The sequence below is a fragment of the Gossypium arboreum genome, chromosome 3 (assembly GCF_025698485.1).
Source record: "Gossypium arboreum isolate Shixiya-1 chromosome 3, ASM2569848v2, whole genome shotgun sequence".
Classification (NCBI taxonomy): domain Eukaryota; kingdom Viridiplantae; phylum Streptophyta; class Magnoliopsida; order Malvales; family Malvaceae; genus Gossypium; species Gossypium arboreum.
This window is the reverse complement of record NC_069072.1, coordinates 126,952,964-127,016,304: the sequence shown is the minus strand read 5'-3', so window position 1 is coordinate 127,016,304 and position 63,341 is coordinate 126,952,964. Positions and strand designations below refer to the sequence as shown.

The 63,341-nt window shown below is 34.2% G+C and overlaps 1 protein-coding gene and 2 long non-coding RNA genes across 4 annotated transcripts in view; 2 read left to right on the top strand and 1 right to left on the bottom strand.

Moving 5' to 3' along the window:
* The first annotated feature begins 7,728 nt into the window (after positions 1–7,728).
* LOC108489301 (serine/threonine-protein kinase STY46-like) lies at positions 7,729–18,609 on the top strand. 2 transcript variants are annotated; one of them, XM_017793745.2, is made up of 16 exons: positions 7,729–8,382; positions 8,495–8,609; positions 9,641–9,750; positions 9,908–10,027; positions 10,868–10,940; positions 11,921–12,031; positions 12,572–12,622; positions 14,206–14,345; positions 14,441–14,548; positions 15,296–15,369; positions 15,718–15,893; positions 16,952–17,047; positions 17,407–17,487; positions 17,577–17,627; positions 18,109–18,249; positions 18,327–18,609. In XM_017793745.2, exons 1-16 carry the CDS (start codon positions 8,201–8,203, stop codon positions 18,354–18,356), a joined length of 1,659 nt encoding a protein of 552 aa, XP_017649234.1. In that variant the 5' UTR covers positions 7,729–8,200; the 3' UTR covers positions 18,357–18,609. The 2 variants fall into 2 exon arrangements, with proteins under 2 accessions (XP_017649234.1, XP_052881833.1); XM_053025873.1 differs by having other exon boundaries at positions 8,270–8,382; positions 8,465–8,609.
* A 3,424-nt stretch (positions 18,610–22,033) lies between these two features.
* On the top strand, positions 22,034–38,619 carry LOC128290640 (uncharacterized). Its single transcript, XR_008280422.1, has 3 exons — positions 22,034–22,340; positions 31,141–31,217; positions 38,364–38,619. It is a non-coding gene; the product is annotated as an uncharacterized LOC128290640 (long non-coding RNA).
* Positions 38,620–62,667: 24,048 nt separating this feature from the next.
* The window catches only part of LOC128290652 (uncharacterized), an 874-nt gene continuing 200 nt past the window's right edge, over positions 62,668–63,341 (bottom strand). The window contains exon 2 of the long non-coding RNA XR_008280436.1: positions 62,668–62,875. This is a non-coding gene — a long non-coding RNA (uncharacterized LOC128290652). The remainder of the gene's footprint in view (positions 62,876–63,341) is intronic.

Here is a 63,341-nt window from a genome sequence, read left to right as displayed (position 1 = left end):
TTCAAGAACCAAAGTACCAACATTCAAGATTGATCAAAACAAATCACCTATATACATGCCACAAAATCAAGTTTTAAATGATTAAAAGATTACTAAATCAGCAACATGATAGTGTGAGCTTCTCGACAATCCGCTTGACATATTCTACTAGTTGACAATCTTTAGGGAAAAGGAAACAATGGGAAGGTAAGCAGTACAAATACTTAGTAAGTTCACTGATATTTAAACAACATCTTACCTTATATTACGATTTAACACAACAAGCTATTCAACTAGACAATTTTGCCTAAACATGACAATCACAAATCAACAAGGTAAGTTCATCATATAACTATTTCATATAATAATTCAAACATTTAGCATTTCAATTCAATTTAATACCAACCGCATGAAATCAATAACTCAATACCATTTATAAAACTTAATTCAACATTTCCATTAATAAATACTACTAAAAGTCTCATTGATACCACTTGAATAAAATATTTTCATGCTCCAATTAATCAATCTAAAGAATACATTATATCGATACTTTGGTATCATTGATATCAACCTGTTATTTTCCAAATGACAACGTTTGATACATCATAAATTCATAATGGCCCTCCGTCTCGTAGATTCAATATGCATGCTTTTTACATGCCAAGATATTTATATATCGCAATCATCTTAATATTACCAAATCACATTATCAATTCAAATATATATATCATTTATCAAATATCATATTCATATCCTTATTAACTTGATTCAGACTCGAACAGATACACAAATCTAACAATCACACCAGATTGGCACCCAGTGCCTTATCGAACAATGTTTAAGTAAATAATTTTTATCCAACACTCATCAATGTGTTTGAAACCTAGGGCCTCATCGATATAATCGAAGTAATTTGACACCCAGTGCCTCATCGACACGTAGTTGAAGTAACTCTGAACTCTTCTAATCTTATGCATGCTAACTATATCCGACTCTGCCCGAGTAGTTAATGGGGTAACCGTTTTTAATTTCCATTATAAGAAAACATCTAAATTCAATAATATCTGTTCAATAGAAAATCATCAATACATATTAATATATCAACATAATTCTTTTGAATACAAAATCAATTTTGCATTTACATCAAAATACAATAATCTCAAATCAATTCAATTTAGTCCTTACAGTAAACAATCGATCAGTTTCATACTAGTACAATTCGATCAATTATAATAAACTATCAATTCATTTTTATATCAGATTTCAATTCATCATTTTAAGTTTTATCCGTTAGTTTATCACTTTTCTATGATTTAGTTCATAACTCACCCATTGTATTAAATTGTGAATAATTCAAACTATTATCAAACAAATACAAATTCACAAATCAAATGTAAAATGATTTAAATACAATCATACTATGTGAACTTACTTGATTAAATCAGAAAAGGTCAATCCTCTAAGGACTAATAAGCAAATTTGCCTTTTTCCTAGATTAATTCTAATTTGGTCCAATTCTCAATCTATACAATTATTCAATTCAATTTATCAATTCAAAATATTATATCTGTAACACCCCTCACCTGTATCCAACATCGGGACAGGGTTCGAGGCGTTAACGGACTTAAACATTCACAACAACACATAACATATTACCAACCATGGATGGCTAACAAGCATATGCACATCACCAATATCAAACATAACATAAATAGCTAGATTTATAAGACAGAATCATTAGCTCACTAAAGACCAATATATTTGGACAAATTATAATAACACATGTTATAAAACTAGGTCCCTATACATGTCACTCACTTGATAATTCTAGCATGTGTTTATACTGTCAAGGTGTTGGCTTGATAGTGTAATGCTACCTCCGACGATCTCCAACCTTGAGCTAACCTGACAACACAAAAAGAAATGTAAAGGAGGGGGTAAGCTTTACGCTTAGTAAGCTCACATGAAATAATAATAAGCAATTTACTAACATGCTTTCCAAAGTAAACCTAACCCAATTGTACATTTATACATGTTCTGGTTAAGCTGCTTTCTTGAGTCACAGTCACTAAATCATTTATATCGGGAGTTACGGAACTCAAAATTAAGATCCGTAAATTTTCCCAGAAACTAGAATCATATATATTTCCACCATAAAATTTTCAGAATTTTTGGTCCAGCCAATAAGTACAGTTTATTATTCAAAGTCTCCCCTATTTCACTGTTTGACAGCTTCGGCTTTCTTCACTAAAATTTATTTATCTCATAGTACGAGACTCGGATAATGTTCCCGTTTGTTTCTATTAAAATTAGACTCATCAAAGATTCTAATAATATAAACTATAACCCATAATTATGTTTCTACAATTTTTAACAATTTTTCCAAGTCAGAACAGGGGATCTCAAATTCATTCTGAAACTATCTCACAAAAATTATAATATCACATAATATAAAACTCTTTTTCTCCCCCTGTTTCTTTCATATGAAAATAGACTCATTAAGATTTAATTCCATAATTTATTTGAAATTTAATTCAAATTAAAAAAATTTTAGTGAATTTTTAAAGTCACACAACTGCTGCTGTCTAACACTGTTTTACTACTAAAATTCACTCTTACATAATTTCACTTAATCCATTTTGTCTTATCGAAGTTCACTCAAATATCAAGCATATTGCTCAAAATTTTCTTAAACATATACCTGCACTTATTCATCATATAACCATGTTCACGTGTATTTTTACTTAATCGATTTTCCCGTTGAACTCTTTGGAATAATAACTGATACTCAGTTGCCTGCACATATTTTCACACTTGTAGCCAAAGCTATCTGGTACGCATAGTAGCCTGCACTTAGTACTACACATGTGACCTCACAATAGATCATTCGTATCGTTTCTATTCCGAAGGCTCAACCGAGAAATTCCTCACTTTCCAACATGTTACAATTTATTCATAGTCCTTTTTCAATTTGCAATTTACAACAAATAATCATTCTATAGGCAACCACATTTCATATGATAACAAAATATAATAAAATAAAAAGAATCGATAAATTATTTACGTACAAACTTACCTCGGATCCAGAAATGACAATTTACCATTCTAGTCCATAACCTTGTATTTTCCTGATTTAACCCCAAATATTGATTTCCTTGATTATTAAGCTTGGAAGCTTGGCCAAACCCTAACCATGACTGCTCTTAGTACATTCTGCTGTAGCAAGAAGAAAGGGACACATTTGGAGTTTAAAATTTGTCTTTTAATTCATTTTACCCCTAAATGACCAAAATGCCCTTTTTACTATTCTTCCAAAATTTACCCAATCAAGGCCATTTTTGTCCAACAAGTTATACAATGGTTTAACTATCATTTAAGGACCTCTCATAACAATTTGATACCTCTAACATGTAGAACTCAACTTTTTCACTTTTTACAATTTAATCCTTTTTACTAAATTGAGTGCCCAAACGTTGAAATTTTCAAACGAAATTTTCATTTCGTGAAATCGTAGACCATAAAAATATAATAAAAATGAAATTTTCCTCATCGGATTTGTGTTCCCGAAACCACTGTTCCGACTAAGCCCAAAATTAGGATGTTACAATATCATCCTACCATAAGCATATATCAATTAAATTTTATTATTTTAATGCTCTCTATACTTTTGCATTTTATTCAATTCAGTCCCTAAAACTGAAACTATCATAATTTTCACAGTTAAGTTCTGATTTTCAATCTGATTTCAATTCTATCCTTATAAAACCCTCTAAAATCAATATTTATAGAAATATCATGCCAAATTCAAAACATTTTCATTTTAGTCCTTAAATTTAAAATTATCAAAATTCCTTTTACAAGTTAGTCCTATTTCATTTCTAAGCTTCAAAATCTACCATTAACATTCAAAAACTTCAATTAACAACAATGGAAAACAAAGGTACGGTTTAGCTAAATCGAGTTACAACGATCACAAAAATATAAAATTTATGATGAACGAACTTTAAAGGACCTACCATGCAAAATCGATCATTGGAGCATTCAACCATGGCTTCTTCCTTTTCTCTTTTTTAGTTTAGAATGGTGATAAATAAAGAATGATGAAGATAACTTTCGTTTATTCTGTTTTTATCATATTTTATTTATTTATTATTATTATTATTTTTATTTTTAACATATTTTTATCTTAAATAAAGCACTAATTGTCCAATATTATTACACTAATGTTTAATTGCCATGCGAGTCCTTAAAAGTTTTCCATTTAAACCTTTTATTGAATAAAAATCTATAGTGATTAACTTTTACGATTTTTACAATTTGGTCATTGTACCTTAATTAGTTGCTAAATTGGTACAATTACCTATCCAAAATGCAATTCACTTATATAATCACTTAGTAAATATTTAATAAAAACATTTACGACTTTGATTTATGAAAATGAGGTCCTGATACCTCATTTTCTAAAATCACTGACTTTAAGGTCGAACTACTTGTACTTCGACCAATTGTCCAAATAGCTAAATTTATTAGATCCAAAATCAATTCAACACTATAATTGACTCGTAAATATTGAATAATAATATTTACGATCTCACTCATCGGAATTGGGGTCCCAAACCCACTGTTTTTAACACTACTGAAAAATGGGTTATTACAACCTCTGTACTTGATTAGCTCGAATGAGCCTCTAATGTGAAGCGTACATGTGTTTTAAGTTATTTTATGATGTTTCATCGGGCAATATAACACATACAAGTGTGAAATTGACGAATTATGGAATAAAAGGTAATGGAAAAGTTGATTGTTAAATTTTGAGCCCGAATCGTTGAAAAGGAAATGGATTATTCGGAAAGGAATGACGGGTTTTTAACGTATTATATTTGAGCTAGTGTATGCACTCACCTTGCTGATGATTTGTGTTGCTTGATAGGTAAACCATGTTTGCATATTAGATTAACATATAATGGTTACGTGAGGTAGGTTAATTATTGAAATTGTATGAGCTTACTAAGTATTCTTAATACTTACTCCTATGTTGCTTTTATCATGTAGATTCTGAATGTGTCAATCGGATCAACAAGAAGATCACACTAACCACTCAGAGTTCTGTTAGACTTTTGATTATGTTTGTTACAGTCTAAGTGGCTTGTATATAAAGAAGGTTATTTATTATTTTGTAAACATATATGTGAAATTTGAAGGTGGTTATCTTGAACCCTTTTTGATGTATGGAAATAAAATGGTCACAGGTTTTATTTATGTTCCGCACTATAAGTTTGATCACAGGTTTTATTTATGTTCCGCACTATAAGTTTCCACAGGACCTATTATAATGTTGGATATTTGCGAAACAGTCTACCATTTTGGTGTTTACAGAAAATTTTGAAATTTAGATATCAGCCTTACTTTCCACAATATTTGTATTCGCGGAATAGTCCATAGTTTAGCCATCTGTCATTCAAAACACAATTGGACGACCCACAGGGTCAGTCCGCCACATATTAGTCCACCGAACGATCTGTTATATATATACGTCAAGTATTTGTAAGTTATGTGAACTTTGTGTGGTTACATCTCTCATTTTGGAAATTTTTTGAATAAAACCAATTCAAGGAAACCACTCAACAAACCAATAGAAGTTTCCACTCAAAAAATACTTGAGGGTCTAACAAGTGTCACATTTATTTATATATTTTGTTTTTATATTTTTACTACATCTTATAAATATGACACTTGTCAGACCCTCAACCTGCTTGTGGAGTTTAGTTAAACTCTGACTAGTGGTGTATTAAATGATTTTTCAAAATACTCCCAATTAATATAACCAATCTTTACTAAAAACATAATCAAGAAAATCAACTATTAATACTTAAAAGTCATAGAGCATTAAACTGAAATGAAAGTGTAAACATTATGTGGACATGATTTGGCATGTACAATCATCCACTGTTAAGGATTTAATGCTTGGTGACTAAAATGAAAGTGTTCTAAAAGTCGGGTCATGAATGATAAGGATTTTTTAGTGACCAAATTGAAACAGACTTAAAAATTAAGTGGCCAAAACAAATGTACCCTAAAAATAGGGTGACCAACCGAGTAATTTACTCGGAATTTAAATATTTGAAAAACAACTTAAGCATATTTTAACTTTGAATAAACTTTAAAAATAGTCACCCAATTATTAATGTGTTTCTGTTTTGGTCACCTAAGTTTACAAATTTCTATTTTTGCTACTAATGTTATTGGAATTTAATATTTTGGTCACTCCTTTGTTAAATCACTAACATTTGCCTTTTTTAATTGACATAATAACAAATTTAACCATTCAATGTTTACAAATTGTATCAATTGAGTCCTAAATCTAAAAATTTAGCTCTCAACTTTACACATTTATCAATTTAGTCTTGATTCTTAAAAATTAAAATTAATTTTTTAAAAATTTTAAAAGTTTATTTTTCAATTAAAATACGTAAGATTTTGTAAAATATATACAAAATTATAAAATTTATAAATAAATGAATATATATTTTCTCATTTTCTAACATGAAATTTATTTAATAAAATAATGATTTTATAAATAAAATAATAATCTTATAAACAAAATAATTCAAGAGGGAAAAAGCCATGAAGAAAACTTATGCAGATCCAAAATTTCCTTTTTTTCAACATTAACGACCGCCATGTTTAGCTTAAATAAAAAACTACAACCTAAGGTCGAAAAAGATTAGGATCAATGTCTTTAGTTTGTTCCCAGAATGGTTTTTGTTGTGTTTGTGTTTGAGTTTGAGGTTGCAATAGAGCGCGGGCATAATTAGAGATACATGTGTGAGGATGAGTTTTTGGAGATCCAATAGGTGGAAGGCTACGCTGGCAACTCCACAACCAATTCCTAATTTGATGGCGTGATGATGGAGGATGAAAGTCAAGGAGTTTGAAGTAATAATTATTGGTGCAGGTGATTGTGGGTGTAGGCAATGTCCAACACTCGAAAAATTTGATGAGGACTAAGGAAAAGGCAAAATATATAATAAAAATTATTATTTAAAAATAAACTAAAAAATGAAAAAATTTGAATCTAATTTAAGTTTTGCTTGTGGGGCTTTTTTTTTTGAAAATATAGTTTATTTATAAAATTACTAATTCAATAAATAAATCATATTGAAAAAGAGAAAATGAATATTTATTTATAATTTTGTATGCATTTTATAAAATCTTATGTATTTTAATCTCAAAATGAACTTTTAAATATATATATATTTATTTTTTAAATAGTTTTTTTAAAATTTTTAAAAAGTAAAATTATATTGATAGAATGTGTAAAGTTAAGAGCGAAATTTATTAAATTTTTAGAATTAAAACTAAATTGATAAAATTTATAAATATTGGAGAATTAAAATTATTATTATATTAATTAAAAAGCCACAATTAATAATTTAATAGAAGAATGATTAAAATATTAAAATTTGATGGTATTAGTGATTAAAATATAATATTAATAAAAATATGTTGGGGTAAGTATTTTAGAGTTTACCCTTTTAAGTAATTACGGTAAGTGTTTCAAGGAAAAATATTAAATTAGTTAAAAATTAAGCTTAATTTGAAAAGTATTGAATATTGAATTAAAAAAGTGAAAGATGTTTCATTTTAGACAAAATCGCATATAATATATGTCTTGTCGGAATAATTACTCAAAAAACGCGTGTAAGTAATAATAATGCCACCACCACGACGCACGAATCTCGCATTTTTCCTTTTTTTTTTTTTTTGTTTTTCTCACCCTTTTTCTGCTTACGAAAATGTCATTCTCGTAATTCTCTGTACTCCTCAAGGTCATTTCTGTACTTGGGAAACATATTTTAATCCAAAGAATTGGCGAACTCTATCCACTGACTAATCTCCTAAGTCCTAATATTTTATTTTAAGGACGAAAATGGAAAAAAGAAAACGAAGTCTCTCTCACTGTTTGGCCAACACCCTTACATGAACATTCGCCTTCACCTGTTCCTTCTCTGCTACACTTTAATGTGAACTTCCAAATTTACCCTCTGTATTCCCTTGAAACCACAATCATCTCCCTCCATTTTGGTCCTCTCAAATTCCATCACCAGTCAAAGATCCTTCACTTTGATCAACAACCAAAAAACCACTGTAATTTCTGACCTCATGCGATGCCTAAATAGAAACAACGAAGAACACGAAGGAGTAGGTTTCGTTGTTGATGGATTTGACTGAAGGTGTCGGAGAGAGCTCATCGCCGCCGAGAAGCTTTGGCAGCTTCAACAGCTACGATGTCAGAAACGACGTTTTCAATCGCTTAGTCGAATCTGGCCACGAACAAGCTATTTCTAATCCTGACTTTCGCGACTTTTTAGATTCTCACTTCAATCGCTTGCCTGCTAGGTAAAATCTATTTCTTAAACCAATAATTTGCGCTTGTATAACTATTTTTATACGTATTTTTGTGTACTTGGATATTTTGAAGCTGATGAAGTTGTTTGCTTGTCGGATTCAGCTATGGACTTGATGTTAATATGGATAGAGTGGAAGATGTTTTGTTACATCACAAGCTGCTTGCATTGGCCAAGGATCCGGAGAGGCGGCCAGTTTATCATATCCGCTTCTTGGAGGTATACTTCTTTGCCTTTTGTTTTAATAGCAAATGTTTAGGGATTAAGAAGAACTTCCGATTTTAGTACCTTTTTGTTGCATTCAAGATACGGTTACTGAAACAGGGAAAGTTCGAGATATATGATTTTCTTTTCAACTACTAGTTCATATGTAGGCTTAGAATGGGATTCAAGCAAAGTCATAGAAGCTGAATTTAGGAAAAGGTAGTAAGGTTTATTATTTTTCAGAAAAAAAAAGTAGGTGTTGCAAGAAAAATAAGTAAATTGTGTTTGTAACTTACTTGTCAATAATCATTAAAGAAAAGTTTCTAGGAACCAAATCTTTGGAGAATTGCACATATATGCAGGGTTTGTGGTACAGAAGTTTAGGAAGAAAAGAATTTTTCAGAAGGACATAGGTGCAGGGAACAATTGCCCTTTAGTGTTTAATAGTTGATATTGTAATGCCAATCCAAATCTTTGGCGTGCAGTTCACCCCTATGTATGTCTATGAGGGAACTGGAAAGAAGTACTTATCAAAGAGTATTATTTATGACTAATTACACATGTTAAAACAATTATTAGTTTTATTGAGCAAGCATTATCTATTGCATTAAGTAGAAACTTAATAGATTTGGTGAAAAGAAGTTTACTAGTATTCTTTTTCAATTAATATTGGTAAAACATGTTTATCCATTAACAAATGGAAAAAAGAGCTTTAAAAGGGAATTTGTTTTAAAGCTTTTTCACTTGGCAAATAAGTTCTGTTGAGATACCTTGGCCCTACCATTAACAAAAAGCCTTTGCCTATATCTTTAAACATCTCATATTGATTGTTTATGATTTTGTTCCTTTTCTTTTAACTTTTTAATTTGTAGATACATGGTCTAGAGCACTACATTTATAAGTAAAATATCTCTTTACTATTATTGTTAACATAATGGCCTTGCATGTTGATAATTTCGTGATTTTCTCTTTTCATGTGATACATATTTTTTGCCTCGTTTTTCTGATCCTGCTTGTTTTTCTTCCTTTTACATGTTGCCATGTAGAACCTTTGCACCAAAGCAGATGCTATTGATGATAAACAATATATAAATTCTTTATCTCCCCAGTCTTTTGATGATGGAGATAGTGAAAAGGTTGTTCCATCACATAAAAGGTATTATATGTGTAAGATTGTTAGCTCTGTGCCCCTTTCCCATTTCAGTATTTGGCCCTAAATGTATTCTTTTGTCATTCTAACCATTTTAATGCCACTTGAATTGCTTGTTTTCATATATAATTTGGATTATTCATCTATCTCCTTCTGTAAGTAGAAGCAGGGATCATCCAGTTGACTTTGAACCTTGCTCTAAGCTTGAGGACCTAAATTTGGATGTCAGAAAGAATTCCAAGTGTGAAGAAGACGTACATCTGACTGAGAACTTTACCAAAAGGTACTTTGTCGAAGATTGTTTGACCTTCCCTTTATGAAAATTTGGCCATATATTCTATTTGTTAACGTGGTCATGAATGGGAGATTTTCCTACTTTTAGGAATGAAAACCTTCTTATTTTTGTTTGTGGGTGAGGGTTGTGAGGTTGTATGCTTGTGCTTGTGTATGCTTGCATATTTACCCTTTAGTGTACTACTACAAAGTTCAAAATAGGCTAATTCTTCATGATTCTATCATTCACCTACCTGCAACATTAATGAAACTGAAATTGGTCTCTTTCTCTCATTTGGGGTAATACATTTCCGTATGAAATTTGCTTTTCCTACTTTTATGTTTTATTGAATGGATTTATGTTCTAGTGATATCACAATTATGCTTAGCACCCATTCTTTTTTATTGCCTTTTAAGGTTATTGATTTGATTCATTCTAATGATGAAAAGTTAGACTTAGACTGTTGTAATTGGTATACATAATGTGGCTATAAGTCTTGACCCTATTGAGAAGCTCTTGTCATGATGGTTTTATTATGCATAGGTAATTATTTTGGTAATGGCTTTCTAACTATCTAGATTATTATGAATTGCCTAGCTTTACATAATAACTTTTCAAGAGGATCATTTGGAAGCATTTTGTTTTTATATTGTGATGCTCAACTTCTCACATTTTCTCCCGTCCCTTGTATTGACAATTGAAGCAGATGCATAACAACGTATGTATGAGCATGCTTGTGCATAATGCATGCATGTTAGCATGCAGCTGATGTATGCATCTGTCACATTAGGCATGTATTTCTCATATGTATGTATGAGAAGTAATTTGCTTTTGGTGTATGTTATGCAGGCAAGAAATTGTACATATTCCAACTCATGAAGTGATATTTTCTACCACTGACAGGCCAAAGCTGCTTAGTCAGGTATGATTGAAAATAAGATCTTCTCCTATTGTCGAACAGAGCATTAGTTTTGTTTAGAGCGAACTTACACATTAACCTGATGGTATTTTCAATCTTTTAAACTAACACCTTTTGATTTTTTCTGTCTGCACTGGACAACCTGTGGTTTCTATTATCATAAGGTTACAGTGTTAATTATTTCAACAAAATGATAAAAATATCCTCATATTTAAGAGGCTTTTTTTTTTTGACTAATGCTTACTTAACGTGACAACCTCTATGACAACATAATGGAAGTACAGGGTGTTATGTGTCAATGATGAAATGAGAAGTAGAAGGGTGGAAGTCTAATGTACTCCTTATTTTTGCCACAGCTTTGGTTGTACTGATTTCCTATGCCATCATGCATTGAAGTTTGAACATGGTTTAATCTCTATTGATGTATGTCTTCCAAGTTCCAACACATTTTCAGTTACGTAAAGCACACACATGGTTTTGTTTAGAAGAAAAATCAAAGTGAGCTTGAAATAATCCTTTGCTTTCTTTGAGATCTGGAAACAGCTTGTGATGCACCATTGTTTACTAGTTTCATTTTTTTGTTGATCAACTCATTTATGAAACTTTTACAATTTTGTTGCCCTAATTATATGTTATTACACTCTTGAAAACATCCCTGTCATCATCATCTGCTGACTTAATAAGGGTGTCCTGCTTAAGCTGCTTTCTTGCGATTTACTGATAGATGCAGTTTGTACTTGCATGAATTATGATGTTCAGAAAAAAATTTAACCTTTCCTTCAAAACAGGGGAGCAATAGTTCCTATTTTTTGAACAATGTCAAAACTTGTGCTAAGAAGATTTTTGGGATAAGTATTCTTGGAATTAATAAAGAGACAAACAACTAATGTTTGGTTATATTTGGGCATTTTGTGGGGCTTTCAAGATCATCATTTATCTTGCTAATCCACTCAAACTAAAATACTGACAAGCTGTCCTTCTAGCTTTCTGCATTGCTTTCAGATATAGGACTTAACATTCGTGAAGCACATGTGTTCTCAACAACTGATGGCTACTCTTTGAGTGTGTTTGTAGTAGATGGGTGGCCTGTTGAGGTAATCGTCACTTCATTAGATGTTTTTCTGTTATTATCTCCTTGTATTTTCATGTAATTGGATGAGAATATGTATAAAGAATCTTGCTTTAGAGAAAATAATGTATCTTTTGCTATTTTCCTGAGGCGCAATATCTTTAATGTTAGTTCTGTTCTTTTATTCATGAAAGACAGTAAAAAATCAGATTTAATTTGTGAAAAAGAACACCGGATGCCCCAGTGTGCTGAGAAAGGAAATGAATGGCTGTTATTCTGTGTTTTGGACTAACTTCCTGTGCTGATGCCGTTTTTGTTCCTTCCTTGGTCAGCCCTTGTCCATTTCATTTTTGGGTTAATTATATAATATCTGACATTTGACATAAATTTAAAAAATCATGATGGTTTATATTAAAATTTATCAAGTCAGCTAAATTAAGCAATATACGGTTTATCCCCGGACAGTAGCATTGTAATGTATTAAGGAGCATTGTGATTATATTTCCTTTATGACAGGGATCTCTGCTGAATCCGAATGTTGCTGACTTTGCAATGTTGTGGCCAGGATACAGATGGTTTAAATAAAGCTATGGAAAAAGCGGTCGCTAGAAGCAAGGTAAACATTGTCAATGTGAATTCTATTTATGGCCTTTTGATTCAATTCATTGCATCTCTTTGAATTTTGTATCGAAGTGTTGTCAAGGGTGCTAGGCACAAAGGCCTCTATATAGCCCAAGGCACAAGATTTTACAAGAAAAGTGCTCACCCAAGTAGAATAAGGCGCATACATATATATACACACATACACACATATATATACATATATATTACATTATTGATGGTTTGTTAGTTAGAGAAAAGAATCAAAGAATAGCATTATTCTCATCTAATCCAATAGAATAATGGTAAAAGGAAAAAAAAATATCAATCTTTGCTACAAATGCATATTACAAAAATTATTAGAAAAAATTACAATAAAAAAAGGAGAAAATAATTAAAAGAAGAAGAAATAATAGAATAGATAGAGAAAAAAAAATGTACTTTTGCTTGGTAGTGTTTGTATCTGGTTTCAAGAGCAACATTGGAGGTTGATTGAAGTTTTGAGTTTTGATGATCTAACAAAGTTTTAACTAATAAAGTTGACCTATAGTAGGTTTATAATTAATAAAATAAAAAGAAATAATAGTATTTTGAGTTTTAAAATAAAAATATATATATAAAAAAGAAAAGTTAAAAGTCGCCTTAAGTGAAGGAAATAATGATATTTCAGTTTTTTCTTTAAAAAATACAAATAAGGAAACTTAAAAGTTAAAAATCTAGTTAAGTGGCATTTGGGTTTTATTTTTTTAATTTTAGCTTTTGTTATTAAGGGGGTATTTGAGGTTTTTTTTAAAAAAGAAAATTAAAAATTGGCTCCACCTCTTCACTATATTAAGTTGGTATTTAAGTATTAATATTTGAAAAAAGGGAATCTTAAAAGTATTTTTCACAGCTTCACCCAAGCTAGCATTAATGTGGCCTAGGGTTGAAGCTCAAAGTGCGACAAAGCACACTAGGGTGAGCGCCCAATAAAATAGCTTCACCTGAGAATGTAGAAGATGAAATGTTGATTTCTCGCCGTGCCTTAGTTCATAGGCGAGTGCCTTAACAACACTTGATACTAGGAAAAATGTTTTATTTATTTATTTATTTATTTTATATATATACTGGGAAAAATGGTTGTTTGTGTTACTCGATTCTAGATTTTACTTTTTACAAATGGTAGTCATTATGACTCAACATTTGAGTTTTTGAAAGATTTGGTGCTGTGCTTCTATTTGGAAGTTATTTAACTGGCTCATAAAAGAACAAATGAACAAATGAGGAATTTTTCCCTTCTCAGTTGTGTGAAGCTCTTGACATAGCCAGTAACAGATTTGAGCATTTGATGATTCATCTGTATGTAGATTTACACTTTATATATAATTGGGCAGATTGTAACCATAGTTTTTAACTCCTATGATTTGTAGTTGATGTTTTAGTTTTCTTCAGGCCTTTTTTGGTTACTATTTTCTTCAGCTCTTTACTATTCTCTTCCTGTTGGATTCTGGTGTTCTAACATAAGATGTTGCTTAATACTTTTTTATTTGCACCCCCCTCCTTTTAAGTAACTAATGAATGCCAAAAAGATAATTTGTCTTATTATTGCTGAAAATTTAGGGATCTTTTCCTGGATCTTCACATTCACCTCCAGCTATAGAAGATGCATCAGAAACACAAGAAAAATCTGGCGACTGGGAGATAGATAGAAGACTTCTGAAGATAGGAGAAAAAATAGCTTGTGGGTCTTGTGGAGATCTGTATGTTGTGCTCTTATGAAATGGCTATTTCTGACCTACTCTATTCTTTGTTTCCCCTTTTTATTTCTTTAGCTTCTTCTGATCTTCTTGTGAAGGTATCGTGGTACCTACCTTGGGCAAGATGTTGCTGTCAAAATTCTTAGATCTGAGCATTTGAATGATACTCTTGAAGATGAGTTTGCTCAAGAGGTGGCAATCCTACGGTGAGAAGATTTTAACTGTTACTGTAGAATTCAGTGATTGTTTGGATTGTCTTTGCAACTATCTTTAATGCTTTTGGCTCCTACTATATTCTGTTTAATAGCCACTCTGTTCCTGACTTTCTACACCCACCCACCTACCCAAAAAAAAAGGTAATGAAAAGGAAAGAAATAGTTGTATCCGTGAACGCATCTCTTTCAATGTTAGCAGGTCTCTCAATTTAGGTCCGTTCTCTGACAATTTTGCCTCCTATGTATGACACCTTATTAACCTTAATACGCTATAGGAGTGCAAACAAGAAGTCGCTTTGTCTTTCCCTTTGTCTTTGTCAATATTCTAAATTATATAATTATGTACTTGCTCGTTAGATTATAAATCTAAATATAAAACATTTTTAACTAGCATTTCTTAACTAACTGATGAATGTATAATGATATGTTCCCCCTTGGGAACTATTTCAGCAAAAAGTATTTCTATATATGTATCTCTCTCTTTCTAAAGAATTGGCTGCTTTCTCTTTTAGTCAAATTTAATTTTGATTTTATTGAGGATAAACTTGTGCTATTAATAAATAAAAAATGAAGTTACACATGAATATAAGTTTCTTTTCATTGCCTTTTCTTCTTAGGCCCATTACCTTCCGGGTAATTTTTGCTACTGGACATGCTGTTGTGTTTCATTGCACTTGTCTTTATGTAGGACCATAATAATATGAATATTAGTCTTATTTTCTGGGTTCTTGAGTGCAGGGAGGTCCAGCACAGAAATGTTGTTCGTTTTATTGGTGCCTGTACCAAGTCTCCACAGTTGAGCATAGTAACAGGTATGGAACTTCTGAGGAATTAAAAAATTTCTCTTCAAATTAAAGTAGGATTCTTTTGTGGTTCCATTTCCCCCCCAATATATCATATCGGGTCGTCAGTTGAGAAAAGCTTTATGTCTATTTTGATTAGTAAATCTTATTGGCTGATCTTGCTCTTTCATTTTTATTTTGGGGTTGTCTAAACATCTTTCAGTTTAGTGTTCAATTGGGACCAAAACTAAAAGAGTTCATTCGTTTGACAGCAATCGGGGGCTTCAAATTACCTCTCTGGAGCACCCACCAGTGGCTGTTTCAATTTTGGACTCTGTTCTAAGTTCAAATTCATTTATAAAATTTTTCATTTTGCAGAGTACATGCCTGGGGGAAGCTTGTATGACTATTTGCATAAGAATCTTAATGTTTTGAAGCTCTCTCAGTTGCTGAAGTTTGCTATTGATGTCTGCAAAGGAATGGAGTATTTGCATCAAAACCACATAATTCATCGGGACCTGAAGACAGCAAATTTGTTAATGGATACAGACAATGTAAGAATTCTTTTTAATATCATTGTTGTGACTACGCTCAAGGATTAGCTTATCAATTTTATAATAATTAAGGTTTCTGGTGGGCGATATAACCGAATATTAAGTTTTAAACCAGAACCTTGACATGTGGAAGAGTTGGGTTTTCCTTTCTTAACCTTCCTAACAAGGTAAAACTTCCATGAACAATAAACTGACTTTTATGGATTTGCTTACTATGGTTAGTGAATAGAAAGCTACCGGAAGTCCATATATTTTTCAGGATAAAGAGCATATTATGGGTATGTCTTGAATTACTTTTAACCCTTACCTGATGTTTATGGACATGAAATCGATTGCATGGTTGTCCTCTATTAGGAAATTAGTTGAAGTGTTTCTGATAATATTTCAGTAAAAACTCTTTCATTGTGTTAAATACTCATGTGGATCAACACAAAACTGTTGATGGGGAGAAGTGGTTTATGGCAGTTCTGAAATAACAAAAATAAGCAGTGTGATTATCATATTGTTTCTTGAGAGCTATCTGGTACACAAACCAATTGCATGCGGGATTTTGAGAGATTGCAAGTATTTAGTATTTAACTGTAGTATATTGTGGTTGTTTATAGTCATCATAATTAGCAAGTTATACTGTTGTAGCTGGACTTAACTGGTTTCTTGTTATTGTAGTTTGGCATGTTTTATTACATTGTTTATGATGATAACTTCTATAATGTTATTGTCACAAGCAAACCTCTTGCTTTTGGAGTTCAAATGTTTTTGGGAACAGTAGGCGTTGCATTTGGTGTAGCATGTGGAATTTGGGATAGTTTAGGATAACCTTACTAGTCCTAATATCGAAGTTGTCATGAATCAAGCAGCTAATTTTGATTTTTTTTTGTTTTCATCTCATATTTTGGTGATTAATGTTTTAAAGTATTTTATTGGTGGTACTGAGTTTGGGAGGTTAACTGAAGTAATCTGTATTGGCATCTGTACAATTGTTCATATAACAGTTCAAAGGGAGATTATTGCAATATTTCATATTTTCTAAAATCAGGAACTTTATGTTTTCTCTCAAGGTTGTCAAGGTGGCAGATTTTGGTGTCGCCCGGTTCTTGAACCAAGGAGGAGTAATGACAGCTGAGACTGGGACATATAGATGGATGGCACCTGAGGTCTGAATTCTCCTCTATTTATTTTCTTTTTCTCCATCCGATAGACTCACTCAGTGGCTGTGTTGCCTCGTTTAATTATTCAAAATTTGGTATATATTTGATGATTCTGATGGGGGAAAATTTGTGGAAATTACCTCTATTGCTGTTCTTTTTATAATCGCTCTAATATTCAGATACTTTGTTCCTTCCGTCTGTTTTATCGCAAAAATTAAATGAGCTACAGTTTTCATTTTTCAGTTCATATGTTATACACCTGGTCATTTATCACATTTTTTCCTTGCTTTGTACGTTAACCATCATTTTGTTCAACTTTTTGTTAGGTATTGTATAATCATCTTACTTTATTTTACTCCCACTAGGTTATAAACCATCAGCCCTATGATCAAAAAGCTGATGTATTCAGTTTTGCTGTTGTACTGTGGGAGCTAGTGTCAGCCAAGGTATTTTCCTGAGATTATACAGAGTTGATGAACAATTCGATGTTAAAACGTTTGGAAACTATTGATAAATTTTTTCCTTGATACTGCAGGTTCCTTACGATACCATGACACCACTACAAGCTGCATTGGGAGTGAGACAGGTCAGCATTTATATTTCGGGAATTAAACAATAACCTCAACTGTACCATAATTTCATATCAAGCTTAAGAATTTTTCCAGTAACTGAGATCTTTTATTGAATTTAGTTTCCTTTTTTACTCATATTATTACTACATCATGCATTGGATCGAAGCTATTGTCTTTGTAATGTTTTATGGATTTGTTTTGTCCAATTTTGAGCATGATGTTAAGGTGGCTTCCCTTTCATTTAGTAAGGAATATGTGCAGTTTGAGTGTCCATCAGATACTTTATAGCTTTCGCAATATATTCTTGAGATCCATTTTTCTAGCATGCTATCTGCTCTGAAATGTACTTATCTTCTGAGTCTCTGACTCCCTTTGGGTGCTTTGAAGCCTGCTTAATACACACCCAAAGAGAGCTTCAATCTGTTATGTTAATAAATCTGGGGCTGTTAACATGGGGGCAAAAGCTTTTCTTACGTCTTTTTTGTTATTTTTCAGGGCCTGCGTCCGGAACTACCTGAGAATGCACATCCAAAACTCTTAGATTTGATGCAGAGATGTTGGGAAGCGGCTCCTGACAAGCGACCGTCCTTCTCGGAGATAACAACTGAGCTTGAGACACTTTTTGAGGAAGTTGAGGTATACAATCTTCACAATAAACTTTTACTTTCTTTGAAGAGTGATTTCTTTGCATTTAATAAAGTGTAAAATTACAGGAAACAACAGAAGCAGTAAATGGGAACTGAAGATTTTTGTTATGTAAGTAACCAGATTGACACATTTTAATATATCTTTTCATCACATAGTAAGTATAACTACACACGGAAGGGACACCCTAAACAAAATGCTGATTCGTAATTCTTTTTTGGTTGTCTGTTTTGTTTTTGTAATAACACTCTCTTACTTGAACATGGTGTAGAAAGAAAAAAATATGCTTAAATGCAAATATGATACGAAATTTCCTAGCTAGGTGATAGTTTTCTTCTGGCTATTATATCACCGTTCTTAAAGTACTTTCATTTATTTGTTGTTATTTTGGATTAAAAGAACTTGATTCTTTAATGGATACATTTTTTCTCCACTATTTTTTTCCCACTAGTTTACTTTTTTTTTTTCTCGTAGTTAGTACATTGTATTTAAGTTCTATTCTTTGAGTAGTTAATTAATTGTAATGTAAGTCAGATTACACTTCCAAGGAAACAACACTGATACAAATTTTGGAACCGATATTCTTGGCAGGATTAGCTATGAACCTGAAATAATTAGGGAAGAAAAACTCATGTTGCCATTTGAACTTGCCATCCATGAATCATTTGATTTATGGCAATGGTTAACCAAGGCATCCTTGATTTCCAAGATAGATCAAAACTGTAGGAGTGGATAGTTAATTTCACAAATCTAAAATAAATACCCAAAATTAATTTAAACATAAAAATATCATCTCTTTAATTTGTACAGAAATAACGGGGACACCATCTATCTTGAGCATAATTTCTCAATAATCATTTCCCGCCACAAGAAACACATCATTGATCAGAATTTGGCACCCCATTCCAACATTAGAATCGTCCTCACGCTCAATCAATGTCTCCGTTTGAGCCTCCTGTGCCATGGTTTCAGCCAACTTGTCCGGACTTATCACCAACTTCACCTTTCACACTCTGGGTGTTGCTGACTCCTCCGTGTCGGTTCTCTTCAACATTTGATATGGAGACGAAGAAGTGGATACAAGATCGTTGTTGTTGAGGGGTAGGTAAGTTGGCCTGCGCGGAGCTTTTTGTTTTTATATACTGGCTGCTTTTTGTTGTGAGGTAGTTAGTAGGGTGTGGTAAATGGCCATGTCTGGGAACTTTTTGGTTATGCACATGGCGGTGATGGGTGGTGATAGCTCCATGATTCCGCCATTGGGAGTTGCCACTTTATTGTTTCTACAGCTTCACTGAATGGTTTGAAAACGCAATTGCCCATATTAGGTCACTGCTGCCCTCTTTTGGTGTCCTTGTGGGCATACTAGGGTTCATCAGCAATTTTATCAATTGCTAGCACATAATTGACTTCAATCATTCCTTCCACTACCTTTTCACGAACAAAGCTACAATGCTTCATTAGTGCATGCTAGACAAGATTTGCAGCGTGGGTCACAGCATTGGTGGTAGCACACCATATCTAGGTACATGTGGCAAGTTGATACCCATCTCATATAGCTGTAACATGATCCTCATCATCACACAGTGTTTGCCTAGCGTCAATATTCAGCTTTTGCTGAAGACTGAGATACAACCACTTGCTTCTTGGAGCTTCAGCCAATGTTTAGGAACAATCAATATTCAGCATAAATTGTTTCAATTGCCTCAATATGAGTATGAGTAGCCTACCAGAAATTAAATTTTTGCATGGCTAGAACAGTAACCCTTGATATAGGGTTCCTTTCAGATATTTAAGGATACACTTAATAACTTTCCAATGCTATACTTCGTAAATCGACTTTGTTAATATTTACGAAAATAATGAAAAATGTAGGCGGTACAGACGAATAAAGTAATTGCTTATATATTATTCCACTCAAACGATACACGTTAGAAAAGCTAGAAAATAGAAAGAAAATATCTGAACCATACAGTTCTACAAATCAATCTATTAATATTTAAGATTTTTATGTATAAGCTATATTTCATTATCTCCCTCAAGTTAAAGAGTGTAAATGTTACAAATATAATACACTTGAGCTCCATTAAGAGTTTTTATGAAAATATCTCATAGTTGATTTCCAAATTTCACACATATTGTGAAGGAATTTTTCTTGAATTTTTTCATGATAAATGAAATGACCATTTATCTCAAAAGTTGTGAAATTCAATATTTGAAATAATATGAAGAGCAACTTGATGATCACGTTATATTTTCGTTGGTAATAGTCTTTAAGATCAACTTCATTCTATAGTCTGTATACCCATATTATTTCACTCACAAGTTGTGCCATGACTTTAGATTTAGATTTTGCACTAGATTGGTACGTTACATTTTGTTTCTTGCTTCTCCACGAAATTAAATTCCTTCTAATAAAAATGTATTATCCCATAGTGGATATTTTGTTGACTTTGGATCTTGCCAAATTTGCTTAAGAACAAAACATTCAATATTGGTGTGTCGATGATTCCTATACAATAGCCGTCTATGACTTCCCATCAAATAACATACAATTTGTTCCAAGATTTCCCAATGATTAACAATTGGAGATGAAATGAACTAGCACAGGGTGAGCAATATATGTGAGTTGTAGATGAGGCATTATTGGTGTGCTTTCGTTATTTTTACCAATAGATAGAGAACATATTTTCTCTGAGACAGACATCACCTTTCTTACTTCATGTGACCTCAACCCCAAAGAGGTACTTCAAGTACTCCAAATCTTTAGTTTGAAACTGAATATGAAGAAGAAAATTTCGAAGATGAAATGCCTGCAATATTACTTCCAGTAATGACAATATCACCAACATACACGATTAAAAGGATTATACTAACCTCAGATTACTTATAGAACATCGAATGATAACAGTTACTTTTCTTCAATCCAATTATTGGATTACCTCACTAAATTTACCAAACTAAGCTCGAGGGCTTTGTTTCAAACCATACAAAGATTTGCAAAGACAACATACTTTCCCATTCTCCCTTTGAACAACAAATTCATTGTGGTTGCTCCATATAGACTTCTTCATGAAGATCATCGTGTATCTTGATGTCTAGTTGATGTAAGGGCCAATTGTGGCAGCTATCATAGAGATGAATCAAATAAAAGCTACTTGCAACGCTCCAAATTTTTCGATACAGAAAGCGGCACTATTTTAGGACACATTAGTGAAATTTTGAGAAAAAAATTGAAAAAGGAGATCGATAAAGATAAAATTTAAAGGAATTATAATGATTTATGGTCGAAAATCAATGAAGTAAATTTTGTATGTGAAAAGGTGGAAAAATGACTAAATTGAAAAGCTAAAAAAGTATGAGGATTAAAGTGTAAAGTGACCAATTAGAGAAATTATAGATTGATAATGATTTATTGATATTAATATGTCATGGGAAATGTATTTGTATCAAGAAAAACCAAGTTTGAACTAAATTGAATTAAATAAAAAGAACAAGGACCAAATTGAAAATATTCCATTTTGGTCTAAAAAGGATTAAAATGCAATGTTTGCATGGTTGAATATTATTATGGACCTTATTGATGATATGTGAAGTTTTAATGTGTTAAGTTTCACATTTGGTATTAATAAAGTGAAGTGAGATGAAAAAGGGACTAAGAGTGTAAATTCTCCATTAAAAGATATTTTGGGACTTTTCAATAGTATTGTAATGATGGTTTTAGAATTTATTTTTGTATTGATATTAGAAATTTTAAAGCATGGAAAATTTTGGGCCATCCATTTACATTTTGAGTTGATTTTGACTATCAAAGGAATAAAAGAAAGGAAAAAAAATATTAAAGCTTTCATCTTTTCCTCCCTTTGTGTTGTCCCCCTTCGTGAAAGAAGAGAAAAATTTCTATTCTCATTTCTTCCTTCTCTCTCTTAGATCCAACAAAAAAAAAATCTTCACTACCAAAGTTTGTTAAAATCTCATAGAAAACCCATTTGTAAACCTAATTCCACCATCACATTCATCATTAGAAGCAAGGGTTTTCATGAGCTAGAGAAAGCTTGAGTTAGTATGAGAAAGTGAAGAATAAGGTAAGAAACTGTATTTTTGACATCTTTAATACGAACATTTAAGGTTGTTTGGTATGATTTCTTTATGAATATGATTTTTGGGTATTATGTGTGATATGTATTGTGAATGAAAGAAATTGATATGTGGGTGATGAAGTTTTAGGCTAGTGAGAATAACGAAAATTGGTGATTTTGCTGTCTAAAAGGAAGGTAAGTACTCAAGGAATCATCTTTACCTTATTTGAAGTAAAATTGATAAACCTTAGAGTTTAAATGGTTAAATGTTAAGATGAGATTACTCATTAATGTTCATAAGTGAAGGAAATAGTTTAATCAAAATGAAAATAGTGACAAGTATAATTATGCCGTAGTCTTAGACTAGAATGTGAATATTGGGAACTAATGCATTTTGATAGGTATTAAGTCAATAATAGACTTGAAATATGATAAATAACAATTTTAATGATGATGATGATTAATTTGTGTAGAAAAGCCAGTTAAGACATTAAATAGGTCATCAAGTGAATTGTTGTATAATATGAAAAAGGAGTATTAATGCCTTGACTAATGTGTCAAGGGGTGAGCGTTCGATTGAATGAAATTGAGTCAAATGAAAAAAGTTTGAGTTAATTGAGTTGAAGAGTCTTATTTTAACATCCTAACTTGATTTGAAATTTTCTCGAATCGAATCGAGTGAAATAGAATTCGATCTGATTCGAATTGAATATATTTGTTTAAGTTAAATTAAAAAAAATAACTCTGGTGTTGTTTGTTTTTATGCAATCTTTTTTAAAAATATTTTTCTTTAAAGTTTTTAAACATAATCATACAAAGAAAAATTGGAGTAAACAAGTGAACAAATAAAGCAGTCCAAGTAAATAACAATAACAACACAACAAGATTATAACAGAAAATATAAGCAGAAGTCCAAAATACAATAGAAAACTACATCAGTCCAAACAACAAAACAAAAAATAAAAACAACACAACAAAAGTCCAAAAACCAGCAACAATAACCAATAAACTAGTAACAAAAACACATTAGTTCAAAAATCGTTATAGAATAGCGTAAGCTTCTTCTTTTTCTTTAAACACTATAAGTAAAATTGAAACATCTATTTAACTTTATAAACTAATGCTAAGTATATTATTATCTTTTGATCTTTGGGTATTTTGGACAAATCTAGCAAATTTAAAAACAAAAGTGTTAGTTAAATTATGAGAATGCTTACTAATATAGATAACATTAAAACTTATTTTATGAATCAAAATTAATATATTTCCATTTTCATGGTTTGAAGTTCATTAACATAGTCTTTAAGATTGATGAGATCATTAGATTTCTGAAGCCAATCTTGTGTGCAAACCAAAGCCTCGACCATAGAAGGAGTTAGAGGACTTCTAAAATTATCGAGAACACGTCCACACATGATAAATGCACTTTTCGAGACAACTATTGAGATAGGAATAGCAAGAATATCTCGAGCCATTTGTGCAAGAATAAAGAATCTAGGACTGTGTATTTTTCACCACAATAATAAATCAAATGAACTTGGATTGTTTACTTCATCCTCCTCACCCAAATACTTATCCAAGTCAGATTTACTTTATAGTCCAACTTGTTTCTTCTTCTTAAGGTATTTTTGCTTGGCCAAGCTTGTTTTCATTTTTGACTGATCAATTTCCGTTAAACTGAAAATATTTGTTGAAGAACTAGATTTTACATTCAAACAATTGAATTCTCCTAACATTAGAAGAATACTCATTGAACAATCAATGAAATTCTTTATCAATCATTTTCGTTATGTCATTAGCAACATTAGGAAAAGGCAAGTTGACTCCAAATTCTAAAAAGTTCATTTTACATCGCGGATGAAAGATGACGGCCAAGTAAACTAGCATGTTGGTCTTGTTTCCTTCACCACAATACTTATTATACTTATCCCTCATTTTAGAAGTCATAAAAATTATATCTAATGCTCCACAATTTGCCACCCATAAAAAAGACAATGGACATATGTTGATACTTCAAAAAGTGAATAAGAGGTAACATGCAAAGATCTAGACACCTTCAGTGTAAGATAATAAAAATGCTTTAACACTTTTATAACTCTTCGATCCCAATCATCAAAAGTAGGTATTCCATCTCCAGTAGTGAGGTCAAGAAAAAAGTTATGACCATCACGTACATATGATTCAAATGCAAGTTCATATTTCTTTTCCACATTTAAGATTATATATGTTGTGTTCCATCAAGTAGACACATCTAAACACAATTGAGCCTTACTACCTATAATTTCTTATTTTGCTTGTTGGTTGAATTTTGTCAAACTTGATAGTGATGCTCTTATATACCTCGTAACACCTCTAACTCAATCCACAGACATAGAAGCATCCTTAATACCGTATTGCACAATGAGATTAAGAATGTGTGCAACACATCTCATATGCATAAATTTCCCATTTGTAACAGAAGCATTTCAATAATTCAATATCTTTCTCAAATATTCAATGACAACACTAATGATGGATATATTATCAAACGTAATAGTGAAGACCTTTTCAATCCCCCAATCTCGAAGACATTTTTCAAGGGCTTGACCTATGCTTTCACCTCTATGAGCAAATATTGGAAAAAAACTTATAATCCTTTTTTTGCAACCTCCACTCGTCATCCACCTAATGTGTTGTTAAAACCATGTAAGATATCTTCTGTAATGAAGGCCAAGTGTCTATCGTCAAACAAACTCTACTTATATCTTTTTCAAAACAATTCTCCATTACTCTTCATGGGGTTAAATTTATAAAAACAATCTCTTCTAATTGTCCAATGAGATGGAAGACTAAACTGTGGGCATGCTATAAAAAGAAAGTATTTGAGCCCTTCTCCCTCTACAACTTTAGAAGGTAATTCATTCGTAATTATCATATGAACCGATGCCTTTCTAACAACATCTTTGTCAAATACCCAAGTTGATAAATCCGTTGTTTCTTGGCTAGTCTTCACAAATGTTAATTTCAATTACTTTGAGTTAGAAGTATTATGTTGAGGTCTTTTTAGGCATGTTTTCAAATGATTATTCAAATTGGTTGTAGAACCCAGAATTGATTCCATGGTGTAAGTAACATCACAAGCATTGTACCTTGCTCTCTTCTCCCCCTTTTTAGCTACATATTTGGTGAAATGGTTCCAACAAGCTGCCATTGGAGTAATCTTTCTTTGAACACTTCCTTTGGTTGTTGTTTGATCATCTCTACTTGGAGAAGAATTTTGTGAACTTTGAGTTGGACCATCTCGCCTTGGATCACTCATCTACAAGTAAACAAAGAAATTTAACAATAGTAAAGTATTTAATCATGCCATGTATGAAAAGGTGAATCCTGTTATCGACCTTAAAAATCTTAATTTAGACTTTCACTATGACAAAGGGTAGTGTAATATGCATCAATTTGTCACTTCAAGCTACAAATTCAACTTCATTTTAGAGGGAACCAATGCATTTATTAATACATTGCTACCCCTCTAAGAAACTAAAAATATGCAATAGTCCAAATAATTGTTGAAAACCAATTTTTTTTATCCCAAAATTGATGGTTGTAATGTTAACGTCTCCCTAAATCCAACTTGTCGTTAAAGATGAAATTCTTAAATAATAATTAAAAAATGAACTATTAAAGATAGAATTGAAGCTTTAACCGACACCCATCACAAACATCAAATGTTTATGTTTACTGGATGGTTTTAAAACGCAAACCATGTCCCATAAGCATAACCTATGTGGGAATTTGACAAAATCTCCAACAACACTACTTAATTACACTACTTAAGTAATAAATTTTTGTTTAATGGACCTTATTAATTTCACACCTCTTAATATTTCAAATTCACCACACATGTATATTTTGCAGACTTAATACTGCTTTACATTATATCCAAAATCTTTTATCACTAAATCATTTTTAGATGAAAGAGGTTTTGGGTTAAAACATTATTAAGAACAAAATTACCAAAAAAAGAAAAGAGAAAAACCTAAACTTGAGCTGTTTCGATATGGTGCTGAGTAAGAAAAACTGATGAACAAACAATTTTTAGGAAAGTACCATGAAATGAAGAAGAAGGATGGTTTAATCGGAGATCAGAGATGGGTGAGGGACCACTAAACGGGAGAGAGATTTCAATTTTCAAAAACTAATGAGTGACGAAGAAGAAGATGGTTTAGTTTTGGGATTTTTAGAATTTAGGGGTAAAGGGTGAGGCTGGGGCAGACTGGGGGGGAATAAAAGGGTCTATTTTAGGGGAAGTAAAAGGGGTAAAAATGTAAAATACCTAAACTAAATAATAATATAAATTGAAATTTTAAAATAATATAGTTTGGCATTTGATTAACTTGAACTAGTCGAGTTATTTGAATTCGAAAACTCAAGTGGACTCAAACTTGATATTTGAAAAAAAATCGAGTTGATTCAATCAATTCGATTCAAATAATTTAAAATTTGATTTTTTATTTATTTTTTTGAGTCAAAAAAAATTTTGCTCACCCCTAAATGTGTGAATAGGACTTTGGAAAATGGAACATTTTGTAAGATATAAAGTGTAATGTCAAATTGCAATAATAGAATGGTTGGTAGCTCGTAGGGCTTTTATGAATTTGTATTATTAAATGTTGAACGTATACTGAGAATCTCATGTTGAACTTAAGAGTGTGAACTTTTAAATTGAAAAGTGAATGATTGCCCAATGAATGCTTATTTATTAATATGAAATGTTGATACCACCTTAAGATGTATCAAGTGCAAATGTGTAAGCATAAGTTCCATGATGATTGTATGAATTAGTATGAAATGATATCTCCTTGTGTGTGTAACTAAGAGTGTTTTATAAATGGAATTGAATTGCTAATTAAACTTTGCCCTTGTAAACTTAGAGAAGTAGTTAGGATATTATTGGTTTGCTAATAGGGATTAGATATGAAGTTTCATTTTTGGGCCTGAAGTTTTGTTTTGACTTGAAACTCTATTTTGACTTGGAGTTCTATACTTATTTGGTTATATGTTGGGTTCTGGAGTTATATGATGATACTTGGAGTTCTGATGTGTTATCTATTGGTCGGGAAAGTTACGTGATACATTAAGGCATGCACTATTGGAAAAAATCTGGTTTGAAAACGACTTTCTTTTAAAATGAAAATTTAAAATTTTAAAAACCGATCTGGTTTGTGATATTTATAGCAATAAATCCTAGACTGAAATTGTACCTATGTTTCAGATAGATGGATCCTTGTTGTTCCTAACTTTCAATCAAACCAATTTCTCCTCTATTCTCGAACTACGAACTGCTTCGAGTATGGACTAGAACCAATTGAATCAAAACACAGAATTATAAATTCTTTTCTTCCATATGGAAAGAAAAATTCTCTTCTCAAATAGAAACTGATAGAATCGTTATTCTAAAAATATATTTAATTCTAAAAGAATAAAAATCTCTCTATTTTTGGCCAGAATAGTGATATCTTAAAGTTGTGTAAATTACCTTACTGGTGTCATCTATGTATAGGGAGAGATGGTAGAACTGTTATTAAATTAGAGAAGTTTATTTAAACTAGAAAAATGAACTCCTTCTCTAATTAGGAGAATAGGTGGCGGCAACCCTAGTTACTATTAACTAGGGTTAGCCGTCCACCCTATTCACATAAGGGGCTTTTGGGCCTCTTCCACATCGGGTCCAATTACAAGTGCTTCTCAGGATTTTAACCCAATACTTTATAATTTGATCCAACCTAATATTTTTTTTTATTTCCCAAAATAAACTTCATTAAATACATATCGAATAATTTTCTCATCATAATTTTACCGATGATGATTTTACCTCTGGAAAAATTATGATGATTTATCCCTGGTAAAATTTCAAGAAAATATATTTAATATTGAATCATTCAACTTGTTCACTATGATCGAATGATTTATTTCATTTTTGGGATTTAAAATAGCTTAAAAATATAAGCTCATTCTTCTAATCATTTTTGAGAAATCTATGTTCATTACCATTTCCATTTTGAAAAAACCACATTCATTTCAAAATGATTCCATTTCTCCATTTTGGAAAAAACTCATAACCATTTTGAATGTTTTTCATTTCTCCATTTCTATTCATTTTGTTCATTTTGATTCAACATGCTCTTCATTTCTGGTTTTAATGAGTTAGCGGAGGGACCGATTAGACATATCAATTTAAGCTTAAATAATTTATAATTAAGTTCCAAATTTACACCTATTAATTATAAACTCATTAAGTCACAAAGTCATTCCACTATAGTATCAACTTGATTAGTGCACGTCCAATAACCTTGTCATAAGTGTGTTACCTTCATTGGATATCCTTAATCTTTTTGGGATAATATTCGTTCTCCTAGTATGGTTCTATTTTATCTCATGGTAACCATTACATCTTCTTTCATGAAAAGTTAATCACTATCAAATAGTGATCAAGTCATCCATCACAAAGATGAACGACATGTGACCACATTTCTTTTTTCATCAACCATGAAATGCCAATGGGAGGATATCATTTACCCATGTTTTGGGCTATAAATTCCACTATTGTGAATGACACTACATACTGCAGAAGTTGTACACTCAATGCACCAGCTTTCGGTTCTTTATCCATTCAAACTCAGGCTTTTACTTACATCAAAGTGTACAAGTAACTTTGTAACACCCTAAATCTAAATCTGTAGCCGGATAGGGTTACAGAGCATTACCAAACAATCAGAACATTTAACATACATTTCATATATAATCATAAACATACTAATCCAATTCATTTGCATGCATATCATCCCTTAATCAAGCTTTCAAGGCCATAAAAAAATTCCTTAGAAAAAATTCGGAACCCATTTGAAAACATTTGGAAAGTTTAAGGAAAAGTTACAAAATTTTGACTACAAGGGTCACACAGCCGTGTGGCAAGGCCATGTGCCTCATGTAACTCCCCAAATTTCGTAATTTTAGCTTTTGGAATATTTGTTGTATTCTGCCCTATTTTTGACAAATATATGCCAGCTTATGTGATTAAGTGCTTTGGGGTGTGTTGGGGAGGTCCCAAGTTCGATCCTTAACTTGGGCTAAAATTTGGTTTTTATTTGGATAAAGCCTGACTTTTGGTTAGTGGGCTTATAAGAATTTATTGGTAGGAACTTAACAGAATGGGCTTGCTAGTTTAGTGGTTAAGTGGCAAGGGATTATGCCTGAGATCCTGAGTTCAAGGCGTGAGTGTGGCATTAATTTTACTGATAAGCCGTGCGGACGTTTGAGTTGGATTAAAACACTAAAGGGGGGTAAGGTTTATGAGATGTTTGCCTAACCTATTTTCTTTTTGGCTCTCTCTGTCGTTTTCTTTTCTTTCCCAAACCCCCTTGCTGCTAAAATTTTACTCCTTTTACCCCTCTCATTCGTTTTCTTTCTTTAGATTAGTGGTGGCGTACTGCTAGCGGTTATGTCGACTCGGTAAGTATAGTTTTGTTAGATTGTAAGGTTTCTTTTGGAAATTGTTTAAGAGGGATGCAAATTGCTATTCTGGGGACACTCGAGGTTCTATGGATCGCTAAACGGGGTTCTAAACAGCGAGTAATCGCCGTTGTTCATTGAAGGTAAGTAGATCTTTCATTTTGGGATTTGTCTATTCTAAACTATTCGAATCAAGAGACTAAAATTTTGGCTTACAATTGTCAATAATCGGTTCTAGAGTGCTCGGGTCTGTGTTCGGCTTCAAACAAAACCAGGTGTGTACTCTGTTTATGTAGGAAACGAGTTTCAGCGAAAGCCAAAAAGCTGTCTGTTGACGCCACACGGGAGTGTAGACTGCTCGTGTGGTAGTCTGTGTTGCGATACACGGGTGTGTGACTGACAATCCAGGCCGTGTACGTGTCACTCGGGCACGACGGTCACGGGCATGTGAGGTTGGCTAGGCCGTATGCGAGGCACGAGCTAGACCAATTAGGCCATGTAGGCCACGTAGGCCACACGGATGTGTGGGCCCACATCGATGAACCACTCGGACGTGCGAGAATTTAGGCCAGGTCGTGTGATCTACACGGGCAAGGCCAAATTGGGCTGTGTAAACCATACGGGTAGGCAATATGGGCGTGTGAGCCAGAAATCTGATTTGTTCTGGAAGGTTGCACGGGTCGCCCTAGTCGACTGTGACCTGTTAAAGGGGTCGGTAAGCGTTACTTAGGCCTTGTTTTGTGCCATGATATTGATATGTATGCTAGCATGTTATACTTCGCATGGGTATAAATATTGATCTGATCTGAGTATAGTACACATAATCTATTTACTGTTTGAAAGCATACCATGACATTAATTATGTTGCATTGCATTGGGTTGGGTTTAATATTGAAGAGAAGTAAGACTGAAAGGCTCTTTAGCCGCTTATCTGGCAGCTTCGACGTAATTATTGATATGTGCCGTTTTACGGTACCTTATGGTGTGTAAGGTTAGATGGGTTGATTTTATCCCCATACTTGGTGTGTAGGGCTGGATGGGTCGATTTTATCCCTATATGGTATGTTGGGTTGGACGGAGGTGGTGTGCAGGGTTAGTGGGCATTCCTCTTCTGATTGATATACGTGTACATTTGTATGGGCTAAGGCCCAATTGTATCTGATACTGTTCTGAGTGGGCTAAAGCCTACATCGATTCTGTTAAGAGCTCAGACTCGATTATGACTGCTTGATTGTTACCCGTTTACATGCATGCTTTACTGTGGGGATGTACACACTGAGTTTGAGAAAACTCACCCTTTTATTGTTTTATTTGTCAGGTAATCTCTAGCAATAGATGTATCGTGCAGTGGAGGGCTCGACGATGACCACCACTAGTCATGTGTTGATTTTATGAGTTACATTCTATTTTATTCTGCATTCATTTAACATTTATTTTCGAGATTATTTTTTTATTCAGGCTCGAACTGTTTTGGGTTTATTTTGGGATTTTTAACTTGTTTAATTTTGTTGATTTATAAACGGCGACACCAAAAATACGTTTTGGAACCTTAACAAATACATTTTGGAACCTTAACTTAAGGGTTTTCGTGAAAATGAATGATGCCATAACTTTCTCAAAAATGAAAGGTTTTTTTTTAAAGTACTTTCATGTAATGCCGCCAGATTCGACCATAACGTCTAGACCGGGTTTGGGGTGTTACATTTAGTGGTATCAGAGTCAGGCTGCAAAACTCGGCTGTGGATTTAGGTTTCAAAATTTGGTTTTTGTAAAATGATTTGCAAAGTGATTTGAAATAACTTTGATAACATCGAGCCTCCAGCACTGATTTTGTAAGTTATCTGAAACTCTAATATGTACTGTCTGAAAGCATGCTTATACTAAAATTTTATCTGTATTTGTCTGAAATACTGTGTATGCGTTATGAGATTACTATGGGTAGAACGTTACTGAAACACTTTAGGTAGTATAAAGTGACAATCGTAGTGAGCCTGTTACTTGCGATAACTGACTCTAAAATTATGATACTGTCTGCATAAAATATCTGCTAATTATTATCGAAATTGTAAACTGATGTGCATAAAACTTCTAAATACAGATTAATTCGATAGTTACGATGAGTACATGTGGTACTCATAGATGGGGTACTAGAGGCCGAGGTAGAGGCCGTAGAGGGATTCGGGCTGAGTCCTTCGCATCTGATACGATCCCTAATCTGGACACTAGTGAGATGCTGGTGTCACCATTCATCGAGACGGTCTTTGAGTCTCAAGGTTGTGCAATTGGGACGACGACTATCTCAGTCAGATCGCGAATTCTAGAGAGGGTCACTGGGGCTAATACTAGATCTAGAGGCCGTGGGTCGGTTACGGAATAACTCCGATTGAATGGGGCTGAGATATTCAGAGGCATCGCTGGAGTTGCTCCGAGTGTGGCTGAGTACTGGATGGAGGCCACGGAGCATATCATGGACGATTTGGACTTTTCTGATGAGTAGAAGCTCAAGGGGGCTGTGTCATTGCTACGAGATAAGGCGTATCAGTGGTGGCTGACCGTTAAGAAGGGCACTCAGCCCAATCAACTGACTTGGGATCTGTTTAAGATCACTTATCAGAGTAAGTACGTGGAAGCCAGCTATAATGATGCTAGGGGATGTGAGTTCCTAAATCTGACTCAGGGTGACCGTTCAGTGGCTAAGTTCATTAGATTGAGCTATTATGCGAGGGGCATAGTGGCGACCGAGTATGAGCGTTGTGTCCAATTTGATGATGGTCTCCGTGATAGTTTACGAGTTCTGATAGCTCCACAGAGGGAGCGAGATTTCTTCGCCTTGGTCGAGAAGGCCAAGATAACCATGGAGGTGAAGCGCTCTGAGCGCCAAAACCGTGAAAAAGGAAAGGCTAAGAGGGATTATGAGATTACGAATGTGGGGATGAGGCCTAAGAAAAAGGTCAGGACTGATGGGACCGTGAGAGCTGGGCCTACTGTCGCTGTTCCTGTTACGGTGGTGATGTGCCAGCTTTGTAATAGACACCATCCGGGTGAGTGTTGGAGAGCTACTAGGGCTTGTTTGAGGTGGGTCGACTGAGCATCGAGTTAAGGATTGTCCACTGAGGGGTAATCAGATGGAAACTCCGGTTGCTGAGACTACACAGCCGTCGAGAGGGGTACAGTAGCCACCTAGGGGCCGAGGACAGGTTAGGGCTGGTAACGGTATGGGTCGAGGTCAGAGAGCAATAGGCAAATGTGTTGGGCTGACTGAGGCGAGGTAGCCTGCACTTGTCTTGCTGCACGTCGTCGTGAAGATGGAGGTGCTCTGGACATCATCACGGGTACATTTTTAATTCTTGATGTACCTTATGTTGCACTGATAGACATAGGCTTTACACATTCCTATGTTACGTGTTCTATGTCGAAGACTTTGAGAATACCGTATGAGAGTACTTCTAGTTGGATTTCAATGATGAGTCCGTTGGGGCAGTCCATTAGGGTTAGTAAATTGTTTAAAGACGTTCCATTAGAAGTTCAAAGGATGATATTTTTGGTTGATCTGATGGAACTTCTGTTTGGAGAGTTAGACTTAATTCTGGGAATGGACTGGTTGGTGAAGCATCGTGTAAGTCTGGATTGTACTGAAAGGAGGGTTGTTCGGAGGACCGAGGAGGATAACGAGATAGTCGTGATTGGTGAACGACGAAATTATTTGTCTAATATGATATCTGTGTTAGTGGCAGAGAAGCTAGTGAGGAAATGATGTGAGGCATTCTTGGCCTACATCAGTGTTTCTGATTCTGTGGACTATTTGGTTAAGGACATCCGTACTTTGAGGGACTTTTTAGATATTTTTCCAGAGGAATTACCGGGATTGCCTCTGAGTCGTGAGATAGATTTTGGGATCGAATTGATTCTTGGTACAGCTCTGGTGTATATTGCCCCTTATCGAATGGCACCGAAAGAGCTGGTAGAACTTAAGGTTCAAATTTAAGAGCTGTTAGATCGTAGGTTTATTCGTCCTAGTGTGTCTCCATGAGGAGCACCTGTTCTATTCGTAAAGAAGAAGGACGGTACGATGATGATGTGTATCGATAACCGTCAGTTGAATAAGTTGACGATTAAGAATAAATACCCACTTTCAAGGATAGACGATTTATTCAATTAGTTCAGAGGGCTTCTGTGTTCTCCAAGATCGATCTGCGATCAGGTTATCATCGGTTAAGGGTTAAGGAGGTCGATGTGTATAAGACGACGTTTAAGACTTGTTATGGACATTACGAGTTCTTGGTTATGCCCTTTGGGTTGACTAATGCACCAGCAGCATTTATGGACTTGATGAACTGTGTGTTTCAGCCCTACTTAGACTAGTTCGTGGTGGTATTTATCGACGAAATATTTATTTACTCTAAGTCTGAGGATGAGCACGATGAGCATCTCAGGGTTGTTCTGCAGATCCTTCATGAGAAACAGCTTTATGCGAAGTTCTCTAAGTGTAAGTTTTGGCTTCAGGAAGTAATCCTTTTGGGACATGTGGTGTCTGCTGGGGGAATTCGTGTTGATCCTCGTAAGATTGAGGCTGTGTTGGATTGGAAACAGCCAAAGAATGTGTCGGAGGTCTACAGTTTTCTGGGACTGGCAGGATATTACCAACGTTTCGTAGAAAGGTTCTCGTTGATCGTAGCACCGTTGACTAAGTTACTGTGTAAGGGAGTTCCTTTTGTTTGGACTGAAGCACAGTAGGAGAGCTTTGAGAAACTCAAGACAGTTTTAACTCAGGCCCCGGTTCTGATACAGCCTGAGACCGGTAAGAACTTCGTAGTGTACAGCGACGCGTCACAAGTGGGTTTGGGTTGCGTTCTGATGCAAGGCAGTAAGGTAGATGCTTATGCATCTCGTCATCTTAAGACTCACAAGGCTAATTATCCGATGCATGATTTAGAGTTGGCTGCAGTTGTCTTTGCATTAAAGATTTGAAGGAATTATTTGTACAGTGAGAAGTGTACCATCTACACTGATCACAAGAGCCTCAAGTATCTTCTTACTCAGAAGGAGTTAAATCTTAAGCAGCATCGGTGGGTTGAGCTGCTTAAGGATTATGACTGCAGTATTGAGTATTATCCAGGTAAGGCCAATGTGGTGGCCGATGTGTTAAACCATAGGGCTATGACCGATTTGAGGGCGATGTTCGCTCAATTGAGTCTTTTTGACAATAGGAGTCTCCTGGCTGAGTTGCAGGTTAGACCGATATGAGTAGATTAGATTAAGGATAAGCAGTTAGGAGATAAGTCCCTTGAGTTGTGATTCTGACATGTTGAGGCTGGAACTACTACTGATTTTGGGATTAACAACGATGGGGTATTGCACTTCCGAGGTAGGATCTATGTACCTAATGATGAGGATTTGAGACTGTCTATTCCGGGGGAGACGCATAGTAGTCCTTACGCTATGCATCTTGGTGGGAACAAAATGTATAAGGATCTCTGAGAGTTGTAGTGGTGGCCAGGGTTGAAGCGTGAAGTGGCCAACTTTGTTGCTCGTTGTTTGACTTGTCAGTAGGTTAAGACTAAGCATCAGTTACCTTCGGGTTTACTACAGCCAGTGAAGATACTAATGTGGAAATGGGAGTGAGTAGCGATGGACTTCGTTAGTGGGTTGCCTTTAAAACCCACTAAAAGGGATTCTATTTGGGTCATAGTGGATTGATTGACCAAGTCGGCACATTTCATTCCTGTTAGGACAGACTTCTCTTTACAGAAGTTGGCTAAACTTTACATCTCTGAGATTGTAAGATTGCATGGGGTTCTTGTTTCGATCATCTCCGATAGAGATCCTTGTTTTACATCTCGATTTTGGTAGAAACTTCATGAGGATTTAGGTTCTCGTCTTGACTTTAGTACTGTTTTTCATCCTCAGACAGATGGTTAGTCAGAGAGGGTGGTTCAGCTACTGGCGGATATGTTGAAGGGTTGTGTTATGGATTTCAGAAGTAGTTGGGAGGAGTACATGCCTTTGGTAGAGTTTGCTTACAATAACAACTATCAGTCTAGTATTCAAATGGCACCGTATGAGATACTTTATGGTCGTAAGTGCCGCACTCCTTTGTGCTGGACTAAGTTGGGTGAGCGATGTGTTCTGGGTCCGAAGTTGATTTCAGAGACTGAGGATAAGGTTCAGTTGATTCGAGAGCATCTAAAAGCGGCTTCTGATAGACAGAAGTCTTATGCTGACTTGAAGAGGAAGGACATTGAGTATTCTGTGGGGGACTTGGTTTTTCTTAAAGTTTCGCCATGGAAGAAGGTGCTGAGATTCGGTCGGAAGGGCAAGTTAAGCCTTAGGTTCATTGGACCGTACTGGATTCTGAAGTGAGTAGGGCTGGTCGTGTATCAATTGGAACTTTCTCCAAAGTTGGATCGTATACATGATGTATTCAATGTCTCGATGTTGAGACGTAACCGCTCTGACCCTGCGCACATTGTGCCTGTGCAGGAGATTGATGTTAGACCAGATCTGACATTCTAGAAGAAGCCAGTTCAGATTTTGGATCATGACGTTAAGGTTCTGCGTAGGAAATCTATTCCTTTAGTGAAGGTGCTGTGGCGGAATCATAGCACTAAGGAGGCTACTTGGGAGCTAGAGTATTCGATGCGACAGCAGTATCCTTACCTTTTCTGATAAGGTAAAATTCGAGGACGAATTTTCTTTTAGGGGATAGAGTTGTAACGCCCCAAATTTCGTAATTTTGGCTTTTGGAATATTTGTTGTATTCTGCCCTATTTTTGACAAATATATGCCAGCTTATGTGATTAAGTGCTTTAGGGTGTGTTGGGGAGGTCCCAAGTTCGAGCCTTAACTTGGGCTAAAATTTGGTTTTTATTTGGATAAAGCCTGACTTTTGGTTAGTGGGCTTATAAGAATTTATTGGTAGGAACTTAACAGAATGGGCCTGCTAGTCTAGTGGTTAAGTGGCAAGGAATTATGCTTGAGATCCTGAGTTCAAGGCGTGAGTGTGGCATTAATTTTACTGATAAGTCGTACGGACGTTTGAGTTGGATTAAAACACTAAAGGGGGGTAGGGTTTATGAGATGTTTGCCTATCCTGTTTTTCTTTTTGGCTTTCTCTGTCATTTTTTTCTTTCCCAAATCCCCTTACTGCCGAAATTTTACTCATTTTACCCTTCTCCTCCGTTTTCTTTCTTTCGATTAGTGGTGGCGTACTGCTAGCGGTTCCGTCGGCTCGATAAGTATGGTTTTGTAAGATTGTGAGGTTTCTTTTGGAAATTATTTAAGAGGGATGTAAATTGTTGTTTAGGGGACACTCGAGGTTATGTAGATCGCTAAACGAGATTCTAAACAGTGAGTAATCGCCGTTGTTCGTTGAAGGTAAGTAGATCTTTCGTTCCGGGATTTGTCTAGTCTGAACTATTCGAATCAAGAGACTGAAATTTTGGCTTACAATTATCAATAATAGGTTCTGGAGTGCTCGGGATTGCGTTAGCCTTCAAACAAAACCAGGTGTGTACTCCGTTTACACAGGAAACGAGTTTCGGCGAAAGCCAAAAAGCTGTCTGTCAACACCACACAGGTGTGTAGACTGCCCACGTGCTAGTCTGTGTTATGATACACGGGCGTGTGACTAATGAGCCAGACCATGCGCGTGCCACATGGGTACAATGGTCCCGAGCGTGTGAGGCTGGCTAGGCCATGTGCGACGTACGAGGTAGACCAATTGGGCTGTATGGGCTACACGGGCGTTTGGACCCACACGGGAGTGCGAGAATCTGGGCCAGGCTGTGTGATCCACACGGGCAAGGCCAAATTGGGCTATGTGAGCCTTACAAGTGTGTGGGCTCACACGGGCAGGCCATATAGGCGTGTGAGCCCAGAAATCTGATTTGTTCTAGAAGGTTACACGGGTCGCCCTAGTCGACTGTGACCTGTTAAAGGGGTCGGTAAGCGTTACTTAGGCCTTGTTCTGTGCCATGATATTGAGATGTATACTAGCATGTTATACTTAGCATGGTTATAAATATTGATCTGATCTAAGTATAGTACACATAATCTATTTACTATTTGAAAACATGCCATGACATTAATTATGTTGCATTGCATTGGGTTGGGTTTGATATTGAAGAGAAGGAAGACTGAAAGGCTCTTTAGCAGCTTATCTGGCAGCTTCGTTGCAATTATTGATAAGTGCCGTTTTACGGTACCTTATGGTGTGTGGGGTTGAATGGGTTGATTTTATCCCCATACTTGGTGGGCTAGGTAGGTCAATTTTATCCCCACATGGTGTGTTGGGTTGGATGGAGATGGTGTGCAGGGTTGGTGGGCATTACTGTTCTGATTGATATGCATGTATATCTGTATGGGCTAACACCCGAATGTATCTGATACTGTTCTGAGTGGGCTAAGGCCTACATCGATTCTATTAAGAGCTCAGGCTCGATTATGACTGCTTGATTGTTACCCGTTTACATGCATGCTTTACTGTGGGGGCGTACACATTAAGTTTGCGAAAACTCACCCCTTTATTGTCTTATTTGTTAGGTAATCTCCAACAGTGGATGGATCGGTGCAGTGGAGGGCTTGACGATGACCACCACTAGTCATGTGTTGATTTTATGAGTTACATTCTATTTTATTATTCATTCATTTAACATTTATCTTCGAGATTATTTTTGTATTTAGGCTCGAACTGTTTTGGATTTATTTTGGGATTTTTAACTTCTTTAACTTTGTTGATTTATAAACGGCCACACCACAAATACGTTTTGGAACCTTAACTTAAGAGTTTTCGTAAAAATGAATGATGTCATAACTTCCTCAAAAATGAAAGTTTTTTTTTAAAGTACTCTCATGTAACGCCACCAGATTCGGCCATAACGTCTAGGCCAGGTTTGGGGTGTTACACCTCACACGATTAAGACACACGCCGGTGTCTCAGGCCGTGTAACCTTTGAACTAGGGACATACGGTCGTGTCTCAGCTCGTATGCTCACTCGTGTAACTCATTAAGTAGGGTTACAAGGCCGTGTGGCTAAGCCGTGTGTCTCACATGGTTGAGTCACACGCCCATGTCTCTGACCATGTGAACTGAAAATGTACCTTAAACAACAAGTTTACCATTTCAAGCTTACTTGGGCCTTAAAAAATTCAAATACCAATAATTTAACCTATTCAAAATACAATTAAACATACTCAAAACATGCCAAAACAATCATCCTAAGTGGCTAACCAATGTACCCTTATTGGTACCACATTTTATAACATCAAAACACATCAACAATATATCATCCAAATCAAAGTTTAAAGTATGTCAAAATCACTTAATTTAGCCTAACATAAAGCTACTTAAGACATCAAGCTTTAAGTTTCATACACATCTCAAGCTTTTGGTCAAAACGCATACTAACATTTAGCTTCAAACATACACATATACTTATAACTCAATTTACATCACATTCACAAAACGACTAACAACCACAGACATCCTAGGTACATGCCATTACAAAATTAAACATCACCACACTTGAGATCATGATTGTTGTTGGATGCTGAGTCGGCAATCAAAAGAGAGTACCTAACTTGCGCACGAAAAACAAAATCGCACCCTGAGTAAAACTTAGTGATATTTTTATAATCCGAACATTTTAAGTCATGATATGATACATGATTGATCAAATTGAATTATGCCATCATACTACTATCTAAACATACAATTATAATATATCACCATTTCAATTTCATGCATTTTATCATATTATTTCATGCCATAATCAATTTTCATAAGTATTCACATGTAGTTGGTTTGAACGTATATCTCAACTCACATCACTTGCTATATAAATAGCTTTGCATAGATCAATCAACAATTTAATTATATTTTGGCACAAACCAATCCATATTAAGCAAACTTCACTTATTAGAATAACCACAAGTATATCCAAAGCATTTGAATTTATTTCACAACTTTAATAATCTAACTCAAGAATATATCATATCTTCTAATGAATAAGTGTATATACATAAGTAAATATAATTTTTTTTAGTAATACCTATAAACATTTTTCTTAGATGATTCATAAAACCTTGCTGTATAGTCCAGTTGATACAAGACACTCAGTGCCTAGCAGATAATCTGCCAAAGAGCTTGCGCCTGGCGCTAGTCGGATAAATCGACAAATGTGTGCCCAGCACTAGTCAAATAAACTGATGAAGGTTGCGCCCAGAGCTAGCTGGATAAACCGACAAATAATTAGTGAGCCCAATTCTAGTTGGATAAACCAATGATATCTGTGCCCAGCGCTAGTCGGATAAACCGATGAATGTGTGCCTAGCACTAGTCAAATAAACTGACGAAAGTTGCACCCAGCGCTAGACAAATAAACCGACAAATAATTAGTGAGCCCAGCTCTAGCTGTATAAACCAACGATATTTGCACCCAACGCTAGTCGAATGAATCGACGATGTCAATTACTCATTTGCAAGCCCATAATTTTTACTTTTCATAATTCAATATCAAATTTCATAATTTAATAACACTTCCACTCTAATTATCTACTAATCTTACATTAATTTATTCCATAATGTCACATTCCATAAACCTCCATTCAATTGAATTAACTTATACATCCATAAACTTCCATTCAATTTAATTAACAATTACATTAGGAATATATTAAGGCATCAAGTAGTAACTAGATTAATTAAAACAATCTATAAAGTTTGAGTTTGGGGACAATGAACTTACCTAAAACCGTACACGATTATTCCGCAACCTTCTCTTTTTCTCGATTTACAATCGATCTCCTCGTTTCACAATCAAAACATAATAAGTTAATTTATTAACTAATTCAAATTTCATATCAAGCTCAAATTCAAACCATTCTACCATTTAATTACATTTTTACTTATTTGCACTCAATATTTACCCTCGATACAATTGAATCCTTAATTATAAATCATATTATTTAATTAAAATCAAGAAAAACCCATTTCAACCAATTATTCCACAAGGTCCAAAACAACTCATACTTTTAATTAATTCACAATTTAATCCTTGAATTTACGATTTTCATAATTAACCAAATATGCATATAAGTTATTAAAATCCCTAAATTCTTTAATTTTATAAGTTAACACCATGCTAATTTAATTTATAGCATTAAACTCATTGAAAGCTAATACTAACAAAACTCATGGTACAAAATATTTTAATTACTCACTAAACTTAGCAATTCAACTCAAATTTCCAGCACAAAGAACAATCCACCAAAACAGTCCCTAGACTTCACAAAATTAACAATTTAACCCCTAATTCTATCAAAACAACTTCAAATATTAAAGTTTTTCAACAATGACAACTTCTACAAATATCATAATTTCTCTAAATTTCCACATGGGAAATCTACTACATAATTTTAAGGTTCCAAAAATATAAAGTTTGATCGAAAATAATCAAATCATCCCAACAAAATTAAGCTTAAAAAATGACACTTAAAGGCCGAATGGTGCTGGCCTTTCTTCTCCCAAATTGGCATGCAAGAGACGAGGCTTTAATTTTTTTTCTTTCCTTTTTCTTTCCCCACTACTCTATTTGTTTCTTTTATTTTATTCCTATTTTCATTTCATTTTCATTTTTATTAACATAATTACTAATTTAAGCATTATTACACAATTAACATATATTACATATCTATATATAATTCCCTCATAATTATCCACTAACCGAACTCATCAAATTAATAGACTATTTATTTAAATAGTCCCCGATTCTAATCCCACTTTGAAATTTAATACTAATTACTAATTTATCACTCACTTAATTTAATCATTGTACTTAATTAAACACTAATAATTAAAATTATCAAACTAACATTCAACACGTTTCTAAAATAACTCTATAAATATTTAATATAAATATTTACGAGCCTGATTTACGAAAATGAGGTCCTGATACCTCAATTTTTGAAACCACCAACTTTAGGACCGATACACTTGTACCTTATCTATCTTCCAAATAACTAAAATTATTAGACCAAACTCTAATATAATACTGTAATATTCTCGTAAATATTAATAAATAATATTCAGTGATCCTATCATCGAAAAATAGTATTCTGAAACCATCATTTCCGACTCCACTGACTTTTGGGTCGTTACAAACTTATACATAGTCCGTTATCCATTCAGGATTTAGGTATGCCACACTATGAACGTCACAAGTGAATAACTCTATAAACGAATTTAGGATCTATTCTTCTTGGGTCCAGTCCGATGTACTGTTTGTCCATTTAGTCAAATCTATGTCTCTATTTTCTAGGAGTCATCCGCTCAGATGCCCAAGACAAAGCATCTCCCCAGTTGGACTTGATAGACAACATATTAGTTTTTCAATCTGTTTGCTCATTTCCAATTACACTAAGGACATGTATAGGTTCATTTATTAATACAAGCTATCTTTCCGTATTACGATCCAACCATGTGATACTACTTAGTATTAGTTTAAACATTAGACAACCAATGAGCAACATTTGCTTCACTTTTCTTTGCGTGTAAAAACCATTTGAGGACAATCAATAAACTTATATTAATGTAATCAATGAAAAAATTATAAGTTTACAAACGAATATACTACACTCATGGCACCAGATCCAACACCTATTATATGCATATGATAGTTCAATTTGATTTTTTAAATGTTCCTTAAAGTTTCTGTAACACCCCTAACCCCTCACCGTCAATGGATTAGGGTCATGAGCATTATTAATAAATCCATCGCCATTAAAATGCAAGCTATTTCATTCAAATCACAGTAAAAATTATCCATACAGTCCTAAATACTAGTTTACAAGTCCCTAAAACTGATTTATGAACTAACAGAGGCTAATTTGAAATAATTCTAGAAGTTTAGGGTGAAATCACAAAATGCTTAGAAACAGGGGACACACAGCCGTGTGGAATACCCCAGGCTGTGTGACTTTCGAAGTTGGGACACACGGGTGTGTCTCAGCCCGTGTCCTTTCCCGTGTAAGTCACTGACTTGAAACACACTGTCATGTCCCAGCTTATGTCTGTGCCTGTGTAACTCCCTTTCTTAGGTCACACGGCCGTGTGTTATCCCATGTAAAAACTATACTTATGCAATTTTTCTACACTTTCAAGGCACACACCTATGTGTGTTACCCGTGCGTGACACGTGGCCATGTGACAGATCGTGTCTGAAGCCGTGTGCACCTAAATGTACCTTAAAACTCAAGTTTACCAAATTGTGATTGCTTGGGCACTAAGCAACCATTTCACTAGCCATTTAATCTATCCAAAAGACAATTAAACATACTCAATTCATACCAAAACAACCATCTTAAGTGCTTAACCAATATACCTTCATTGGTACCACATTTTATAACTTCAGAACACATCAACAGGGCATTATCCATTCAAGACTTTCATCCATATCAAATTTATCAATATAGAACTAACCTTTAGCTATTTAAGCTATCAAGTTTTAATCCAAAGACATACCATCACATTAAACTATGCAACATACCAAAAGACAACTTCAATCACCACCATATATACAATTGACTATCATTTCACTTAAAACCAAAATATTATCAAATATCAACAACATCAAACCAAGAACTTCCTAGGTACATACTATTACAATTTAGAACATCACCACACCAAAATATTATCTTTTTTTTTTCTAATTTGCATGCTAACATATTTTTCTTTATGTTTTTATTATAATAACCATTATTATTTTATAAATTATACATAAATTAAATTCATTTTAACTATTATTATAACATATAACATATATATAATTTAAACTGTCATTAGTGACCGTGCACTAACATGTAATAATGCATATTTGCTACTTTAGTCCTTTTAGTTTATTTCAATCTGTAATGGCCCATTTTTGCCCGGGCCCATACAAAAACCAAAAAACAAAATAAACCAAAATACAAAAACCAAAATTAAAGTCCAATGTCCATAATACCCAAGCCCAAAATTCAAAATAACAAGACCCAACAAAATACGGCCCAAATGACCCAACAAAACCCCCCTAAACCCTAGCTTGCTGCCTAGTGCAGACATCAACAGCTTCCGCCTAGCCTCCATGCTCCACAACAGCCTCCACGCCCACGAACGGTTTCTCCACGCCATGCACACCTGCAACAAAAGAAAACTACAACAGCAAATGACAGCAAAGATAACCGAATTACAACAATCAAATAGAGGAGAAAAAGGGAAAAATTGTAAATATTATATTTCATTTTTGGCTATAAAAAGCCACTGTAAATATTGATTTTGGGGATACACGGATTGAAAAAAAACAATTAGAATTGAAAAGGTGATTCAAGTTTTCAGTTTTTTTTTTTAGTTTTCTGATTTCGTTTTTTTAATATTTTTTCTCTTCTCTTCTTTTCTCTCATATTTCACATGAAGAGAATAAAGGAAAAGAGTACTTGCCTTTGGCCTTTGATCGCATCTCTTTTGCTCATGGTCGGCCACCAAGCTTGATGGTGGTTCAGCAGCGACTTTGAGAGCCCTAACATTAGAGATTTGATTTGCTGTTTGCAAAAATGGCAGTGCCATTCAGTTTTTTTCTTTAATTTTGATTGCAAAGAAACAACGCCGTTTCAAGGGGAAATGTTTGGTTATTTGCTGCAGATGGTTAATTTATGCGATTAATCCCTCCCCTTCGCGTTGATTTTCAATTGGATCCTATTTGTGTTTTATTTGTTTTTTAAATTTTTCCTAAAATCTGTGTGCTATTTCAATTCAGCCCGCGTTTAAGCTTTATGTGTCAGAATTGTTTTAATAATTTTTATTTTTGTTTAAATAAATCTTTGTTTTGAAATCTTTATACTATTTTACATTACGTATAGAATTTGATTTAAATATTCATATTGAGCTTTCTATTTGAAATGCTTATTATTTTAAAATTCACTTAATATTCTTATATATGTGTTAATTTAAAAAAAAAGAAATAATTTTGTTTTATTTTTATTTGTACAGTTATTTTGGAGTTGATTTTATTATATTATTTTTAACATATTTTTATAATTTTTCGTCTAAATATTTCCGGATATGTTTGTACATATATTATTTTAATGGGCTTTTTTATTTTAAAATACTTATTGTTTTAAAATTCATTTAATTATGCGTGTAAAGTTACTTGGGAGCTGCATTTTTTTGTGTTAATAAAATTATTATTTTGAAATTCCTCATTATGTCATATTATTTTAACATATTATGTAGTATCTCATTTTAAGGGTTTTTATGTATAAATGCGTATATAATTTATAGATTAACTTAATTTTATATATATTATTAATCTCATGCTATTTTTTACAAACAATTATTCCTAAATCTATTTATGTATGCATGTTTTTTAATCTATTATGTGTACTATACCTTATCATGTATTTTTATTATTCTTTCATATTTTATATATTATTTACGTTATCATGTACATAGTCAATTTTTGAATGAATTTGTGTTTAAAATAGTTTGCATATAATTCAATTCAAACTTTTATTCTATAATATCTATTTCAATAATTATATATCCCTAGTCTTTGTGCAAATTTGTCAACTTATCTATTATATATATTATGTATTCATTAATTCATCATTATTTTGAAAATGTCTTATATCACAATTGACTTCTAATTTCCATTTTATTTTGTACATGTTTTGTGGATCGTTTCATATTGTGCCATATTTATTGTTGTTGTATATTATTTAGTCATTGTTTTATCAATTGTTCTCCATCCATTATTAAGAATTTGGTTACATTTCACTTAGAATAATTGTACTTAATTGTTGGATTTATTAGTTGTGATTTATTGTACTTTATGTGTGCACATTATTTCGTGTTTATTCATTTCTTTTTAAGAATGTTTTCTTGTAATACCTCAAATGTTCCATCTCATTTTAAAACAAATAAATGTTTTTTGAGCGAATTTTCAATTTTCCTTATTATTCAAAAATTCTGAAATAAGGTAATATCCAATATTTGGGTATTTGAGAAATCATGCTCAATCGTGCTGGGTATGATTTTTTCGGTGAACTAAATATTTGGATAACCTTTTATAATTTTAGTGTACGAGTTTTTGAAAGTCAAAAGTCGATCGTATTTTTGAAGGTATAAAGGATTGTATCCAATCATGCTGGGTATGATGCTGCATATCTTTGAAATGAGAGAATTTTGACAGTTAACTTGAACTATTCACACATTTTAAAGAATCATGCTTTGAAAGATCTTTTTTCTTAAAATCTTTGATATAAGGATAGCATCGAATCAATTTGGTACTAATTTTTGGGCGTAATGAGGCTGCTCATCCTTCCTCACGAATAACCGACTCCCGAACCCATTTGTTTTTTATTTTACGTGAACCAAAATTGTCTTTAATGGAACAAAACATTTTAATAGGTGGCCCAATCATACCTAAACCGACAGATTGGTGGTGACTCCACATTTTTGTTTTAAAAAGTCGATTCTCATTTTTCCTAACTCTAAAAAAGGGTTTCGACAGCTTGATGACTCCACTAGGGATTGAACAAAGAGAGTCAGGCCATAAAATTGATTATTTGTTTTCCTTTTGTCAAAGAATTGAAAATTTGTTTTGAAAATCATGATTCTTTTAATTGCATTTGTTTGCATGATTATTGTGGTTCGAGTCTTGTAAAATAATATGACATTACATTGCATGACCTCTGTGGTTATACCTGTTAAGTGGGAGTAAGAAACTATGCTTTCGTGAGGTTTTCACCTCCGCATGAGCTAGTGGATTGCTTCTGGGATACATCCGTACCTATGATTTCGTAAGATTTTCATCTCCGCATGGTCATAGGAAAATGTATTCCCCTGAACCGAACTCGATTCATATGAGCCTATAATGGGTAAGAATTGAGGAATCTGCTGGTTCAGGTACCCTTTCTCTAAAACCAAACCACATATAGTGAATCTTGAGAATCCACCTTAAGTAGAACCTTGCCCGAATTTAGTGGTCACCCAAATAGGTACTTTATTTGATATTTATTTCACTTGTACTAACGTGTTTTGTTTTTGTTTTGTTTATAACTGCATTGCATTACATCATCATAGAAAGCAGGTGTTGATTCATATTTGATTGCTAAATAGAATAGTTTGTCATAAGAAAATGAATTTCCTGATAAAGTGGATTATAATACGGTTGTCTAAATTGACGGAAGAAGGCTGACAGTTCATGGAGAAAAACAAGTCTCTACCTGAAGATTCAAGCCGATAAAGATTGTTTGAGAGCCGTCGCGTCTCGATTTTCTTAACAGAGCTAATTAATGTCGTGAGGATAATAAGTCGTGGCCTGGATCAAGCAAAGAAGGGCTAGTGGAGGCATTTATTGGAGGCTTGTGAGATTTGGATTTCACGAAGAAAAGGGATTGGTGTCTTCACCTGGAATATGAAAGCAATGCCGTATATGTAATCTGTTTTATGTAAAGGAATTTGTTTTCTAGAAAAGTTGTTCTAATGGAATTAAATTCAAAATCAACACCTCTCTTTCTTTTGCATTCATCCCATGCATTTGCATTGCATTGCATCATTTCATCATTTGCATTAAATTTTCATAAAAGAGGTCCCTAATTAGTTGAAATCATTTCAGTTAATCTGGGAACCAATAAAAACTTACCAACCAAGCGTCGTTACGGTACCCATGCTAAGACAAAAGATATGGATCAAAGGTTGTAAAGACTTGAACAACTTCAAAGAGAGATGCAAGACCAGTTACAAATACAGATACAAGAGCAAGCGGCGAAGATTAGGCAAGATATGAGGGATCTGGTGCTAGAGTCTCAAAGGAATATGTTGAACCAGTTGTCTCATTGCTGACAAAGGGGCTTGAAGAAAGGAAAAGTTTCATGATCAATATTGGGAAGGACAATGAGGAGCCTCTCTATCCTCCTGGTTTCACCCCGATAAATACTCAGCTGCAAGGTGTGCCTATTGTCAAAATTCAGCAATATCAGGCCGGTACCTCTGCACTGGTAGATTACCCGACAGGCTCAGACTCTAAGTCGGGGGGCAACCCAACCAATCTTGAAGTTCTTGATTTAGATGAAATGGAAAAAGCAGAGAGGGAATTGCCAAGACAACTTGAGGATCGGTATAGGTGGTTGGAGGAAAAATTGAAAGCAATGGAGAATGTTGACCTTTACTATGGGATTGATGCTAAGGATCTGAGTTTGGTTCCCGATCTAGTACTCCCACCAAAATTTAAAACTCCAGAGTTTGAAAAGTACAATGGTGTAATACCCCCTACCCGTATTCATTGCCGGAATAGGGTACGAGGTATTACCGGAGTTTACGAATTTATTTATTTATTTTTTTTTAAGAAAACTCAATATAATCCCTTTACAGATATCTAACCTTCCCTGCAATATTATATCGAGACCAATCCAAATCAACCAATCCAATTCAACATATTTTCAAGATAAATTCATGCATATTTACAAAATAACGTCATCACATACCCAAAACCAGGTTTGTTAACCATACCAATGGCTAACTCTACATTCATTTCACAGAATCATTTACTTTATTAGCTTATACATGCCAATGATCTGCAAAATAAAGTTTCTTTATATACCGAAGTCCTGAGGTTGATAGTGTGATGTGCCTCTGACCAAATCTGACCTCCGAGCTCTTAACACCACAAAACAGGGAAAAAGGAAACGGGGTAAGCACTTTTTGCTTAGTAAGCTCATGTAACAAGAATTATACTTACCTAATATTTTCAATACAATACAATAAACATTCCTATATCCATTCAATGCATTATTATCCTAATATGCACAAACTCAACATTCAAGTTAGTACAATAATTTCCATGTACCAATAATATATACTATGATTGATGAGCTCATCAATACCATGATTTCCATTTCCTTGTTATTTTTCCATATTTATCCCATTGAATTTCTTGGAATTTTCGATGGATTTTCAGAGATACACTTTTAGTGTACATTTCAGGGTCCGTCAATTCATATTCATGTGCGCACATATCCATTTCAGAGAGCACACTCATGAACTTCAACCGTGACAATGGGATTACGATCGAGCTAAATCCTCGCAATATAAACTCATAGAGTGTTGTCGGGATTACCAGTCGAGCTAAATCCTCACAACGACAATTACTCTAATGAGCTTGGATCTAAATTAACAAATCCGAGCTAAATTCAGACCCTAATTCGGATTACCCGTCAAAGCTAAATCCATTTTACACATATTCTTCTGGAGGGCTATATCAGGATAGGATCACCCATCCGGGCTAGATCCTTTTTACCGTCAATTCCTTTTCAGAGATCCATCGAATTTTCCTTTCATTCAACCGGGATTTCTTCTCCTTTTATCAAATATATCAATGTTTCATAAATTTTCATACAATGAACATTCAAATCATACTCACATAAATAACATACAATCTCAAGCATTTAAGAATATAATTCAAGTTACATGAACTTACCTTGATACTTGTTTGTAAACAAAAAAAAATCTACTAATCTCGAACTTTTTCCTTTCCTCGATCTAGCTTCGTATTTGAATCTTCTGGATCTAAATAAATAAATTTAATTATCAATTTAATACATTTCATGTTTATATGCAACATTCTCTATAATTCAACTATTATTTATAGTTCATTCAAAGCTGTCTACTTGAGTCATAGTCACTAAATTATTTTCATCTTGAGATACAGAACTCTAAATTAGGATCTGATAATTTTCCCTGAAACTAGACTCACATATCTTCTTACCATAAAATTTTCAGAATTTTTGGTTTAGACAATCAGTACAGTTTATTCTTTAAAGTCACCCCTGTTCTGCTGTCAACAGTTCTGACCCTTCTTCACTAAAAATTAATTATCTCTTCATAAAGAATTCAAATGATGTTATCGTTTATTTCTATTAAAAATAGACTCATTAAGGATTCTGTAAATATAAATTTAAGCCCCTAATTGTTTTTCTTCAATTTTTTAGGATTTTTCAAAGTCAGAATAGGGGAACCCGAATTCATTCTGCCTTGTCTCACAAAATTCATTATATCTCAAAATTTACAAATCCTTTATTACAATATTTCTTCTATGAGAAACTAGACTAAATAAGCTTTAATTCTATTTTTTTTTCATCTTCTAATTCAATTTCTACAATTTATGGTGATTTTTCAAAGTTAGTCTACTGCTGCTGTCCAAACTGTTTTTGTGCAAGCTGTTTATTACCATTTTTCCCCTAAGCTTTTAATAAATGATAATTTCGTCCCTACTCAATTAGCCTCTCAATTGAACTGATTTTTCTCAATGAATATTTTATTCTATCACCTTAAACTAGTTTACAACCTTTAGGAATCAGAATTTCAGCAATAGACTTTAATTCCAAGCATTTTCACAATTAGGTCCTAAAAATCAATTTCTATTGAAATTACCTAATAAAATCATCTCATAAACAAATTAAAGCTTTAATTTCATTCTATTTCATCATAAAATTACAGCACTCAACCATGGTGACTTTCAATTTCATCCATGAAATCAAAACTAATGAATTTAATAGTAGGACCCAGTTGTAAAAGTCTTAGAAACACAAAAATTACAAGAAAAAGGCAAGGATTAACTCACTTGGTGCAAAAATTATGAAATACCAGCTTAGAGAACCCTCCTATGGCGTTTTTAGCTGCTGGAATTGAAGAGAAATGAAGAGAAATCTAGATATTTCCTATTTAGTCTTAGCTTTATTTAGTTAATTTTGCAATATTCCAATTTTACCCTTAATTTATCAATTTTTCTGCTGATTTCATACCCTTGCCGTCCAGCCCAAATAAATTTTGGGTCTAATTCCCTTTTAAATCCTTTCTCATTAGACTCTTAAGCTATTTAATCATTCTAGCAACTTATACACCTATTACAATTTAGTCCTTTTCATTTAATTGACTACCCAAACATTAAAATTTCCTAACGAAATTTTAGTACCACACTAATAAAATTTCATAAATATTTATAAAATTATTTTCGACTCGGTTTTACAAGATAGAGGTCCCGACATCTTGTTTTTACCCAATTTCTTCAATAATTTCTTTTTCTAACTAACCACTAAATCGGTAAAATTTTTCTATCAATATTTTCATACGATTTTCCTATCATATCAATTTTCGTGCAAAAATATTGAAATAAATTTCTCTTTAAATCGAATTTGTGGTTACGAAACCACTGTTCCGATAACCTTGAATTTAGGCCATTACAAATGGGACTAGTTGTCCTGAAGCTCACGTCACAATGTTCTGTCGAAGGATGACAGGATATGTTAATAACGACCAACTATTAATCCATTGCTTCCAAGACAGTCTGATCGAGTCAGCAGCTAAATGGTATAATCAATTGAGTCGTGCTAAAATCAAATCATGGAAAGACTTAGCACAAGCCTTCATGAAGCAGTATAGTCTTGTAACAGACATGGCACCCGATAGAATTACCCTGGAAAACATGGAAAAGAAGCAAAATGAGAGCTTCAGGCAATAAGCTCAAAGATAGAGAGAGGTAGCAACACAAGTCCAACCGCTTCTTTTGGAAAAAAGAGATTACGATGCTTTTCATCAATATTTTGAAGGCCCTATTCATTGACTCTATGTTGGTAAGTGCTACTCTAAGTTTTTCAGATATAGTAGTATCTGGTGAGATGATTGAAAGCGCGGTAAGAAATGGACAGATAGATGTGGGAGAGAGCGTTAAACGGTCGACCCTAATGATCAAGGAAAATAAAGTAAACATCGTGAGCATGCCTTCTAAATTGGTCAACATAGACCTGTTGAGGGTTGTAATCACTAGTTATCAAGGGGAATTGGAATGACTTATCCAAAGAGAGGTCCAGGGAATAAAAGTTTCCAAACCCTTATGTACTTGGGGGTGTTTTAAACAATGGGACTATGGAAGAGATCCTTGTATTTTTAGAGTTGATTTAGAGTAATATTCAAAACACGCTTGTTGTTTTAAGCCTAGGGGCAATAAGAATCCTTTTGTGAAATAGGCTTCTGTCCAAAATTTTTTATTTCAATAAAATGCATTCTTTTTTAATAAATATTCATTCATTCTTTATATATTCTTTTGTTCTTTGGACTATTTTTTTTACAATATGCTTTCATTCTTCATTCATGATCATACCATACAAATAATTATCCTTAGAATAATTTATTTTTTGGAATTTTCCTTTGTACCTACAATAGGTCCCCAGATATCAATGACTTGAGCAACGCTGTAACTGACTCCCTTTTGGGGTGAGATATGTGTTTAAGCAGATCTCAAGACTTTGAAGATGACAGAGATTGTAATTTACTTCTTGATTTGTTAAGGATGGTAGAATAAAATGAAAAGCAGATCCCACTTTACGAAGGGTCAATGGACACTGTGAGCAAGGGGCAAAGATCGAAACCTGAGTCATCACAAAGATAAAATGAATCATCATTGAGTTATTCCAAGAATTCGAAAATGTTTTCGCATGATCATGTCGAGATATACCTAAGATATTAGGATCTGTGGACAATACAAAATGTCTATACAATTCTAGAAGGACACATGTTAATGGTAGCCACGCTAATCATGAGGTTTGGGTATTGATAATCCACCATGGAAGGGGATGGCATTAGTTAAACTGTATTTAGGGAGACAAGCCACATTCATTTCTTCACAGACTTTCTCTATATGGGGCATGGATGTTGTCAGGCCATTCTCGTCTAATACACATTGATTCATCTTGGCAGTCATTGATTACTTCATGAAGAGGGTGAAGGTCGCTTCATATGCCAATATTACAAGGTCAATAGTCATCAAATTCTAAAAAAAAAAAAAAAGGTTGTTGACAAGTAATGTCAGAAAGGATCACTTTCAAATACAACTGCACAATGTCAAAAGTTTGCAGTTTGTTCAAAGATCAGACACCATATTACCGTGTAATAAACGCATCTAAAAAGAAAAACAAAAGTTCAAAAATAGAAAAGAAAAGGGAAAGCAGTGAAGCCATAAAACAAAGGTCATAGTGAAAGACGACCAAGCCTTGTAAGGATTGGTATAAAGAAGTTATCATTTACCCTCTATACTTATCGAACGGGGGCCGGGACCTTCACCGGGGCAACACATTGATTTATAGGACTGAAACAGTTTTTGAAAACGAGATTTCTTTTCTTCAAGTCTTGGCAGAACTAAAGTTAGATGAATCGGAATGGGTTCAATCCTGATATGATCAGTCAAATTTAAGGATATCCATCATAGTTAGATGATGCGGGTTTATGACAGAAAGATTTATCCTTGAGAATTCCATAAGGGGAGCTTGATATTGAAGAAGATCTTTCCTATACAAAAGGACTTCAAAGGAAGAAATATGCCAAGCTAAGAGAGATCTTATGTAAAGGAGGCCTATTTTGGAGGAGCATTGATATTGACCAAAAAGATTTGTCCAGTTCAGAGTTCAAAATGCAGTCAAAGAGTATTCTACCTAAAATGGGAGAGGCCAAGGTGAAAACCCGCAAAGGGCACCTTGAGAACTTAAAAAATCAAAATAAAAAAAAAAGAAAGAAATAAAAAGAGAAAATAAAAAAGAAAGAAAGAAAGAATCAATCAAAAAAAAAAGAAGAAAGAAAAGGAGAGGCCAAGGCGAAAACCCGCAAAGGGCGCTTTGAGACCAAAGGGGATTTGAGTTGAAAACCCGAAAAAGGACGGCTCAAATTTGGATCAAAATGGGATATACAGTAGTCTTGCCATGCCTGAATTAACAATGAAGGAAGTATGTTATGTCTTGGGGAATTGACAAAGTACTCCGGATCCCCTAAACACAGATTGAGCTCAGAGTGGTCCTCAAGAAGTTGGTATAGAGAAGCTCAAGCTGCGATATCTGGAGCACGTAGCTTTTTATTTTTACCCATTTTTTTACTATCTTTGATTACCTGATTCTTTTCAAGTCACGTCCAAGTAAATTCCTTTCTTGATTGCATTTGCTTATTTGTTTTGAGCTATGTTCTCAATTAATTCCTTTCTTGTCCATGGTTATGATCTTTTTTCAAGCATTTTGCATTGAAATAACGATTTTTGGGCTAATAATCCTTTCATAAAAGGAGTTTCGCATATTACTTTGGGAAGTTTCTAAATAATACAGGAGCTTGAAACTGGATTATTGTTTAAAACTCACCAAGCTTAAGGGTTGGAAATATTTAAGCCCAAATTGAGATTATCTCTTTGGAGTTTCTATCAAAGATATTAATTGGTGTTATAATCCCGGCAAAGAATGAGTAATGGGGTTATTCTTTAGAAAAGAAAAATGATATTCTGTATTCCTGCAGATATCAAACATATACGTCTGCTCATTACACCCAGGGAATGGTGTAACAGATCCAATTGATTGAAGATGATGCAAATCCTATACCTCTGAGTTGCCACAGGATGGAAGAAATCAAATGATTATTCTCCTGAGGTTGTAGTGGGAAGTTCAAACTTTATGTCCCAGAAGTTACAGTGTAAGAGACTCTGAAATTACAGTGGGGCAAGCTTGCTGAACAGAATGTGATTGTTTCTTTGGGTCTTCTGCAAAAAATACCAGCCGAACAAGATGGCAGCATAATAAATCAGTGATAGTGTCCTGATGAACAACAAGCGATGATACCTTAAGTATTTAAAAAAAAAGAAGAAGACATCATTCAAAAAAAGATCATTTTCATTTTTGCATTCATATATCATTCATAACACGTTAGGAGCATTTGATTCATTTCGATCATAGCATCCTAATTATTTGACACCAGCATCACATCTAATTAAGAGTATTTGATTCATTTTGATCATAGCATCCTAATTATTTGACATAAGTGTAACACTCCTTACCCGAGACTGTTTCCAGAATCGAGCACGAGGCATTACTAAACTTATTCTATCCCTTAAATAGGTTTAAATTGTTTATTTAAGCATTTCGAATGTCTTGCCATTCTGCGTCGTAGTCGCCTAAAATTCATATCTTGAGTTCAAACTCGAAATTAAGATCCGTAAATTTTTCCTGAAACTAGACTCATATATCTATCTACTAATTTTTTCATAGATTTTGACTTGGCCAATTAGTACAGTTTATTAGTTAAAGTTTCCCTGTTTCAAAACTCGATTGCACTAACCTCTTGTTACTACGAACCATGTTTCTTCCTGTACAAAATCATATCACTAAGCCGTTTGTTTCTCTTAAAACTAGACTCAACAAGGATTATAACCATATAAAGTATACCTTCTAATTAGTTTTGTAAAATTTATGGTGAATTTCCAAAGTTGAAACAGGGTTCTAGAAATTGCTCGACCTGTTTCACTAAAACTCAGATATATCATGAAATATAATACCTTTACCTATTTTTCTTATTCCATAAGAAAATAGACATAATAATCTTTAATTTCATATATTATTCATCTTCAAAATATGTTTATAAAATTTTTAGTGATTTTTCAAAGTTACGTCATTGCTGTTACTTGAATCTTTTTTAGGTTACTTTCACATTTTCATAATTTTCATGTGATAATCACCATTCAATCATACATATTAATAAACATGCATATCATCGGCCATTTTATTAGCTAATCACTAGCAAGTATTTACACATCATTCATTGTTCATATTATACCAAAAGTGGCTAAGTTTCTATACATGCCATACACAAAACAAAACGCCTAATTATACCGAGTTATTTCTTTGATAGTGTGATCGGCCTCCGGCGTTTCCTTCGATCCCCGAGTGGCTAGATAAGTACTATAAGAAGAAGAAAATAAAGAGATTAAGCACTAGGCTTAGTAAGCTTACAAGCAAATAAATCACAACATTCAACATAATGGATAATTATGCATAATATCATCTAACATCATAAATTTCTTTACTTCTCAATTTCTATCTTCTTCTTTATTCCCTTACCTTCTTTCTTACGACCTTTCCTTTTCATAAGTATAATCTACTTTTCCTTTGCTGTTAATTCACTGTAATTTAACTCGTATCCTGACCCGTTGAACCACTCGGAATACTAAGGATACTAGGTCGCTTCTGTCTATCAATATCTCGCCAATGCCATGTCTTTGACATGGACTTACATGAATTATTCTTGTCTCCAATGCCATATATAATATGGACTTACATGGCTCAATCCTGTCTCCAAAGCCATATTTCTAATATGGACTTACATGGCTCATTTCGTTACATCTCGTCAACCCTAATATCCTAACATTCCTAGGGTTCAACCGGCTTTCTAACACTTTTCCTCTGTCACTTCACCTTAAATTCGACTTTAAATATTTTCATAACATAAATATATAAATGCTGAAATTGACAATAATAATGTAAAATAAAATAATATTGCATTTATTTTTTGTAAACTTACCTCGATACAAAATGTGACTAAACTTTACAATTTAGTCCTTTACTTTTTCTTTTCCCGATCTACTCTCGAATTTCGCTCTTCTTGATCTATAATAGCAAATTTAGCTTATTTAATATCAACATTTATCAAAACAACCCTTTACTCAAACTTTGGAAAAATTACATTTTGCCCTAAACTTTCACATATTTGCACTTTTGCCCCAAGGCTCGTAAATTAAACTTCATCCTATTTTCTTATGTTTTATGACATGCTGATCATTTTTCCTTCTATGGCAACATCAAATTCACACACTAACATGTACTTATGACTATTAGGTATTTTTACCGATTAAGCCTTTTACTCGTTTTCACTTAAAACCAAGTAGCACAAGTTGTCTAACATAATTTAAAACCTCATATTCCATCATAAAACATCAAAATACACAAATTTCACCTATGGGTATTTTTCCAAATTTGATTCCTAACTTAAATTATTGCTAGCATAAGCTTTATCGAGCTCTGGGACTTCAAAACGTAAAGATCATTAAAAGCGGGCTTGGAATCACTTACTATGAAGCTTGAAAGTTGAATAAACCCCAGCTATGGAGAGAGGTAAGGTTCTGCTGGTAACTTGAAGAAGATGATACAATTTTATCATCTTTTTCACCTTTTATTAATGTTAATAACCAAATGACCAAAATGCCCTCCTTACTAAACTTTCAAAATTCCTTCCATGTCCTAATTTTGTCCATGAACTTAAAATTGGTCAAATTACCATTTAAGATCTCCTAATTAATATTCCAAAATAATTTCATACTAAAACTTCTAGAATACAAGTTTTGCAAATTATTCGATTTAGTCCCTAACCTCAATTTAAGCACTTTATGCATAGAATTTTATCACGAAATTTTCACACAATCATGTAATCATACCATGAACCTCAAAATAATAATATATATATATATATATTTTTTTTACCCTAAATTTGTGGTTTCGCAACCACTGTTCCGTTTAGGCCCTATTTCGGAATGTTACATTTCTCCCCCCCTTTAGGGATTTTCGTCCCGAAAATCTTACCTGTGAAGAGATATGGGTACTTTTTTCGCATAGCCTCTTCGGGTTCCCATGTAGCCTCGTCTACCCCATGTCTATTCCATAGTACTTTCACAAGTACAATACTTTTGTTCCTTAATTGCTTTACCTCTCGAGCTAGAATCTTTCTGGGTTCTTCACCGTAAGTCATGTCCGGTGAATCTCAACCTCTGTTTGAGAAATCACATGTGACGGATCTGAACGATAACGACGTAGCATAGACACATGAAATACATTATGAATCTTCTCTAACTCAATCGGTAAAGCTAACCGATATGCTAATGGTCCGACTCTCTCAATCACTTCAAACGGTCCAATAAAACGTGGACTTAGTTTGCCTTTCTTGCCAAATCGAGAACTTTCTTCCACGGGATACTTTCAAAAAACTTTGTCACCAACTTGATATTCGATCTCTTTTCTTTTAAATCGCATCGACTTACGCACGTCTCAAGTCGCTTTTAAACAATTTCGATAACTTTCACTTTTCTTCCGTTTCTTTAACTAGATCAACCCCAGAATCGGCTTTCTTTCACTCTGTCCAATATAAAGGTGTGCGGCATTTACGTCTATACAAAGCTTCATAAGGTGCCATCTTCAAACTTGATGATAACTATTATTGTAGGCAAACTCTACCAATGGTAAGTATTTTTCCCAACTACCTTGAAATTCTAATACACAACATCTAAGCATATCTTCAAGTACTGAATAACTCTCTCGATGACCATCGATTCGAGGGTGAAAAGTCGTACTAAAACTCAACTTCGCACCTAAAGCCTCTTGTAACTTCTTCCGAACCGTGAAGTAAATCTTGGATCTCATGTCGAAATGATCGATAATGGCACTCCATGTAGTCTAACTATCTACGAAATGTATAACTCGCCAACTTGTCAAGTGAATAATCCATACGGATTGGGATAAAATGAGCCGACTTAGTTAGCTTATCAATCACAACCCATATTGCATCTTTCTTTTCAGGTGTTAACGGCAATCTGTCACAAAATCCATAGTAACTCTGTCCCATTTCCATTCCGGAACTAACACAAAGTTGCAATAATCCCGAGGGTACCGATGTTCGGCCTTTACCGTTGATGATCAAGCATCTAGAAACAAACTCGAAATATCTCTTTTCATTCCTACCCACCAATACAATTTCTTCAAATCATTATACATTTTTGTACCGCTGGATGAATAGATAAAGAAGCGCTATGTGCTTCTGTAAAATCTTCCGAATAAGCTCATCATTCTTTGGTACACAAATTTCGTCTCTAAACATCAAACAACCATCGAACCAATCCAAATCGATTCTATGCCCGACTCACATTGAACTCTTTTAGCTTGTAACTCATTATCATCTTTCGAGCTTCACAAATCTCTTCAAGAAATACCGGTTTAGCTCTAAATTCAGCTAAAATAGAACCATCATCGACATGGCTAAATTGGTATTCAAAGCTCGCAATGTAAATAAAAGTTTCGCTTAAAGCGTCAAGAACTACATTTGCCTTACGGGTGATAATCAATCACTAACTCATAATCTTTAAGCAATTCCAACCATCTTCTTTGCCTCAAATTCAAATCTTTTGAGTCATCAAGTATTTCAAGCTTTTATGATCGGTAAATATCAAGCACCTTTCACCATACAAATAATGTCTCCAAATCTTCAATGCAAATACAATAGCATTTAGCTCTAAATCATGTGTCGGATAATTTTTCTCATGTGGCTTCAATTGTCTAGAGGCATAAGCAATTACCTTTCCTTCTGCATGAGTACACAACCGAGCCCATTCAAGGATGCATCATCAGTAAATCACAAACTCTTTACCCGGTTAAATTTGTACTAAGATAGGAGCTTAGTCAACAATGCCTTTAACTTGTCAAAACTTTGTTGGCACTTCTCAGTCCATTCAAACTTAACATCCTTCCGTAGCAGTCTCGTCAACGGGGTAGCTATCATGGAAAATCCCTCCACAAATCGTCTATAATATCCGGCAAGACCAAGAAAACTTCTAACTTCTGATACATTTCTAGGAGGCTTCCAATCAACAATGGTTGAAATCTTACTCGTATCAACCTTAATACCTTCACCGAGACAATATGTCCAAGAAAACCAACTTTCGTAACGAACTCACTTTTTTTGAACTTGGCATACAACTGATTATCTCTCAGAATTTGTAAAACTGTTCTCAAATGCTCTGCATGCTCAGTCTCATCATGAGAATAAATCAAAATATCATCAATGAACACAACTACAAACTTATCTAAGTATGGTCTAAAAATTCGGTTCATTAAGTCCATAAAAATGGCAGGAGCATTAGTCAAGCCAAATGACATCACAAGGAACTCATAATGACCATACCTAGTCCGGAAAGCAGTCTTCAGGACATCTGACTCTTTAACTCGCAACTGATAGTATCCGGATCTCAAATCTATCTTGGAAAACACAGTAGCTCCCTTCAGTTGATCAAACAAATCATCAATTCTAGGCAATGGATACTTGTTCTTTACTGTTACCTTGTTAAGTTGCCGATAATCTATGCACAATCTCATCGATCCGTCTTTTTTTTTCACAAATAGCACTGGTGCACCCCATGGTGAACTACTGGGTCTTACAAAGCCTTTATCATTAATTCACAATCGAGCTTTCAATTCTTTCAATTCCAATAGAGCCATTCTATAAGGAGCAATAGAAATGGGCGTGGTACCGGAATCAACTCAATACCAAACTCAACTTCTCTAACAGAGGCAAACTTGGTAGTTCTTAGGAAACACATCGGAAACTCACATACCACGCATCGATTCAATTTTCAATTCGGATCTTTAGTGTTCAACACAAAAGCAAGATAAGCTTCATACCCTTTTCTCAAGTATTTCGGCGGACATAACGAAATTATAGGAAATGAACTATCGACTCTTCCGAATTAACCCAAGAATTTCACCATTTTCACACTTCAACTCAATGAATTTCTTTCCACAATTCACTATCACATCATGTGTAGTCAACCAATCCATACCAAGAATCACATCAAACTCATCAAATGGCAATAGCATGAGATCGGTAGGAAAACAAGAGCCTCTAATCATTAAAGGACAATTTCTACATACCTTATCTACTAATACATGCTTGCCTAATGGATTCGATACTTTAATCACAAATTCAGAGATTCTATAGGCATACTTATACTAGGCATCAATTTCATACAAACATAAGAATGAGTTGAACCGGATCAATCGAGCAATGACATTAATATCATGTAGAGAAAATGTACCAAGAATCACATCGGGAGGATGCCTCTTGGCGTGCACGAATAGCATAAGTCCTTGCAGGGCTCTAACATCCGGTCTCACAGTAGAATCTCTAGAGGTACCTCATTACTTGCTCCTACTCCGGTTGCCTCGATGATCGCCTCTAGTAGGAGCATTTAGGATCTAGCACTCTGTGTTACCTCTCGGCTAGCCACTTCGGACATTCTCGTACAAAATGATCCGAGCACCACATTTATAGCAAACATTTTCGCCGCCCGACAAGGACCATAATGAAGTCTACCACACCGTGGACACCACGATCTACCCCTGTCGACATTACCTACACTCGTAGTCGAGGTGGTCCGAGCCTTGAATCCTTAAATCTGCTACCTCTATTCGACTAGATTGCCTCGCCGAAAAGCTAGATCTGGTAGAAAACTCTCTGGGCCTCTTGGATGTAGCCCTGAAATGATCTCGCTCATCTGTCTCTTCTTTGTATCTTGTGTCTCTGTCTCAACTTTGCCTTTTCTTTTAATAGCTCCTCGCCTTATGGGCTCTCTCAACTAAAATAACGAACTCTTTTATTTCTAGGACACCCATCGACAATGGATATCATCATTTAACCCATCCTCAAACCTTTTACAGGATAGCCTCTGTGGACACACATTCTTGAGCATATTTATTGAGCGACAAATTCACGCTCATAATCGGTCACCATCATATTGCCTTGTTTCAATTCCAGAATTCCTTTCTCTTCGGTCAATAAACCTCGATGATGTACTTTTTACGAAATTCTTCTGAAAGAAATCCCAAGTGACCCTCTCTTTCGGTACAACCGATACAAGTGTCTTCCACCAGTAGTAGGTTGAGTCTCTAAGAAGTGATACTACACATTTCATACATTTCTCGGTGTACAAGATAATTCGTCAAAGACTCGATAGTATTTTCTAACCAAAATTCGCTTTTTCGCATCATCATCTTTTGTTGCTCGGAACTCTTCGCCTTGTTTCTGATTCTATCAATGGTGGTTTTCTCTTACCACTGCACTGTGGATCGGGGAAGCTTGAGCTACATGGGTAGCCCGAGAATCATGAGGGGTGGAGGTCTAATCACGGATTCGCATGCGAAAAAACTCGGTAAATAAATCATTCAAAGCTCGGAAGAGAGCTTTCGAGTCACTCCTCCCCGATCAACTATTACTAGCCTATTCTCGGATGGCGCGCCCTTCGTGGAAGCAGCATTACTTTCTACATCATCATCACCGGCTGCCCGGATCCATTACTATAAAACAAAATATTTAAAAAATCATCGAGTCGTCACACTATCAAAATACAAGCATGGCATGTATAGCTAGACTTTTCTCACACTAACTGCTCCGAGAACCGACTAAACCTGCTCGATACCAATAAATGTAACACTCCTTACCCGAGACTATTTCGAATCGAGCACGAGGCATTACTAAACTTATTCTATCCCTTAAATAGGTTTAAATTGTTTATTTAAGCATTTCGAATGTGCTGCCATTCTGCGTCAGAGTCGCCTAAAAATTCATATCTTGAGTTCAAACTCGAAATTAAGATCCGTAAATTTTTCCTGAAACTAGACTCATATATCTATCTACTAATTTTTTTCATAGATTTTTGACTTGGCCAATTAGTACAGTTTATTAGTTAAAGTTTCCCCTGTTTCAAAACTCGATTGCACTAACCTCTTGTTACTACGAACCATGTTTCTTCCTGTACAAAATCATATCACTAAGCCGTTTGTTTCTCTTAAAACTAGACTCAACAAGGATTATAACCATATAAAGTATACCTTCTAATTAGTTTTGTAAAATTTATGGTGAATTTCCAAAGTTGAAATAGGGTTCTAGAAATTGCTCGACCTGTTTCACTAAAACTCGATATATCATGAAATATAATACCTTTACCTATTTTTCTTATTCCATAAGAAAATAGACATAATAATCTTTAATTTCATATATTATTCATCTTCAAAATATGTTTATAAAATTTTTAGTGATTTTTCAAAGTTACGTCATTGCTGTTACTTGAATCTGTTTTTAGGTTACTTTCACATTTTTCATAATTTTCATGTGATAATCACCATTCAATCATACATATTAATAAACATGCATATCATCGGCCATTTTTATTAGCTAATCACTAGCAAGTATTTACACATCATTCATTGTTCATATTATACCAAAAGTGGCTAAGTTTCTATACATGCCATACACAAAACAAAACGTCTAATTATACCGAGTTATTTCTTTGATAGTGTGATCGGCCTCCGACGTTTCCTTCGATCCCCGAGTGGCTAGATAAGTACTATAAGAAGAAGAAAATAAAGAGATTAAGCACTAGGCTTAGTAAGCTTACAAGCAAATAAATCACAACATTCAACATAATGGATAATTATGCATAATATCATCTAACATCATAAATTTCTTTACTTCTCAATTTCTATCTTCTTCTTTATTCCTTACCTTCTTTCTTACCGACCTTTCCTTTTCATAAGTATAATCTACTTTTCCTTTGCTGTTAATTCACTGTAATTTAACTCGTATCCTGACCCGTTGAACCACTCGGAATACTAAGGATACTAGGGTCGTTCTGTCTATCAATATCTCGCCAATGCCATGTCTTTGACATGGACTTACATGAATTATTCCTGTCTCCAATGCCATATATAATATGGACTTACATGGCTCAATCCTGTCTCCAAAGCCATATTTCTAATATGGACTTACATGGCTCATTTCGTTCGTCTGTCAACCCTAATATCCTAACATTC

Coding starts and splice junctions, on each gene's coding strand:
- LOC108489301 (XM_017793745.2), top strand. CDS start 8,201: ATGGATTTGACTGAAGGTGTCGGAGAGAGCTCATCGCCGCCGAGAAGC. Junction 10,028..10,867: donor ACTGAGAACTTTACCAAAAG/GTACTTTGTCGA, acceptor TATGTTATGCAG/GCAAGAAATTGTACATATTC. Junction 17,488..17,576: donor GGGAGCTAGTGTCAGCCAAG/GTATTTTCCTGA, acceptor TTGATACTGCAG/GTTCCTTACGATACCATGAC.